Genomic DNA, 72,089 nt, shown 5'->3' with positions numbered 1-72,089 from the left:
GTTTTCTAATTAATCCATGACAATATGTGACAACGCGTCATCAAGGTCCTTAGGGTGACGGCTGTTGATGCTTATTGTTTATACGGGCCAAATTGTCATCTTATGGGTGTTAATTGATCGGGTGGTCGGGTGGATAGTAGCTGTAGTGTTCACTTGTTCCCATAGTTACGGCAAACATCAGGTCAAGAGATGTGTTTACCTCCCCATGCTCCGTCTCTTCTTCTATGTTTTGGTGTATTTTTGTAGCAGAAACAGCACCACATATAGGCCTGGAATATGTACTACATTCGTCTGGATGCAGATATTCTTGAAACGATTCCAAGGAAAAACGGAGAAAAAAAGTTTGTTTGGTACATGAGGATGGCCTCTCAAAGTCTGGTGTCTCTGAAGGTCTGTGGCAGAGATGCGTGGAGATGTTGTTGATGCTCTGATTTAGGTGTTCGTAAATCCTCTAACCGGGCCATAAAGAGGCCTCACATTCCATCCAGGTCAGTCCAGTGATCTGGGCAGGAGTGTTTTCTCATCTGGAGTGAGGAGACTCTCGTCTGTGTGCTGACTATTTTGTCCAGGAGTGAATTAAGTTCATTAATTGAATTCAATCCGAGAATCGTGGAGCTGTTGCTCCTACAGTGGACTCATGAATTAAACGCATTCACCTGACTATGCAATGTAGAATTCACTATTGAGAAAGACTACGTAATAATAATGGATTGGATTTATATGGCACTTTTCTAGATACTCAAAGCGCCTTACAGGGTTCCGGGTTCCATTCATTCACACACAGTCATACCGGTGGTAGTAAACTACGATAGTAGCCACAGCTGCCCTGGGGTAGACTGACGGAAGCGTGGCTGCCATTCAGCGCCTACGGCCCCTCCGACCCCCACCTCAAACACACAGCAGTCATACACATTCACACGAGGCAAGCTGGGTGAAGTGTCTTGCCCAAGGACACAACGACCATGACACAGTGACAAGGGCGGGGATCGAACCGCCGACCCTCCGAACATTGGCCAACCCGCTCTACCAACTGAGCCACAGTCGCCCCGTGAAAAAGTATAAATCTAAAGTGAACAAAGAGCCAATTCGAACAGGGAAAGCATTTGACAAGAAGTCAAATGTTCCAATCAGCAGATAAATCTGGAAAATAAATCCAGATAGGCTAATGATGATGATGATGAATACTTTATTTCAGACTCAGAGGGTCCATATAAATACATAAAATACATTAAAAGACAGAGACAGTACAAATACAAGTCAACACATTAATATACATGCAAGCAACTGTTCCAGTGTTTCCACAGTCCAGATGTGTACCTTGTATCACTCTGTTTAATGTTAGTGAGTGCAGTTATTAAGCTATTTTTTGACTCTAGAAGTCAACACATAAATGTATACATACGATTCCTCAACACAGCATGGAAGGTGGGGACATTACTATTAACTAATAAAGTGCTTGCACTTGTCCATCTTGGCAGCTTAAGGAGGATCCTGAATGCATCATTATATGCTACCTGTAGCTTCTTTAGCTTTGCTGTGGTATATTTACACCAGAGATGAGCTGTGTATAGAGGAGTGCAGTAGGCTCTGAAGAGACTAACTTTAATGTTATCCGTGCACATGTAACCTAGCCAACCCTAAGACTACAACCAAGTGTCAGGGCTAACAAGCTACAGTGTAATTCCAGTATTCCCCACTAACAGGTATTCAAGTGAATGAATGAGGGAGGAGACAATGTACAAAAATACTGCACTTTATTTTCTGAATTTGTTTGGAATAAAAACATATGGACATGTGTCAATAAATACTTAGCAATAAATATTGGAATAGCAGAGGGATAAACAGAATAAATTAGATTTCGTTAACTGTTCCACACACTCACAAGTTGTAACACTAGGTGTACGTCACTACTTGCATTAGATTTACCTACTCTGTTTGCTTCAAAAAGAAAAGCACAGCACACAACAATCAACCCAAAACCCGGGCATAAGCATTCCACTAAGGGCGAGGGAAAAGGAGAAACCAGCCGCGAGTGGAATCATTCAGAGGGACAGATCATAGCAGGACTATAATGAGGCTAGCCGCACACGGTTAGTTATGTATATATATTATCAATGGAGTCCTCTAACTAGTTCACTGACGCACCATCTAGTCAAAAAGTACACTGCAAATCAAGCACCACTCGTAGGCTAATGTTACTGCACACAAACAACAAAAAGGAAAAGGCCTCACTGCACTACTGGCTACTGCCAAAACAGACCCACTGGACTGAACATGCAGTCTACACCACCCTCTAAATTCTCCGCGCCCCGGCTGACAAAAAGAAAAGAAAAGAAAACACGCCTCGCCAAAATAAAATAAAGAAATGATAAATAACAAATTGGAGATGGTTTTACACTCAAATAAGGCATACAGAGTAGCTATGCAACATAGCTTTGACCCATAATAACCTAGGGAAAAACAGTGGCTACAATCAGCTTCTGAAATCAACAAAAGACCACATTAGTCACATGTCTTTACAACCGACAGAATTAATATACTCTCTGGTGAGAAAGCTAAACAGTTCGTACCTGATTACATTTGTATGGATTTTATACGATGTAAAATGGAATTGAAATTTCCGTACAATGAATACATATTTAACACACAGCAGCACATACATGTCTTATCTTAATTCAGGAATCACACTTTAATATACATAGCATTTACCTTGATAAAATCTTCACCGACCATTCATTCTGCCAGCCATCCACCCGACACGGACAAGGACGACTACAGCTGATAACTACAGCTGTGACCAGATCACAGACGAAAGGTACACTGTAATGTTAGAAACGCAGTTTGTAAGCTTACAGCATATATCGACTGCTCTACGCCTAAGCGCCAACAAAAACGTTTCCCTTACCCGTTGTGTTGAATCACCGCCGGCAGAATTAACAGCGCTCTCACCACTGCAATAGTCGCGCCGTTCGGTTTGAAAAGGAAGACTAACTGCACGGCGTTCTATTTACCCACGTCACTTCTGATCACGTGAGGGGGGACCCGGCCGGTGACTCGCTGCGCTCTGATTGTTAGGATTAACGCCAGGTGTCCCCCTCCCACCCGTCACATATTCCCCCCACTTTGAAAGGCCACCGTCCTCGGTGCCTGTTATCTAATATTTTCTAACGCCACGGCCTAAAATAACAGCTGGGAGTAAAATCAACTGACTGAATGGCATTTTGTTGGCCCTCCAGATGTTGGGTAGCCGTCTGTGGCAACCGGAAGGGGTTAGAGTGTTGGCCCGCCCGTACTCGCCGAGGGCGATAGATCATGTCTTCGCCCAAAGGCATCGCATCTTGAGGGGGTCCTGAATCTGACGATTCCAGAGGGGTACTACTTGTGCCACCCAATGTCCTCATTGGGGTGGCCTGATTTACGTGCGGGTCACCTGCTGATGCACTAAGGTGGGGTATTTGTTTTTCAGCCGTAGAGTCATCTTGCCGTATATCACGAAGAGGGATTGTGTCTGGCTGGTGAGGTAGAACTTGGAACCATGCATCCTCCTCCTCCTCCTCCTCCGCCTCCGGACTCTCTTCCTCCTTTCCTGGGTCACGTGAGATGTTTACAGGAATGTCAACAGGTGGTTCATCCTGACATGGGAGAGTCTTTAGCTCTGTACGGTGGACATTCACATCTGGGCCCAGCCCGTCTTCAGGGGTGATGTGATACACAAGATTCTTCTCATCTCGACATTTCACCACACGATGTACTCTTGGATCCCAACGATCTTGAATTTTATGCCGACCAAGCAGGTGGCTCTTACGATACACCCTGGTGCCCACTGGAAGAAGGGTTGGAGGCAGACTGTGACGATCTCTAGAGGCTGCTGCGGCCTCCAGACGGGTCTTGGCATCGGCATACACTTCAGCCAAATACTCTTTATGAGTAGTGACCCAGTCAACTGGGGGGGTGTCCTCCGCATCTGCCGTTGTCAGCCCGAGTAGGAAATCCACTGGGAGTTGGGGCTTCTGCCCAAACATGAGCTCATATGGAGAATGGTTTGTGGATTGATGGACGGATGTGTTGTATGCAAACAGCAAATGTGGAAGTGCTTGTGGCCATTTCTTCTTCTTCTCAGGGGGGAGGGTCCGCAAGAGATCATGGAGTGTACGATTAAAACGTTCACATTGTCCGTTTCCTTCTGGGTGATATGGAGTTGTTCGGCTTTTGTCAATTCCATACAACTTGCACAGACGCTTCAGTAGTTCTCCCTCAAATGCCCTGCCTTGGTCCGAGTGGATCCTTTTAGGCACTCCAAAGGAGTAAAACCACTTTTCCGTCAGGACCTTAGCCACCGTCTCTGCCTGCTGATTAGTAGTGGGGAAAGCTTGGGTGAATTTAGAAAAGACATCGGTGACAATGAGAACGTTTTCATAGCCATTACTGGCCTTATCCATTAATGTGAAGTCGATGGCGAGGACTTCCAGAGGCTTGGCAGCCAACAAGTGGCCCGAATAGCTGCGTGCAGTAGGGACCACCCCCTTGGCTAGAGTACACCGCTCACATTGTTTGCACCACTGCTCAATATCATGATGCATTTTCGGCCAGTAACACCTCTGACGGATTAGTAGTGTTGTTCTTTCGATCCCCTGGTGGCCATGGTTGTCATGTAAGCTCACTAATACTTCCTTTTGCAGGGCTTTGGGCAGGAGTAACTGTAGCTTGACATCACGTGCTGGGGGCATTTGTATCTCCCGATACAAAATGCCTTCTTGTTCTCGTATTCTGCGCCACTGACGGGCCAGCTCCAGGACCGACTGCGCTTCTTGTGTCCGCTCCTGTCTATTAGGTGGTCGGGCCCTCCTCCAATACACCAAGAACGCGCCGATCACTGGGTCTTTTGCCTGGAGTGTTCGTACGTCTGCTTGCGACCGGACAGGAGCTGCATCTATGGTGGCGATCACTGCTTCTTGTGCCAGCTGTGGTGATAGTACCCTGGGTGCCCTTACTTCAGACGGCACAGTAATGCCAGAGACGAGGGCTGCAATGGACTGTGTGGACGAGTCACTTGTCAGGCGGGACAGGGCATCGGCGTTCCGGTTAGCTGTTCCAGGCCGATATTTCAACTGGAAGTCAAAGACGGCCAGCTGGGAGGCCCACCTTTGCTCCACGGCAGCCAACTTTGCAGTCTGCAGGTGGCTTAAGGGGTTATTGTCAGTATAGACAATAAATTTGGCTCCCAGTAGATACTCCCTGAAGCGCTCCGTCACTGCCCATTTCAAGCCCAGGAACTCAAGTTTCATTGAGCTATAGTTTGACATATTTCTTTCAGCTGGTCTCAGAGTTCTGCTTGCAAAGGCAATGGGTCTTTTCTTGCCGTCTACTTCCTGAGACAGGACAGCCCCCAGACCTTGATGACTAGCATCAATTTCAAGAATGAACGGCTTTGAGAAGTCAGCATATTTAAGTACAGGGGCGCTTACAAGTTCCTGTTTTAATGTCTGAAATGCTTGTTCGCAGTGGTCATCCCAGCGGTTCCCCAGCTTGGCATTAGATCCTCCACACTTCTTTCCCTTACCCTGGACTTCAGCTACAAGCTTGTGTAAGGGACCTGCATGCTTGGCAAAACCTGCCACAAACCTGCGGTAATAGGAGGCGAAACCCAGAAATGACCGTAGTTCAGTCAGGGTAGTAGGGTGTTTCCACTGCTGGACGGTCTGAATTTTATCAGGGTCAGTTGCCACTCCACTAGCCGATATTACATGGCCTAGATATTGTACCTCCTCCTTGAAAAAATGACATTTGCTCAATTTGAGTTTTAAGTTGTGTTCTTTGAGCCTGCTCAGGACTAACTGTAGCCGTTGTAAATGCTGGTGGAAAGAGGATGAAAATATGACTATGTCATCGAGGTACAATAGCAAAGACTGGAAACTTTGATCGCCAAAGATTCTTTCCATCAGGCGCTGGAATGTACCAGGTGCATTGCATAGCCCAAATGGCATGCGGTTGAACTCAAATAAGCCAAAAGGTGTACAAAAGGCCGTTTTGTCCTTGTCACGTTCTGCCATGGGCACTTGATTGTATCCAGAGGCCAAATCTAACGTGGAGAACAGTGTGGCTCCCGTCAGTGCATCCAAGGATTCCTCTATTCTTGGAAGGGGATACGCGTCCTTCCTCGTTTTGGAATTGAGTTGCCTATAGTCAACACAAAGTCGGATGGCACCGTCTTTCTTTTGCACCACTACGATTGGGGAAGCATAGGGACTACTACTAGCTCGGGCCACACCTTTCTCCACTAGTTCTTGAACGTGAGCTTTGACTTGTGCAAACTGTGATGGCGGTAAACGACGGTAACGCTGTCGTACTGGGGCTGTATCCTCTAAGGTTATCTCATGTTGGACTAGTGACGTACAACCCAAGTCCCCATCATTTTCACTAAAAACTTCTCTATATTTCTCTAGAAGGCCACAAACTTCCTGTTGTTGTGAGGGAGAAAGATTCGGCCATTGTAGCACCGAGAAATCTACTGAAGCTGAGGTAGTAGCTTCTGCTGATTGCACTAGGACTACCTGATCATCACAAGGGGTGGGGTCCACTATATGAAGGCTTCCAAGAGTAATGCGGGGCTGGAGCCATTGATCTTCTGTCCCTACATTAACCACTGGTACACTCACTTTGCCTTGGATGACTGGCAAAAGGGCAGATGAAATAAGAAGGTTCACTGGCAATCGTCCCTCACCATAAGGCAGGGGCTCCAAAAGACATGATGTAATAGGGCTTGGGAGGAGGGAGCAAGTCGCCTGCACAAACATAAGGCACCCCGCAGGTATGCGAAGGGCTGGACCTGGCTGCACCACTGCCTTTCCAATGCAGCCAGAGCCGGAGAGACGTTCTAAGGTTTGGCATTCAGAGAGAGCTCGTTTCCACCCGTCATCCGCCGTCTGTACTGGCGGACAGTGGAACAGATCCTGCCCATGTTCCTCAAAGAGCTCCTGGTAGCAACGGCTGATTGCATTCATTCCCAACAGGCCTGGCACCGACATCTTCTGTTGGCGAGTGGTGGGGTCCCCTGCATCTTTCACAACTAACACTCCTATCTTTGGGAGTGCTTTGCCCAGTACCTCCAAGTCCAGCTCAATATAGCCTAAGTAAGGTATAGCCAGTCCATTAGCAGCTTTGAGCTGTAGCCAGGCACATGGCTGCATCGTTTCATTGGTCTGAGGCTGCACATGCTGCCGAAAGAAGCTCCCGGTTACTGTTGTCACCATGGAACCGGTGTCAAGAAGGCATCGTGTAAGTACACCTCCAAGACGGATGTCGATGACTGGACAACTTCCAATAAGACGAGCTTTGGTCGAGAGAGTCCTACTCTGATCTGAGCCCAAGAAACCCCCTCCAGGTGCTGAGCTCCCAACACCGGAGGGCGCTAGTTTTCCTGCTGCATGACGCTATTGTTGGCTACCATTGTCTGCCCTCCCATGTGTAAGTCCCCCCGTGCTGCCACCCCCTGGCCTCCTGGAATCGTGACCCTGCACATTCTTGCTACATGACCAGCTTTGTTACAACGCAAGCATATAGGTTTCCCATCTGCTTGGAATTTGTATGGTCTAGATTGGAACATTGGTCTATTGGAACTGGGATTACTGTGTGTCTGCCCTAACTGAGATAAAATTGCATCTAGCTGAGACTGCTGTTTACGGAAGCACTCCTTCAATTCTGATAGTTCTGAGGAAGGACTGGCTGTCACTGCATTAGTATCTGCCTCATATGAATTGCAGGAGTAAGCTCGGGCACGAGTTGTAGATTGTGCTCGCCTATTTAGCCAGTCAAGGGCTTCACTACGTATGTCCCTGTAAGTTAGGCGTGGGCTTGCTGAAATTTGGTCTAGTAAGTCACCTTGAAGTTTGTCATTACGAAGGCCTTCAACAAACTGGTCACGGAGGATACGATCAGAATGCTCCAAATCTTCATCCTTCTCTTTAATCTGTTCCATCAATTCCATTAACACATGGGAATACTCCCTTACCGATTCACTTTCGAACTGCCGGCGGTGATAAAACTGGCGGTATAATGCATTAAGGGATTTAGAGCAACGAAAGTTGTTTTTCAAAATTTCAAAGATTTTCTGTGGGTCATTTCGATCAGTTGCTAGACTAAACTTTATCTCCCGCTTAGCTTCCCCATCCAACAAATCATACAAAAACAAAGCCTGCTCAAGTTTAGATGCTCGACGGGCTGCTAATGACCGGCCTGCCTCTTCAATCCAGTCCTCTACAGACATATTATCAACAGACATTTTACCCGAAAACCGAGGACATTTTCTTTCTCGTGGTACACATAATAAACGTTCAACTGAGGTTGGAACATTAGGATTGTCAAGAGGCTCATGGCCTGAGTCTGATGTATTAGAGGCACCTGCCTGCCCTCTGAGTCTCTGATTGTCAGCTTTAAGCTGGTTAACCATCTCCGTCAAACTCTGAACCTGCTCCTCCAGAGACATGATGATGAGGCAGCCCGACTTGAGCACGATGAGGGATGGATCTTCCTTGTAGTAACCACTGTTTTTCCCACCTATTTGATGTTTGTTTTTTTTTTTTTGTTTTTTTTTTTTACAACTTTGAAGAACCACCTCCAAAAGAAAATAAAACAGCAAAACAGAAGAGGAAAAAAAATAAATGCAAGCAACTAGGCAAATTTTTTTTTACATCAACTCCAATCCTGCCGACAACGCCAAAATGTAACCTAGCCAACCCTAAGACTACAACCAAGTGTCAGGGCTAACAAGCTACAGTGTAATTCCAGTATTCCCCACTAACAGGTATTCAAGTGAATGAATGAGGGAGGAGACAATGTACAAAAATACTGCACTTTATTTTCTGAATTTGTTTGGAATAAAAACATATGGACATGTGTCAATAAATACTTAGCAATAAATATTGGAATAGCAGAGGGATAAACAGAATAAATTAGATTTCGTTAACTGTTCCACACACTCACAAGTTGTAACACTAGGTGTACGTCACTACTTGCATTAGATTTACCTACTCTGTTTGCTTCAAAAAGAAAAGCACAGCACACAACAATCAACCCAAAACCCGGGCATAAGCATTCCACTAAGGGCGAGGGAAAAGGAGAAACCAGCCGCGAGTGGAATCATTCAGAGGGACAGATCATAGCAGGACTATAATGAGGCTAGCCGCACACGGTTAGTTATGTATATATATTATCAATGGAGTCCTCTAACTAGTTCACTGACGCACCATCTAGTCAAAAAGTACACTGCAAATCAAGCACCACTCGTAGGCTAATGTTACTGCACACAAACAACAAAAAGGAAAAGGCCTCACTGCACTACTGGCTACTGCCAAAACAGACCCACTGGACTGAACATGCAGTCTACACCACCCTCTAAATTCTCCGCGCCCCGGCTGACAAAAAGAAAAGAAAAGAAAACACGCCTCGCCAAAATAAAATAAAGAAATGATAAATAACAAATTGGAGATGGTTTTACACTCAAATAAGGCATACAGAGTAGCTATGCAACATAGCTTTGACCCATAATAACCTAGGGAAAAACAGTGGCTACAATCAGCTTCTGAAATCAACAAAAGACCACATTAGTCACATGTCTTTACAACCGACAGAATTAATATACTCTCTGGTGAGAAAGCTAAACAGTTCGTACCTGATTACATTTGTATGGATTTTATACGATGTAAAATGGAATTGAAATTTCCGTACAATGAATACATATTTAACACACAGCAGCACATACATGTCTTATCTTAATTCAGGAATCACACTTTAATATACATAGCATTTACCTTGATAAAATCTTCACCGACCATTCATTCTGCCAGCCATCCACCCGACACGGACAAGGACGACTACAGCTGATAACTACAGCTGTGACCAGATCACAGACGAAAGGTACACTGTAATGTTAGAAACGCAGTTTGTAAGCTTACAGCATATATCGACTGCTCTACGCCTAAGCGCCAACAAAAACGTTTCCCTTACCCGTTGTGTTGAATCACCGCCGGCAGAATTAACAGCGCTCTCACCACTGCAATAGTCGCGCCGTTCGGTTTGAAAAGGAAGACTAACTGCACGGCGTTCTATTTACCCACGTCACTTCTGATCACGTGAGGGGGGACCCGGCCGGTGACTCGCTGCGCTCTGATTGTTAGGATTAACGCCAGGTGTCCCCCTCCCACCCGTCACACACATATGGAATCTGCGGGCCAGCATATTGGCCTGAGCATAGAGCTTACAGCACTGACGCATCATCACACAGATCCTCATTGATGATGTGACCCAAATACCGTAGTCTCTTAACAACATCTGGGGGGTTTTGGCTCAGGAGGAAGAGCAGATGGCTGGCAACCGCAAGATTGCCGGTTTGATCCCCGGCTCCTCCTAGCTGAGTGCCTGGTGTCCCTGAGCAAGACACCTTACCCTAATTGCTCCTGACGAGCTGGCTGTCGGTGAATGTCAGTCATTGTTGTAAAGCGCTTTGGAGAAAAGTGCTATATAAATGAAGCCATTTACCAGTTTACATCTAAAGGGCGGTCAGACAGTAGAAATTAGGGAAACTTTTGCTTCTGATCCTCCTTAGTTTTAGCAATCAGAATAACACTCTTCTTAGGGTTAAACATAATGGGCCCTAGTTTCGTAGACTAGGCATAGTCAACGCGCAGCGCACGTGCACCACGCCGACGGGGTGTGCCCGCCTGGACTTTGCAAGTTTCGTGCACCGTGCAGGCTAGCGCAGGCACACCTCCCGTCTCGCCCACCCGCGCAAGTGGGAAAGAGGGAGGAGAAGAAGGATCTTCACGATTCAGATTCAGATCTTCACGAATCAAAGAAGGAGGAGAAGGATTTTAAATTCTATTCTGGATTTTACTGGCAGCCAGTGCAGAGAAGCTAATACAGGAGAATTGTGATCCCTTCTCAAAATAGATGAATAAATGAGTAAAATAAAATGAAAAGGAAAACGAGACAGGAATCAGGTGTAGCACAGAAGAATTACTAACCCTCATTATATACATACATATAATGTATGCATGCACACACACACACACACACACACACACACACACACACACACACACACACACACACACACACACACACACCTTTGTCTAGACTGTGGCTAACTGTGACCATTACAGTTCTAACAATAACTTTGAAAACCTTCAACTTTGTTTTTTCCTGATACACAACAGAGTTTACAGTAGAGATATTAATAATTAACTGTATAACGTCAGTTACACAGTTAAAGGAAATATTAAAGATAAAAAAGCTAAGAGACTCAGAGGAGCAGCTTGTCACTTAAAGGAGAAAAGTGCTGGTCCACCTTAAAGGTCAGCCCACCTTAAGTGTTCCTGAGGCGGAGCAGCCAGAGTTGTTGCTAACAGCTTATAGTTATCACTTTAACTGCTGGCTGACAACAAGACAGGACCTTAGCTTGTGTCTAGTCCATTTATTCACCAACAAATAAGCAGGAACACACAATGCACTGCTATATTCACAGCTGTAGCGTTACTGCTAATTTCATATTCACTGTCACTCCCTCTCTCTCTCTCTCTCTCTCTCTCTCCACCTACACTCACTGACATTACATCAGGCTGTAGTACGTCGGTGAAACCCTGACAAATTCCATCAGCAGACACACAGCTGACAACTTACCATCTAAATGAAGTGATGTGGTGCAGACTCACTAATCTGTTTCGCTTCATACTGCAGCTGCTGATAAATGATGATTCAACAAATTTGTTCATCAGGGTATTGTTGCAGCTGGGCAGCTTATGCCTTATGTCTGTTTTTGTCTTAAATCCGAACGTCCCATCCAGTGAGCAAAACATTTACATATTATTCCACAAATGAAGCATCCCGCGTTACAGTTTTTTATGATTGCTATGACAATTTTTTCAATACTTTTAACAAGTTAAGTCAAAGTGAACAGCTGTTAATATTGTGGATTGAAACACAAATATATCGCCTGTATTTTTTTTTACTTTGCTACTGAGAAACAGCTGATTGAAGTTGCAAATAGATCAATCACAGAGAATCCCATCGAGGAAACGCACTCAGGTGTTGAGGTTCTTGCAATCACATGACCATGTGTTATCCAGTAGAAGAGGACCTGTTTAGGCTGATCTGTGTGGAAAAGAAACAAAATAGAGCAACACAAAGAAAGTAAGAAAAATGCCTGCATGAGGGAGAGGAAGACGAGTACCTGGACACGGGAGAGGAAGACCATGTTATCTTGCAGTAATGTCCTGTTGCAAATAGGCCTTTACTGCACTAATTCAAAAACTGTACGTTCTATAAAGCTACTCTGAGTTGGGTCATTACTTTTTTGTAAAATACATGCATTTACTAAACCCAAAAAAACACAAATATATAGAGGCTTCAAAAGAAACTGCAGTGCAAAACACAATCTATGATCTCTACATTATACCGTCTATTGTATAAGGGCAGACCTGACACATACAATAATGCTTCTGTAAGTTTCTGTAATTCCATCTGATGTTAGTGTTTTTATGACATTGTGCTATGATTGATGACTCAATGTTCCTGTTGTTAGAGAAAATGTGTAAGTGTGTAGACATCGTGTATTGTGTTAGTGCAGAGGTCTCAAACTCAATTTACCAGTGGCCGCTGGAGGTAGAGTCTGGGTGAGGCTGGGTACATCAAGTATTCCACAAAAAAAGGGGACCAATGTTAGTGGGTGCAGCTTTTATTCAGGTGCGCTCAATAGTCTGGGAATTACGGTACAAGTGACCATTGTTGCTAATTCGTGTTGTTGTCATGAGCCTGAGCTATGGTAGCTCACAAGTGTTAAAAAATACAAACTGCACAAGGCACGACTCACGCAGATCAGGTAGGGGGCCACAAAATATCGTTCCGGGGGCCCGCGAGTCTGAGACCCCTGTGTTAGTATATTATTGTATTTTGAAAATTAATGTTGGAGTTTAGTTTACAATGTGTGATTTTAAGTATGAAATTAACCGTTTTGCCAATTCTGTGTGGTAGGTGTGTTGGTGCGTTAAGAGTTTAGGAAAATGTTTTAGCGATCATAAAAAACTTTAAAGGAGCCTGCTTTCTAAATTAGCGTGTGCTGCATGACATTCATTTATTAAGTTTATGAACATCGATAAAAAAAAACTGTAATGCGTAATCATATAGAATACTCTGCTCTGAATAAATAATTGATGTTAATTTGTTGTGTTGTTAAAGGGCAATCATCTCATTAAAAATATCTACTCCTTCTTGCTAATTGAAAAATGATTTATCATGATGAGAGAAAATGGTTAAATTGCAAGATTCAGAATCACTTATGTGTGTGGACAGAGGTCGTTTACCTGGAATGAGACTGAAACATTGTCTTGAGTGTCTTGAGCAGTGTTGGTAATAACAGCGTTATTTTTTTCAGTAACAAGTAATCTAATTAATTACATCTCCCATCGCTGCAACGCTGTTGCCGTTACTGAGAATGTAAAGTTGCGCGTTACTACAATTTGGTTGAATGAAGCGCAAGGTGTCGGCTTTGGCCAGTGCCACACATCTGCCTGGAGAGAGCGGGGGGGTGGCACCGTTGCAAATGCGATGATTGGCTGGGTGGGCGGATCATGCCCTGCTCACGCTGTCTCACTGCACATGCACACTCTGACTACCAGACACAACAAGACAGCGACAATGGAGACAAGCCAGGGAAATGCAAAGGTAGCGTTCTCGAACTGGAAGTACCGTTACTACTTCTCACTCATTGAACTTAAAGGCAAGAATGTTTATGTAACATGCACGCTATGCCCAGGAAAAAAGACTTTATCCACGTCTGCCTCAAGCAACTCCAATCTTATGAAGCACCTCACATCAACACATGCGAAGTGTGTGAATATTATTTTATTTTCAATATTTAATATTGTTACTTTACAGAATATTTAAGAGGATAATGTGAATGATAGTAGGATAGTGTTGTTTATTCTGCAGTAGGCCTAATATACAGTTACAGAGATTTGCACTACTTAATGGCCAGAGTTTCCTTTGTTTCTTTTTACCCAATCCTAAATTTGCACTTGAATTCTATTTTAAATATTTATTTTTTAATATATTTTGTATTTTTATGCATATCATATGGCAGGCTGCAATCTACTGAGTTAAAAAAATACCAAATGTTCTAAAATACTAGTGTTTTTATTCTTCAATCAGTTAATATAAACATCTTTGACATTAAAGATTTTATAGAACGTAATAGTTATAGAACATTAAAAATAACATCAGTTACTTTGCTGAGTAACTAATTACAATGCGCTAACTGAGTTACTAACTCAATTACTTTTTAGGAGAATTCATTTGTAACAAATTACTTTTTTAAAGATGACCAACACTGGTCTTGAGTTCACCAGAGCAAACTACACGACATCACTGCAGTGAGGGGAAAAGTTATCCAGCTGATGATTAAATGTTGTTGTGTGTTTAAATCAACCTGGTTCCATCCATTGTCTCACCTTGATGAAACCAACTAATGAGTGTGTCAAAAAATGCCACGAGAGACATTTCATTGTCATACTGCAGGTGCAGATAGGAGGTTTATTAAAAATAATAAGCGCCCGCTGTATTTCATTGTATAAAGGTTTTCAGATTTGGCATAAACAATAGAAGAACAAGCCAGAGAGTGCAGCCAGCCTGACGGGCAAACACAGCTTTTTAATTAAACTCAATCACATCCAGTCATTCAGGTCTGACAAACTTCCTCTCAACTTGTTGTCTCTCTCCAGCCGATAGTGTGGAAAGTGTTCAGTCATTAAAAGTTTTTCATCATTGTAACAGCTTTCTGTCATCTGGAATCAGAAGTGGTGGCTTTTAATAGTACAGCGCTGTAAGATCCCTCAGAAACATGTTTTATCACAAACCAAAGATGAAATAAAAGTGTAAAGTTGTGACAGCTGCTCTTGGACGCTGTTCACAAAAAAACAAGTGCAAATCCAGATGAGGCAGATTAAGGATAGTCTTACTGGAAAGTGTGACAGCAGCAGGAAGGAGGATATACGGTAACTCTCCTTTACACTGTTGTTTCTGGGCTCTCTTCCTCAATGATGGGTGTGAAGTTTGATTGATAAATGAATCCGCTGAGACAGGCTGGGTGGGATTGATAGAGCAACCTTTATTGAAACAGAATTCTCAAGCCTGCATCAGACCAGGTTGGCCAACACCCAGTTTCTTCAAACTCGGGCAAAGTTCCTAATGAACTTATGCCTGCCCTACCTGGAAATCCTACTGAGCATTCGATTAGGAGATCCACACGAAAACCACCCTCACTTTCTGCATGCGCGTGCCTTTTTGAAGTCCTTTTCGCCTGGACCTACCTAGTTCTCCTTATTGGTCATCATGGATGGATTGAGAGTCCATCCATCCAACAAGGGATCGAGGAGCCTCCAAACCATCCTAATAGGCTGGGATAGTTTACCTTCTATATGTTATCTAAATCTTCTGCTGTCACCCTTGGGACCTGCAAGCCTAAAGCTAGGAAGACCCTCTATCTGTACTTATATGGAAATGTATACATTAAGTAAGCTCTGACCCTCTTGCCATTGGCGCAGAACTGGTTCAGCTCCAAGTAGGGCCCAAACATCCTGTAGCCAGCTTTAACGCACACACAGGGCTGATTTATGACTAAGGCGGCCTGCAGATAGTTTAACCTAAACAATTCACATGCCTTAAAGCATCATGCAAAGAAGCAATCATTCCTGGGTAAATCATATCTCAGAATGTGTAAATGAACAGATACCTCAACACACCACAGGTGAAGCAGCCTGTTTCTGAAAACTATATATCCTGCATGAAACTACGCAGCCTGGAGTGGGGGCATTTCGTTACTTGCATCAATTAAAGATGGCGATGGCAGCAAACAAAGAGGATTAAAGGAAAAGTTCGGAATTTTGGACATAGGACCTCATTTCCAACTTACCCGAGGTGATATAGGTCGGTGGAGACCGTTTTCAGCACAATTGGTCCAGTCCTTATAGTTGCACAAGTCACTGTTGCTAAACTGGTGTTGAGCTAGCGCACGTCAACGGTAACATCCAGCCTGTCACTAAAAACAGCTTTAACTGCTCCGCAGAACACCCGAGACAAATGTATTATAACGTCGGACTATCGATGTACATGTCAGTGTTGGTAGAATAATTTTAGAAATTAAACCAACCTTGCATTTTCAATGATAAAACATTTTGAGGGACTAGTTTCTCAGCAGCAGCGGAATTTTACTTTGCGTGTTAGTAGTAGTGCGTAAAAACGAAACCTAAGCGCCCTACAGTCGTGACAGCTAGTACTCGTAGCAGCGTTATAAAAATATAGCCTCACTAGCCCGGAGATAATATCAATCCGCCGCTGACGTAGCCTTAGCAACAACAGGGAACAAAGTATAAGCTATTCCAATGCCATGCAAGGTTGGTTTAATTTTTTTAATTATTCTACCAACACTGACATGTACATCGATAGTCCGACGTCATAATACATCTGTCTCGGGTGTTCTGCGGAGCAGTTAAAGCTGTTTTTAGAGACAGGCTGGATGTTACCGTTGACGTGCGCTAGCTCAACACCAGTTTAGCAACAGTGACTTGTGCAACTATAAGGACTGGACCAATTGTGCTGAAAACGGTCTCCACCGACCTATATCACCTCGGGTAAGTTGGAAATGATGTCCAAAATTCCGAACTTTTCCTTTAATAACACAGGATAAATGGAGCGAGAGAAGCATAAACATGTAGAGTATAATGTACACACAACAATCACATAAACTGACAAAAAAAAAGTGAGTGAAGTCAACCAAAAAGTTGTTTTTGTAGCCGAAAGCTGATCCATGTTTGAATTATTGGTGCTGATATGCAAGAAGAAAAAAATAACTTCACTTTCTTCCAAAACATGGCATCATCTGCTGAATATTTTCCCATCAACAAGCCTCTGGAATAACATGTAGATCTTAATCAGTAACATTTCAGCTGGTCCTCTCAGATTGCTAAAACATTACTAAAATAAAGTTTTTTATTCCAGACCTTGATGAGCAGCCAAAGTAAAAGTGTCAATCAACAGTGTACTCAAGCATAGAAGAAATGCTTTTGTATAATTTTATGTCAACAATATCACAATTTCTCACCTTCATGTCTTAATTTGTTTAAACAAATGTCCGAAATACAGGTATTAAACTTCTCAATGCTATAAAAACAGAAAAAAAGTATACAGCATTTCCCCATGTGTTCAAGCTGGAAACGGTGCATGTAAGGTGTTGATTGATATTGATCAACATCGGGCTGCGAAGCCCTATTGTTTCTGTAGTGTTTATTAGGGCCCGAGCGCCGACAACGTCGGGCTGCGAAGCCCTATTGTTATTTGAATGTTTATTATTCTTACACGACTTCGACCTGTGTTTTGGGGGCCTGAGCGTGAAAAAAAACGAACGAAAATTGGAGTGTCTATAGGGTCTGGCGAAAAATTTGAGAATTTGGCGTCTTCGCATTTGGCCACGAAAAAGTTGCTCGCTAGCGCCACCTAGAGTGGAGAATCGCCAGCCCCGCCGCACCGTAACTCCGATTGACATAATTTTGCACACATGTGCAAACAAGTGTCCTCTACAAAAAATCTTCTTGAGTACCAAAGTCCGCCTACCGAAATTTTCCGCCATCTTGGATTTGATGAAAAACAGGAAGTTGCTCATTTCTCGGAAACCGTTGGTTTCGAAATATGCATGTTATCAGAAGATATCGGCCAATGAACATTAGAGGGTGGGGCTACCAAAATGCAATTAGCATAACTCTATAACCTTTGCCCCCAAAATTACGAAACTCGAAACCTATGTTGCCATAGCTTCAAAGAATATGCATGTCAAGTTTCATCAAAATTGGGTAATGTTTGGCTCTGCCACAAATTTCCAAAAAGTGCAATTTTTGGCCGTTTTTGGCTGTTTTTGGCCATTCACAGGGGTCGTACAAAATCAAATTTGTATTATACCGTTGATCCGATTGATACCAAAATTGGATATGTGGTTGGAAAGGCCTTCAGAACAAAAAGTTGCTTAAAGACGCTCCAAAAGTCTAGGGGCGTGACCACAGCGGCGCCATGACTGCGCTACTATTTTCAATCTTCGCCATAGGCATTAAAGCTGTTATAACTTCACCGTTTCTTCTCCGATCTGCTTCAAAATATTCATGCTTGTTAAGAGTCACGTCCTGAACACAACTGCACTGCAATTTTAACTCACAGGTAGAGCGCCACCTAATGGCAACATGAAATGTGACCGATTTTATGCCCTTTTTCTAAGCGACAGCCCCCCCTCTAGGTTGGGCATACACACATGAAATATTTTTTCCTAGATAGCCCAAGTGGAGATGTACCAAAAAGCCTCTTGGACCCACTGCCTCAAGTCATGATAAAGTAGGTAAAAAAAATGTTTTTAGCCAAGTGTGTAAATCAGCCCAGTTTCTCACTCAATCCTCACTCAGGGAGCATAGGGGGGAGAGACACATGGTACCAGCGACCACCAGGGGGAGTCAGAGATCTATCAGTGACACATGGAGAACTGTGAATCTCACATGCAGCTGCAGTCTGCTTCACACCAGATCAACAGTCATGCCACTTTTAATTCCTTTTTTTTAATTCCTCTAATTTCAGCCTATAGACACAAAGGGAGGAGGAGAGATGGCACACATCTCCACATGCATCTCACACAGCTGTCAGTTGAACTCTGCCATAAACATTATAACTTCAGTGTTTGTTCTCTGATCTGCTCCAAACTTTCCACACTTGATAAGAGTTCCTTCCTGAACACATCTGCACTTTGATATTCATTCACAGTCAGAGCGCCACCTACTGGCGACAGGAAATGTCATTGATTTTGTGACTTTTTCCAAGTTAAAGCCACACCTGATTCTTTTAAACTAATTCCTCTCATTTCAGCCTGAAAGGAGGACACAGGGGGAGGAGGAGGGGTCACACTAGGGGGAGGAGGAGAGATGTCAGGAAGGCATGAACATGTGTGTGAGCTCTGTGACTGAAATGTAGTTTCACTTTGGATCACACCAGATCAACAGTCATGCCACTTTTAATTCCTTTTTTTAAATTCCTCTCATTTCAGCCTGGACACAAAGGGAGGAGGAGAGATGGCACACTTCACATGCACCACACACAGCTGTCAGTTGAACTCTGCCATAAACATTATAACTTCAGTGTTTCTTCTCTGACTCTAAATTGCCCGTAGGTGTGAATGTGAGTGTGAATGGTTGTTTGTCTCTACATGTCGGCCCTGTGATAGACTGGCGTCCTGTCCAGGGTGTACCCTGCCTTCGCCCACTGACAGCTGGGATTGGCTCCAGCCCCCCCATGACCCTGAATACAGGATAAGCGGTAGAAAATGGATGGATGGATGGATGTTTCTTCTCTGATCTGCTCCAAACTTTCCACACTTGATTAGTTCCTTCCTGAACACATCTGCACTTTGATATTTGATATTCACTCACAGTCAGAGCGCCACCTACTGGCCACAGGAAATGTCATTGTTTTTGTGACTTTTTCCAAGTTAAAGCCACACCTGATTTTTTTTATAACTAATTCCTCTCATTTCAGCTTGCAAGGAGGACACAGGGGGAGGAGGAGAGGTCACACTAGGGGGGGGAGGAGAGATGTCAGGAAGGCATGAACATGTGTGTATGTGACAGACAGATGGCTTTGAATTCAATCGCTTGTGTCTAAACTTGCGCCACGAGGAGGTGGCCGCTGCACAGGTAGGCGGCCGTGTGAATGCAGGCACTCCACGACCGCACGTGAGAGACGGATGCCTTTCGGTGTCCATCGCTTGTGTCTCGACTTGCGCCAGGAGAGGCTGCCGCGCCAAGGGCAGCGTCCACGACACTGCCCTGTGACCGCAGGCACTCCACGCCTCCACGCTCCATATGAGCGAGGGCCCGTCACGATACTGCTCGCAGTTTTAATTGTACTTGCATTTTGTATCACATTTGTTAAGATGTATGGAAATGGAAACATTTCATAAAACGTCCTTAATTGCGAAAAAGAGAGAAGTTTTACACTCACTGCCAGACATTTAGAGATGCGAGTTGCAATGTGGGTGTCGGAGGTTGGGGGAAAAGAGAGGAATAGCTGGGTGTCATCTGCGTAACAATGGTAGGAGAATGCATGTAATGTGATTACAGAGCCTAGTGATCTGGTGTATAATAAGAATAGAAGTGGTTATAATACTGAGCCTTGAGGAACACCCGTGTCCAGAGAACAGGGTTTGGACATCTATTCCATGTGACCTGAAAGGTGCGATTTGTCAGGTATGATGTGAACCAGGTTAGAGCAGAGTCAGTGATGCCAAGTTCAGCCAGGGTGGAGAGGAGGATTTGGTGGTTGACTGTGTCAAATGCAGCAGGAGGAGAGAACGGAGGAGTGGGATGAAGCTCTGGCGTCTCTCAGTCACTGTGAGGAGGGCCGTCTCAGTGGAGTGAGCAATCCTGAATCCTGATTCTGTGAGAGATAGGGGGGGGGGGGTAGAGCGCTTGGCTGGCAACCGCAAGATTGCCGGTTCAATCCCCGGCTCCTCCTAGCTGAGTGCCTGGTGTCCCTGAGCAAGACACCTCACCCTAATTGCTCCTGATGAACTGGCTGTCGCCCTGCGTAAATTGACTCTGCCATGAATGTGTGAGCGAATGGGTGAATGTCAGTCATTCCTGAAAAGCGCTATATAAATGTAGGTGGCACGTTCCAGGGTTTTCGAGAGGAATGAAAGAAGAGATACAGGTATGTAGCTTCAGATGTCAGCAGCGTCTAGGGTGGGTTTTTTTAGGAGGGGCTTCACTGTAGCCGTCTTAAAAGCCGCTGGAATGACACCTGAGGTGAAGGAGGAGTTGATCAGGGTGGTGAGGAATGGCAAGATGTTGTGTGAGATGTCTTGGAGAAGAGAGGAGGGAATCGGGTCAAGGGAGAAGGTGGTGTTAGGTTAGACGTAACAAGTGCGTGAATGTCTTCAGAGGTGAGACGGCTAAAGCTGGTAAGGCCATCAGAGTTGAGTTAGGGGAGATGTTTTCTGGGAGGTTATAGGAGTGAATGAGGAGCTGATGTCATTTACTTTCTTGGTAGAGTAATTTGCAAAGTCATCAGCAGTGAGGGAGGAAGGAGGGGGAGGGGTGAGGAGGGAGGGGAACATGGTGAAGTGTTTCCTGGTGTTGGAGGCGGAAAAGTTGATCCTTGACAGGTAGAGGGCAGATTTAGCTGCCGCAACAGTTGAGGTGAAGTCAGAGAGGAGGTGGTGGTAGTGAGCAACGTCCTCATCCTGGCCTAATTTCTTCCATTTTCTCTCTGCCGCTCGCAACACTGATCTGTTGGTTCACAGAGATTCCGACAGCCAGGGAGGGGAGGGAGATGATCGCGCTGGTCGTGAGGTGAGGGGACAGAGCAACCTGGTCTCACGGGAAATCGTGAAACTGTCACGATAATTAATCTATTGTTTCGTGCGTGCCAGCACGATTTCCTCGTTTTTTTCGTGCTACTCAGAACGAATTTCAAACTAATGCATTTCAATTGGAAGTCAATTTCGTGCGTACAAGCACGACAGTCTGCATTTCAATTGGAAGTTAATTTTGTGCGTACAAGCACGACAGTCAAATGCCACGGCGCGCAGGAGGGGTTTGGTTTTATTTAATTTATGAACCTTGACATCAACTGAATACATTTTAATCATCAGAGATTCCTACATATCATATATATAACTCTGTCTTTTTTTTCGTTTTTTAATGTTATGTCAAGCCTGTACATTTAAGAATCCAGTGATATTCAGCATCATGTCGTCCCATATTTATGATCTGATGCTTTTATTCTTCGTTTTTGTTGTAGGATTCAGCCATTTTGTGATTAGAAAACTATTTTATGGTTATTTTTAATATCTGCTTCCTGCTGTTTTCCCTATACAATATAGCTAGAATGTCCGCATTTATTTTTCATATCTATTGCGAAGTAAAAAAAATATATATATTTAATCGTAAGGTGTTTTTTCCGGTGTTTTAATGTTACGTCAAGCCTGTACATTTCAGAATCCAGTGATATTCGGCATCATATCATCCCATATTTATGATCTAACGCTTTTATTCCTCTAATTTGCTGCAGGATTCAGGCATTTTATGATTAGAAAACTCTTTTGGTTATTTTATTTTGTAGGAAAAAGCAGGAAACAGATCTGTTTCCTGCTTTTTCCTACAATATAGCTAGAATGTCCGCATTAATTTTTATTTTATTTCATTTATTTTTTGTAAGGTACCACTACGTTGACAATGTCATCTTCTATTATTTTAATATCGTTTTTTCGTACGCGTCCTGTATTTCTCCAGTCCCTTCCGCCACAGCTCCGCCTGCTGTCGGAAGCAGATTCTGCCCTTTCCCGCGAACCCTTCTCCAGGTAAGATGTGTGTCTGCTGGGTGTTCACATTAACAATGGTTTCATTATTAAACGCAAGACTATGAAATCGATCTTCTAACTTGTGAGGGAAAAAATAGCCGTATCTTGTAACTTTTGTCCAGCTAGCTTACCGGTAAGTCAACTATGTGTAAGCCAATAGGTACTGTATTCCCGCCGAGCGTGGAGCACCACCAACTAACGTTACGTTATTATGTGATATGCAATAACATGACAAATAATGTCTCATTAGGCACCCTTAAAACCTGTGTATTGATTTAGAAAAAACGTGACCTTTTGTATTCATTCAGAAGATGGGGAAATCATGGTTCAACCAGTTGCATATACTTTTTAAACCTTTCTGCAAATAAACACAGCTAGACTAATAGCTAGCCTACAGTACTTAATATTTGTTTCTGTTCTACTTGTAGTTTCTGTCACCACATCCCTGAATACCGACCCAGCATCTATCTCCATATATAGACCCAAAGGCACTTTTAAGAGCCATCTTCTATCTATCTATCTATCTATCTATCTATCTATCTATCTATCTATCTATCTATCTATCTATCTATCTATCTATCTATCTATCTATCTATCTATCTATCTATCTAGCTAGCTATCTCTCAGCTATCTGTGTAACTGTTTGTTAGTCTGCCTGTTTGTCTGTATTGGTTTGTTTGTTTATTTGTTTGTCTGTATCTGTCTTGTAGTCTGTCTTTTCTGTCTGTCTGTCTGACTGTCTGTCTGTGTTCCTGTCATGCCAGGAGGGTCTACAAAAAAGACTTGTCCCTTTTGCAAGGGAGTTTTGTTTTGTGCGCAGAAGGTGTGTCCTCACTGCAAGACAGAGCAGCCTCTGAAGCAGCGCCTTAAAAAGAAGCTTCAGAGGTTTGATGACAAGAGAGAAGAATGGGTGGTTTGTGCAGATTTTAAAATGACATGACATGCTCAGATAATATTGGAAATAAGTTCTGTGGTACACATGGAAAAGCCTGTGATCCTCAGGTATTTCTGTGTTCATAACAAAAAAGTTCATAGAAGAAATGGACTGCATTTATACCACTACAGCTTGTAAAATGTTTACACTGCCAACTATAAATGCATTTGCAGCATTCACCTATTCAGTCATAGAATCACAAAGGTTTCTCTCTATTTTGAATACATTTAGAAATTGTCATTGTTAATGCTTCAGTTTCTAGTTATCTAAACCAAAAACAAGTGTTACAAATGTGATACATATTGTACCCTTACTGTTGCTATTTGTCTAAAAGTTTAGCTTTTTGCTTACACTTCATGAATTGTTCCTGTTTGCACATACATTTTTATTCAAAAGTGAAACTTACCACAAAGTTAGATCATCCTAAATGGCATTAGTATGGATGCTGTCCTCAGTAATGTCATATTTTTGTCATTAATCAATGTGTTTAGTTAGTTTTGTAGTTGCTATTCCATTTTTTTCAACTGATAATACAAACTTGTGTCATTGCAGCTTGAGAAACTCCATGCTATTGGCTACAAACCAGTGCTTCTTCTTGGAAAGAAGACGAAGACAAAGAATGAGCAAACAAAGTGTGAGATCCTCACCCCTCGTTGCAGACTTGCTGATTTTGCCAAAGACTACCTCCAAAAGATTGGCTCATTTTATGAGTACCTTTGTGAAGGTGAGATGCATGCAATGCATGCTTAACAAATGGTATTATTAATGTATAAATTAAATTATTGTATTGGAAAGGAATTATGGCGCTCTAGTTTCGTGGCGCGGCGCAGGGTGGCGCAGTGCAAGTTTCATGCAGCGCAACACAGCGCATGGTCAGTTTGGCAATTTGGTAGACAGCGGTGCACTGAGATGGGTGTGGCGCCGCATCAGGGGGAAGTGTCACAGATTCAGCTTGGTGCAGTGACAATTTCGTGCCAAAAAGCTGCTCCGAAAGTGTGCTGAAAGCCCGCCAGCTCCAACCTGGTCTACTCGGTGCCGGTGCAGTGGTAGTTTGGCTGCACAAGCAGGTTTCCAGAATGTCAGGCACATTTAAATGCAATCAGTAATCACAACAACCACTATTTAATGCAGCTAATGGAATCAACACGTAAATGTATATCTATATCGATTGTCCCGTCACATCTGATGACGGATCAAAGGTGGTTGGCACACGTAATGGAAACTCGACCTGACTGAATTAACACAGATTAAAACGGGATGCAAACTAACAAGTTCACATGTCTCTCAGCCAACCACAAAGAGCCTCAGCATCAGATAGTGAGTATATATTCGGCATCTCCCATCTCAGAAAATTCAAAAGAAAAGAGAAAAAAAGAGACGCTCGCCAACAAGGGACAGGCTACAGAGCTTGGTGATGCGTCCTTTTACGCACAGGTGCTTCTGATTTCATCCCTGCATGGTATTTGTTTATGTTGTGATCTGTGCACACTACTCATCTTTGTTACACGGGTTAAAATATTCATAGATATCATGTGACGTCACACAGCGGTCGCAGCGCCATCTTGAGTACCGATTTATAACAGGTCGTCTATCTGTCACCTTGTGGGCTGTGACAACAATTCTCACAAAAGGAGTGGATTAACATTTTTTTATGACACGGCTCTTTTGAATGCTGCATTTTGATGACACTCTAATGAATTACACTCATTCTATACACTGATTCTACATCTTACGGTCTTGTATTTCTGTGTAACAGACCGTTGCTAAGTAAAACAGACCGTAAACAGTAAATGTGATTTACTAGTGGAAAAGGGTGCGTTTTTCTGTTTGTTTATTTTTTCCACACTGGGCAACAGTTCTTAGTGTATCGGGGCAAATCTGATTAACCATAACCTCCTCCCAGACTACTTCTGCTTCATCAGTCTGTGGAGGTCTGTCCGTGTTACCATATATTCGGCCACTGTGAGCTTGGACTTCCCGGACCAAAACATCAGTTTCCTCCTGTAAAATGTTTGGCTGTCTGGCGTCGCTGTCTCCTTTGTCCATGTCAAAATATAAAATGACAAAATTGCAGTGCTCCTTCACCGCACACATGTTAGTGTGAACTAAATAGTTTAGTTTAGCTTGATGTCATTTTTGAGTCAATCTTATGAGTACTCTGTCATTGTCCTGTATAAACAATATTATAGATAAAATAAGATGAGATAGAACTTTTTTCAATCCCAAAGGACATTTTCATGCCAGATTATTAGTTTATTATAGTGTGAATGGAGTAAATGCCAATAATAGTTAGAGTAATGTGCATGTGTGGCATGCAGGGGGTGAGAGAAATTGTTCATGATGCTGAGAGTTTTCTCAGCATCCTCCTCTCTCACAGCCAACTGGAGTTCCACTCCCAGGACAGGAGCAGCTTTCCTGATGAGTTTATTGAGTCTGTTAGCATCAGCTTTCAGATCAGGACGCTGACCATAAAGTATGTAAGGGATAGTGTGCAGGGACCTGGTCTTTGTTGTGGAAAAACACCCTGACAGGGTGATGCAAGACCCTGACACAAAGTGGCTGGATATGGTCCTTTATACACTAAGAACAGCAGTGATAGCAATGGTCTGTTACAGAGAAATAAAATAATATTTTAATTAATTGAACCATATGATGAGTTATAATTACAGTCACAAAGAATTAAATACAGTATAGATTTGTAGAAATTGAATGGATCCAGGAGACTCAAAATGTTCCTGTAATCTAAAGTGAACACAAATCTGGTTGAGATTTGACAACTTGTTTAACTGCACAGGTTGGAACCAGGAGGAGGAGGAGGAGCTAATCACACTGCACCTCACACCCTGTGACCCACTGGAAGGGCCAAGCAAGGCGAACATGGAGGGACAAGCAGAGCAGACCAACATGGAGGGACAGGCACAGCAGACCAACATTGATATGGAAATTTTGTACTTCTTGATGAGAGATATCTGAACTGAAGACTTACACATGAGAAGGTTGGGTGAGAATGTAAATGTGTCATGTGACCTGTGACCTGTGGCCTGTGGCCATTTGTGTGTGCCTTGCGACATAGTTGTGGTTTATGACCCAGGTAGGGTTTGAGACCCATGCAAGGTTTAGTTAAACATTTGAGTTTACGACTTCCATCCCTGTGAACTGAGTGAAAACACACCCACAAGAAGATGGATAAATATCATGTTCGTCTCACAACATTTGGAGTCTACACATTGTAACAGACCAGCATGTTGCTCTGTGAATTCTCCTCTTGATCAAGATTAAATCCCTGTTTGGACCTTGAGCTGACTCCGATCTCCTTCCTCCAGTTCTATACCAACGGGTAATTATTTTAACAAACATGGAGGGACAGGCACAGCAGACCAACATGGAGGGACAAGCAGAGCAGACCAACATGGAGGGACAGGCACAGCAGACCAACATGGAGGGACAGGCACAGCAGACCAACATGGAGGGACAGGCACAGCAGACCAACATCGAGGGACAGGCACAGCAGACCAAAAAGTCAGGTATGTACTAATGTTTATAGGGTATTTTCAATGAATTACATTGGTAATCTCATGCCTCTGTTGATTATCGATATCTCATTATCACTGTTTATTAATACATTACATACAATTAAGAAGGGATAGTGTCATCTTTTAAAGGATGTATGAGTGAACTATAATCTTATATTGCAGTGGCAACAAGGCATATGCCAGAGAGGAAGAAGCTACAAAAAAGTAAGTCTAAATTATTCCTGTTTGTTATCCTTACAGCACAAACCAATCATTTAATAATTTCGCATATTCACAAGAAATCTCCTTGGTAGGAACTTGGATAATGGTTTACTGGTTGACTTACTCAGAAAACATACACTGTGTGCCACTGCACATATAGTTGCAAAAATTGAGTGTAGTGTTAGTTCAGGCAGGCCACATAGTGAAGCTGTGCTGCTCACGTCATCAGCTGATGTGGGCAGGCCATGTTGGACAGGCTCATATCAGCTGGCTGGCTGTGATAGGCCAGCTCCTTGTCAGCGGACCATATCTCCTCCTCATTCAATTGGGCGCTCTATTTAAACTGCATCGGTCGGCTATCTGCTTCTGCTGCTTCCTCAGCTTGCTGCTTTACAACCCACCTTCTCCCCAGCTCCTCCTTCTCATTTTGTTCTGACTTACCAATGTCATAATTGGGTCATTGGTGCTTGCTCTGTTCTGGGGGTCTTGCTGACTCAGCAGGGAGGTCCCAGAAAAAGCCACGCCGCCAAAATTAAATTTTGCAATTGTAATTAAGTTTCTTTGACTGAAGTGGTCCTGGCTGAAGTACATGTAATTACAGAGGTTGATGCTTTGATCATTTTCCCCACATTATTTGCCAAATAGTTGTACGTTTTTATGAGAGATGATTTGTAACAGAAAACACAGGAAATCCATCAGGCTTAATGTGTTTAATTTGACCAAATAACTTTTGTAGTTAGGGTATAACATGCTAAGCATTATATAACCATTCTGGCTTGCATACTACTCAAGTCTTCACAGTTGTATTTTTTTTGTTGCTCCTAATCTAAAAAAATGTACAACAGCTATGTTTTTGGTCACAGATTGCTCTTACCATGCTCGTCTTGAGACTTTTCCCATCAGGAGAGTAAAGAGAGAGAGAGTGAGAAAGGTTAGACAGGGTAGACAGACACCCATGTAAAATTAGCTAACTCTGTTGCAATTAATTGTAATCATGTACTGTCCCTGCAAATACAAACAATACTTATTTGTTGAAATTCCACGCATTGCACTGTCAGTTTTAGAAACATCCTTGTGTGTATCATCTGTAGGGTCTTTTTGAATCACAGATTAAAACACAGTATATACTGAACATATCATTATGAAACAATGTAAATATCAGGAAAGTCCCAATGCACCAACAAAACTCAGTGACTGCAACCACAGATAATAGCTGATTCGTAAGATTGGGATTGATGCCTTTTAGAATAATGATAGATGTCTTTCTTTTTCGTTGTTCTTTACTGTCTTTACAGGGCAAAGCAGAGATGTTGGTCGAGTGGGAGCCCTGTCCAGTTTGGTATGTAATTCTGCAATTTTTCTTAATCTCTCCCTCTATAGGCCTCCGCATTAATACTTAAAGGGATATTCCGGTGTAAATTTAACCCATGGTCCAACGCACCGTGACACCGAGTAAGACCCCCCCTCGAGAGATGAAGTCTGCTAACCGCTAGCTTCTCTAGTTGTAGCAACTTTAGCAGACCGCACATAACAAACCCTCAGTCTATTTCTCCACGCGCAAACCTCGATCAAAAAGCCACTCATAGCCACAAATAATGCTCAGAACAGCACCAAACTTCGTCAATAGTACAAACAGGGTCCCAGCACATAATACGAGGCATCAAACATCTGTTAGCTTTGCCTGGTTTTTATTGAAAAGAGATCAAAACAACTCACCCACTCTCCTCCAGTTATACGTTATGCAGCAACTTTCCGCGTCCAGCATAGCGTCCAGGCACTGACAAAACACGAGGAGAGTGGGTGAGTTGTTTTGGTCTCTTTTCAATAGAAACCAGGCAAAGCTAACAGATGTTTGATGCCTGGTATTATGTGCTGGGACCCTGTTTGTACTATTGACGAAGTTTGGTGCTGTTCTGAGCATTATTTGTGGCTATGAGTGGCTTTTTGATCTGTTTGTTATGGTGCGGTCTGCTAAAGTTGCTACAACTAGAGAAGCTAGCGGTTAGCAGACTTCATCTCTTGAGGGGGGAGTCTAACTCGGTGTCACGGTGCGTTAGACCATGGGTTAAATTTACGCCGGAATATCCCTTTAACTTGAAGTTTATTACTGCTTTATTATGTACTCAGTTGCTTAGAATGATTTCTTTGTTCAAAATAGCAGTGGTATTTCATAGGTGGAAATTAAATAGTTATATGTGGAATATTCTAGGGGTGTCCTCGACTAAGGATTTTCATAGTTGAATCTGATTCATCAGATTTGCTCTATAGTTGACTAATAGTCGAATCAGGTTGTTTTTCTGTCATTGATTCATGATCTCATTTGCTTCTTTTTCCGCTCCAGAGGTAAGAGCTAATGTAATGTAAAATCAGATGTTCAGCAGCAGGGAACACCCCTATTTATTCGGAATGGTACAATATTTTTTTCATAACCACATTTTTTGACAATTGGAAGACAAGGTTGATAGTCAAATCAGACCTCTCCGAATCGAATCGTCGACTATTTGAGGTCAACCCTAGAATATTCTGTAGGGTCTGTGCTTGACACATGTTAGAAGTTTAAGCTTATTAGAAATACTCAGCACTCGCAAGCACCAGTAACAAAAAGAACATTCATCTGTTTTCAGTGGCAAGGAGTGGGCCCATTCCTGGCAGCCAAAGGATTCTTTTCAAATTGTTTAAAAATAAAAATGTGTAATGTGAATTTGAGTGCGAGTGTGAGATTTTGTTTCAATGTGAATATTTTGGTTGGAGCATATATGTCATCCATTTTCTATCTTGTATATAAGGTAATGTTTATTTCAAATTAAGATAAGATGGAGAACTCCACATACACTTCACTTTTATTATATGACAGCTGACGTATTACTTGATTTCATGTTCTTGACATTTTTGCTTTTTAAAGTTGGTTACTTTCACAATATGGATAAACACAAGTTGTTAACTTTGTTGCTGACAAAAGGTCATGGCTATACATAAAGAAATAAAGATCATTAACAAATGGGAAAAGGATGATGTGAGGCTATTATTTGTTTGACCCTCGCTGATGTCATAGTAAAGCATTTCTATTATATTTCTCACAGTTTTGTCATTTTTGGTAAGGCAAATGCTGCAGTACCTGAGGCACTGTTGCTATGGAGACGCCAACGCCAGAAGTTGCTATAGTTTCATTGCATCTTTCTCCTCTCTGTGACAGGCGGGTTTCAACCTTGCTCCTCTCTCACAACACACACACATGCACTCCACCCCTGTCCCAGTTCAGCTCCGTCCACAGCTCTGCTGATATCCAGCCCATGCTGACATCAACATCCTTGACCAGACCTGTTGGTCCAAGTGGCCCCGCTCCGAGTGGCCCCGCGGGCCTGACTTGTGTCACACTGTTCCAGCCTCAACTCGAAGAAGTCAGACAGTAACACATGACATAGTCAGTTATAGCGTGAATACACTTAGGTCTGCAATTTAACTCTGCAAACAGTCATCCCTTGGCGCGGGACCAATGCACACCTGCAGATCCACAAATGATCATCTCCTATAAATGAAGCTTTGCGCAAATTCATGCAGGACATTGAAGTCATAAGTGGACCCCAGCTGTTGTCATCTGACAGCCAGCTGATTAGTCTCTACCCAATCACATTCATTCTAGAGTGGAGCCTTCAGCGCCAAGTCTAACTGTATAACTTTGTTGCAATAAATGGTTTTAATCAATGACGAGAGTCAACTATATCAAAACATGACCTGTCAAAGGGCAGATTTTTTCAGCACGATGCGAGGAAATAGGCACAGGCCATTGGTACTTCTTCCTTTTGCCACATCCTGCCTATGTGAGGTTGTTTTTTTCTGCTGTGGCCTCAATCAATACAAAATACACATCAAAGCTTGACATTGCAAAAAGAAAATTCTAATGAACCAAAGGGGGGCCCAGTAGAGAAAGTTTGGGAACCGCTGATCTATCCTGTCAGCGTGGGAAAGGGTGCAGTAGCTATAGCCTAGGCTATGCTTATGGCCATATTAAGGAAATGGGGAAATATGCTTATTTGCAAGAATATGTATTTGTATGGGGAAGATTGGGTCTTAACTGATCCAAATTGAAAAATCTGACTGTGTGGAAGGCAAACATCAATATCTTGAACATATTTGGCCATTAAATAGGCCTTAAAAAATGTTGGACTTATTTTGTCTAGCTGGGACCCTAAGGCATCTGAGAAAGTACACCTGAAAGAGGCTTGGCTGGGAGCAAGATTAAAATGAAGTTTTATCGTAGGTGGACAATGAAGACATCATTGGAAAGGTCTTGACCTAGGGAGTAATATATTTCAGAATGGGACATGTGGGTGTTTCCTTCTCCTCAGGAATGACCTTTGAACCTTGAAATTGGGACGTTTTTGAAGGCTCATAAAGCAGCAACAAAAAGTGCTACAGATATGGGATCAACAGTTTTGGAAAGCTCTTGATCTATACTACTATAACCGAATCAGTGTCAATAGGCGGCGCCACTGATGAGGGCCCAAATCTAAAAAAAACATGATTTTACCATGTTGTCAATAAGATGCATAAATTTGACCTATTAAATGTGTTCCCTATACTTAAAACCTATCAATAAGCCAACAATATTCTTGGTTATGACTTCACATAATAGAGAAAACACATTGGAACTACAAAACAATATGGCGGAGCATAGCACTGTGTATTGCAACTTCCGGGCATTTACGCATCTTTGTAGTTTTCAGTTGTTAGGGTTTGGTTGATAGATTAGGGTTGAGAAAACATATATCTGGTTACTTTTTAATACAAAAAGTTAAAACTTAAGATATATGGTCATATAATTGGAAAATGTATGTCTGAAAAACATAAACATATACATTTATTACGGTTTAGTAGACGTCTCTCAGACGTGACTTCAGATATGCTTGACTGACGGAGATGCGTTCAGTGGCGGTAGGATTTTGTCATGTTTTCAAAACAGCTAGGTCTCGCTCGAGAGAAACACCGGGTGCGCACAGCCAAAAACTAAAATACTCACCCTCATTCATAATGATTATTAAACCATAACCTAATGTAATAAATCTGTCGGCTGCTGTCCAGTCCGGTGCAATCGCCAGTCTCCCCCCTCCCGCGGGGGCGGTTTGAAAGTTGCCCTTTGTCCAAAGTGGAGGATGACAGAAAGGGTGTCAGTGATAGTTGTAGTTATATGTGTGAATTATTTGGTCTCATAGTGTCATGTTTTAGTGTCTGTATTCATTTTTTATTGAACAGAGCTGCCAGTGGATGCAAAACAATTTTTATCTAATGTTGTATCGAATTGTATAATAGGGAATATACGTGTATTGTACATATAGGTAAGTTAAATGTTCCATAATACATTTTAAGACACACTTATGATATTAAATAAGTGTCAAAGTAACACACACAGAAACAATGCATGACCTCCATTCATGTGCACACAGTGATTTTTATTTCTGAACACTATAGACAATATAGTGGACATGGTATGTATAACTCAGCAATATAGTAAAACGCAGATATAGGCCAACATCTTGAGGATAGTGGGGCGACTGCTTTTTATTGACTTTAGCTCTGCTTTTAACACGCTTCAGCCACATCTTTTAATTCAGAAACTGAAACAACTGGCTGTCAGCCCCTCAGTTATAAGATGGTATCACTCCTTTTTAACAAACAGAACTCAGCTACAGTAATAGTGTTTCTCAGGTAAAAACCATAAGCATGGGAGCTCCACAGGGGTGTGTCAGCTCACCAGTTCTGTTCACACGGTTCCCAAATGAGTGCTCAGCAAGTCACGCACAGAATTATATTTTCAAATACTCTGATGACTCTGCAGTGCTGAGCTTAACTTCAGGTGCATTACAGCACTAACATTTATCATTCTGAAGTGGAAAGGTTTGTTGAGTGGTGTGATACCAAATTATCTCACAATAAACGTTAAAAAGACAGGAGATTATTTTTGATCCCAAAGGAGTCTGCGATCACAGCAAAATTGTCATCCACAACCAACCAGTTGCACAAATCCAGTCCTACAAGTACCTTAGTTTCCACATACACAGAACTTTAACATGGACCACCCGTGTAGACTGCGTGTGTTCTAGACTCCTCCAAAGATTGTACTTTCTAAGGAGACTGCGACTGTACAGAGTTGAGCAGAGAATTATGTTTTATTTTATCAGGCTGTGTTGTGGCCGCAACGCATTGGCTTGTTTTTAATTTGTATGGCCATGCTGCAAAAAAGGCTTTTTAAATCACTCTCCTACTGAGTGCCTCAGTTCCCGCTACCACCCAATACAAGAACTCCTTCATGCCTCTGTCAGTTGGTGTTCTGCATTGGAGTTTAAAATATCACTACAACTTTTATGATCTTATTGTGTTTTTTGTAATTCTTATTGTGTGCTTTCTATCTTGTTTTTATGTGTACATGGGTGATTGATGGGTCTGGCAGCGCGGAGTCCAGTCCGTCATGCAGCATCAATCTGTGAAAAAAAAAACATGGTAAGAGAAGGTGAAGTCTAACAACAAGCTGTATAAATAATTTACAGGTACAGGTTTGCAAAACAAACACTAGTATACAGTACATACTTGAGTAAATTACCTAAAATTGTGATATCCTCTTCATCTTCACTGCTGTCTGGACTGCTGAGGGCTCTTTGATCCTCCTCCTCAATGTGCAGATGGACAGAGGCCTCAGGACCTAAAGCAGTCTTGTACTGTTGGAGGACCACTTGCAACTGCTCCAACAGCTCGGACAGTTGTTTTCGTAAGAGACAGCAAAGTCCTTTGTTGCCCTGGTCTACATTTCAAAGGACACAAGACACATTATAGACGCACTCCACAGTAAGATGTCTGTCTTCTGTGACTGACACTGACTTCGGCTTACTTCTTTTAATCTTGAAAGCAATTCTTTCAATGAATAAATTTTTGTTTCATCTTACCATTCTCAGCCACCTTGTTCTTCAGCTCCTCTGCCTGCTTCTGCAACCATGTGCAATGTTGCACCATCTCCAAAAGCAAAATGCTCTTTTCCTCTTCCAGTCGCATTGTTAACATCACTTGGTCGTACAATCTCTTCTTGATTGTGATGTTTTCTGAACACAATAACAGTAAAATTAAAATACACCCACAAACCTAATGGATATTAAAACACTTAATATGTTATTAGCATGATTTAGTTCAGTATACTCTAAGTACAAGAACTCAAAATTAATTCTTATGAAGCTTTACAAAACTGATATACCACTGCCATGAACCTCCCATGGCCACAGAGGGGACACAGTGCTCTCTCCAGTAAATGTGTTCTCCACAGCAGCCACATCAATTGCTGCAGAGTCTGGTACTAGTTCATTGTACTTCTGCATCTCCTGAAGAAGCAGTTTTTTGTCTTCTCCTAGCTTCCTTCGAAGGCGGTGGCGAAACTTGCTGCTGTCTGAAAAGACATTAAGAGCAAGAACATTATCTAGATTATCAAAATCTAAATGACAGTTTAAATAATGGACAGTTAGAATTCATGAATTGCAAGTACATGCATTTGTTGGAATGTTAACACTATTAAATACAGTAGATTGCTTTTATGAACTTGTTTTATTGTTATACCATTCTGATGGTAGAGGGTTCGTTTCCGTTGCCTGACACTAAGGTAGAGCCCCACAATGGACTGCTGAAGTTCGCTCTGCGTGGTGCCTTCAGTGGTATGAGGTGCGTTTGGTGTCTCTATAGAAATAAAAGTTACAGTAAATTCAATATAACAGAACACAGGACTTTAAATTTAAGAGCAACATGCGATGTGCACTCTCTGCACTGATTTCTGTTATCTGGTCTTGCTTACCTCCAGCTGCCCATTCAATCACCTCAGAGATCCACTGTGATGTCATTTCATCATCCGAGCAATGTAGCTCTGTTTTAAGCTCAGCTAGCCTTGCAGTCTCATCCAGGAGTCGTTGACATGTCTGATAAATAGTGTTATACAATAATCAGGTTAAAGCCCTTAAGGATTAACAAGCCAAGTGAACAACATGTGTCAATACATGACACAACAAAACCACAAATACAGACTTACCTTTACATATCTAGTGGAAAGTGCTTGGTGTAGAGAGGCCCTTTTTTTGTGGTTCCACCCCAATGCATGCAGTGTAAGCATGTCCACACGTGCTGTTGAAAACAAATAATGAGTTTATGAAATGCAATCTAAAAAAGGGTGCAAGAATATGGTAAACAGATTAATCACCTGCTTTCGACATGTATTTTGTCGTCAGGGCACAACGAGATAGGTAGCTGTTAACTTGCTCCACCTCCTCACCAGCAGTTGTCCCTGCTCCTTCCTGGTTCCTACCACTCCATTTGATCTTTAAGTAAGTAAAGAGGGATATAATGTTAATGCAAAAGGCTACATACCATAGTTGTTAATAAACGTGTATGTTATTACTGTGCTTGTAAACGTTACAAATGCACATGACACAAAAATGTTAAAAATACCTCACACTTAGTTGCATGAGCTCTTGCATGCATAACACTGAGGAACGGCTTCATTTTTGTCAGCTCCTGGAGGGCAGGAAGGACACTGGCAGCTTTCTCCAAGTAGGGCCAATATTTGCAAGCCACATCCATGGCAAAGAATTTAGGCTTGGCCGGCATCAGCTCTTTTTGAAGGTAGAGAGGGTAAGCAAATATCTCCCACCTGTACATATTAAGAGCTTTCAAAAGGAAGCCATGGCGACATACAGCAACCTCCATCCCCTCTTCATCCAATTTGGAAGCCCTTCTTGAACTCTCCCTTGCTGCTGTCCACTGGGAGTCCCCACATTTTCCTTTTCCATGTCTCTATGACATACAAAACAAACAAATAAATAAAAATAAATGCAATTGGGTCTGCTATATAGGTCATTGTTTCTCTAAATTTAATTTCAGTAATATTTTAGCAATAAAGCTATTTTGTCACATTATAAATATAACTTGCATTTTTCACTGCTTTTTGGATGGCCTCAGTAAATGTGGACACTTCACTGTCTTTTGCCACAAAGAGCCCCTCAAAAAAGGCAGGGTCATCACTGCTGAAGAAGAAAGACAAATAGACAGATGCATTAATCACACAGGAATATAAATGAATCAATAAAACCACTGGAAAAAAGGCAGGTGAATTCAGCACCACAGCAGAGTTGGTTTTCCTCAAATGAAGAGTATGAAAACTCTAGGAAACTGCGCTGCAGTGCATCTCCATTGATATGTCCAGACTAGAAGATACAGAGAATTATACATTTTTGTGATGTTGTCTGCTTATGTAAATACATTTTTTTAATATGGTTAGGAACAAATAAACGTACTCTTCCTCCACACTTTGTGCGGTGCTCCAACAACTTTGTGAAGGCCTGTCTGGCAAAACCAGGAGAAATGACCTTCAGTTCCTGGAAGGAGCTCAAAAGGTCCAATGTGTACAAAGTAGACACATTAAGAGATGCCGGCCAATATCCGCTCCTAATGAGGTCCTTTAATTCAGGAGTCCACTGCCTCTGGCATGTTCCACACAAATATAGTGGCTGATGCAAATCATAACGCCCTTGGAACATAATGCAAATAAACAACATCATGATTACATACCAACCACATACTTAATACACATGATCTGTGTAGTGTAGTGAATTGTTCTTACCATTGATGGTAATTAAAATCACTGGTTTCCCTGGTGATATGATGATGTTTGTGTCCTCACAAGAACAGCATGGTGCCTTCACAGCTGGCAAAATGCATGCTGACAAAAATAAGAAACCACTGCATTACATTATTTGTAACAAGCTAGAAATACATATGGAAAAAATTAGGCTTAGATTGAGACATACCTTGCTCATGGGTGCAATATCCATCCTCCTGTTTCATGATGTGTGTAGTTGGAGGAATAGCTCTAAAAAAAACATCAATAATGGATTCCCTGTTGTGGAGTGGCTGCTTTTTGTGATGCAGTACATCACAGTCGCCACAGAACCACTCCTCGGGAAGACAATCTCTGCACCTAGAAGGTAAAGGCAAAATGATTATAAAAAATTATTTCATGGGAATAGTGATAGGTACTATTAATTCAAGTTAGGATATTCTGAATTAGGTGAGATACAAAGTTTTATTTATTTAGGACATGTGTCTCAGGGTTTAGCCCCTTACAGTTGGGCACAGAAGGTCCTAAATAATGTTTTCACATTCCTGTGGGATGCTTCTGAAATGTTCTTGTTTTCTACCAGCACAAAAGAAAACATAATTACACACTGAGCACTAATTCTAAAAAAGCCCATCATGGAATAAGTTTAGTATTTAAGAATACCAACCGAATGACAGCAGGCTCATTGCAGAGGCAACACAAAGATTGCCCAACAGCCTCTTTTTCTATGAGGCACTGGAGGTTGTATGGTCTTGACTCTTTCCAGCGCTCCGAGGCTTTCTGCTGACGGAAAGACCAGGATGATGCTGAGCTTCTTTGAGGCACATCAGAATGGCATGATGCCAAAATAGCAGAGAGCCTCTCCATATTTTTTTCTGTAAAGAAAATATAAACTTGAGTTATAAAAGATGATTTAGATAACAACCATTAAAACAATTAATCAACATGTAGTATACACATATTTTCATGACCATGGAACTGGCTCTAATCATTAGTGTTCTTTGTCTATGTAATACATTGTCTTTACAGTTTAAGGTTTGTTTCCATGTCTATCTTAAATTCAATTATACATGGAGATTTGAAGATTACATTTAAAGTTAAATTCATTCATCACTGTGATTTACCAAATTTTGCCAGAGGACTTGCTGAGGGTAAAGTAGGCAGATCTCCCACACTGGATGACAGGGAGCACTCAGTTGGAGGCTGTGCACCTGTAAATAAGCACATAGAAGAATAAGAATGGATTAGGGTAGGATTAGGACTGCAATCATGTTTTTTCTACCTACATATTAATGAACAATTGATATAATCAGACAAACTATATTCACATGAAATACTTGGTTATGTAATTAACTGAAATGCCAATGAAAAAATTGTTATCTACTTTTCGATACATCAACAATTTACACAAACAACCTGTAGCTGAGGCTCTGCGTCGCCCACCACGCCTCCCCCTGGGCTTGCCTTGTCCTTGCCTTGTCCTCTTAGACTTTGACGGAGAGTCTCTTCCAGAGCATGTCCGTTTCCTGATCTGAGCTGCTTCCTATGAGTTGATAAAAGTCTTGTCAAACTGATGTGGTTAAAGGTACTAGAAACAAAAACAGATGACAAATCAAAGCAAACCCCAACATCTACTGAATCGAGGGATTTATGCACTATCCCACCCTTACCATAATATCGCCGTCTGTAGTTAAGGACAGTTACATTGGAAAACTTGCTCTCCAATGTTTTGCATTACATATTTCACTAATGCACTACAGTCATGAACAGTCTGCCTGTGGCCTCAATTTCTTCATTTGTTTACTGAAGTTTTCTCCATAGCTCTAAGTGCAGATATTATTCACTACTGATACAGAGTCAGCATCATCTGGGCCTTTTCATCATTTCTAAACATGCCACAGAGCATGCCTCGATGTTAAATACTCAACTGCCTTGTTTAATAAAACAGTAAAAAAAATCTTCTGAACTCATATTTCTACACACATTCAGTAAGGGATATAATTTGTCACCCACATGTATGGTCAAGTAAAGTATGACGTAAACACTAACCCTGGCTTCAGCGAGAATCTGATTATGCTTCAGTTCAACAGCCATGCGCCTCCCCTCTTTGTATTTGGGATTCTGGGGGTCAACAGTATATCTGTTGTCCATTGCAATACAGACAGATACAGACAAACAAATAAACAAACAAACCAATACAGACAAACAGGCAGACTAACAAACAGTTACACAGATAGATAGATAGATAGATAGATAGATAGATAGATAGATAGATAGATAGATAGATAGATAGATAGATAGATAGATAGATAGATAGATAGATAAGATAGATAGATAGAAGATGGCTCTTAAAAGTGCCTTTGGGTCTATATGTGGAGATAGATGCTGGGTCGGGGTTCGGGGATGGGGTGACAGAATCTACAAGGAGAACGGAAACAAATATTAAGTACTGTAGGCTAGCTATTAGTCTAGCTGTGTTTATTTGCAGAAAGGTTTAAAAAGTATATGCAACTGGTTGAACCATGATTTCCCCATCTTCTGAATGAATACAAAAGGTCACGTTTTTTCTAAATCAATACACAGGTTTTAAGGGTGCCTAATGAGACATTATTTGTCATGTTATTGCATATCACATAATAACGTAACGTTAGTTGGTGGTGCTTCACGCTCGGCGGGAATACAGTACCTATTGGCTTACACATAGTTGACTTACCGGTAAGCTAGCTGGACAAAAGTTACAAGATACGGCTATTTTTTCCCTCACAAGTTAGAAGATCGATTTCATAGTCTTGCGTTTAATAATGAAACCATTGTTAATGTGAACACCCAGCAGACACACATCTTACCTGGAGAAGGGTTCGCGGGAAAGGGCAGAATCTGCTTCCGACAGCAGGCGGAGCTGTGGCGGAAGGGACTGGAGAAATACAGGACGCGTACGAAAAAACGATATCAAAATAATAGAAGATGACATTGTCAACGTAGTGGTACCTTACAAAAAATAAATAAAATAAAATAAAAATTAATGCGGACATTCTAGCTATATTGTAGCTAGATATATAAAATAAAATAAATAAAAGAGTTTTCTAATCATAAAATGCCTGAATCCTGCAGCAAATTAGAGGAATAAAAGCATTAGATCATAAATATGGGACGATATGATGCCGAATATCACTGGATTCTGAAATGTACAGGCTTGACGTAACATTAAAACACTGGAAAAAACACCTTACGATTAAATATATATATTTTTTTTTACTTCGCAATAGATATGAAAAATAAATGCGGACATTCTAGCTATATTGTATAGGGAAAACAGCAGGAAGCAGATATTAAAAATAACCATAAAATAGTTTTCTAATCACAAAATGGCTGAATCCTACAACAAAAACGAAGAATAAAAGCATCAGATCATAAATATGGGACGACATGATGCTGAATATCACTGGATTCTTAAATGTACAGGCTTGACATAACATTAAAAAACGAAAAAAAAGACAGAGTTATATATATGATATGTAGGAATCTCTGATGATTAAAATGTATTCAGTTGATGTCAAGGTTCATAAATTAAATAAAACCAAACCCCTCCTGTGCGCCGTGGCATTTGACTGTCGTGCTTGTACGCACGAAATTAACTTCCAATTGAAATGCAGACTGTCGTGCTTGTACGCACGAAATTGACTTCCAATTGAAATGCATTAGTTTGAAATTCGTTCTGAGGAAAAAACGAGGAAATCGTGCTGGCACGCACGAAACAATAGATTAATTATCGTGACAGTTTCACGATTTCCCGTGAGACCGGGTTGGACAGAGAGTGTCCAAAGAAGAGGAGAGTGAGGACATCAGGATGGAGGAGGCTTCCTCAGTAGGCATTCGGGAGAATTGTTCTGTGGATGGAAGTGAGGAAAGAACAGTTGAGGAGAGAGCTGAGGGAGTGAGGGATTTCAGGTTGCCGTGGGTGTTGACAGTTCAAGGTATAGATGGGAGGGACGTGGTGGACTTCATGGGTAGACAGAAAGTCGCAAAGTGGTGGTTAGACACGGTGAGTGAGGTAACAGGCCGAGATGCCACAGGATCTTGTGAAGACAAGTTGGTTCCCGGTGGGTGGGTGGACAGGGGGAGAGTGTGAGGTCAAATGTGGAGAAGAAGTCAATGAATTCAGATGAGTGCAGCTTTCCTGGGTAGAAGTTGAAGTCACCGAGGACGACGAGTGGTGTGCCATCATCAGGGGAGCAGCTTAGGAGGGCATCCATCTCATCTAAAAAGTCACAGAGAGGACCGGGTGGGCGATAGATCACTATGTTGTTGAGCTTGAAAGGAAGGGTGACAGAGACGGCCTGGAATTCAAGTGCAGATCGGGGTTGGTGGTCCAGGGGAAGGACCTGGTAGGACCACCTGAATGAGATGAGGAGCCCAGTTCCTGCTCCTCGACCTGTTCGTCTTGGGGAGTAGGCAGTTGAGAGGGCAGCTGGAGTAGCAGTGTTTTTTGGGATGATCCAGGTCTCCGTAAGGGCCTGGAAGTGGAGAGTCTGCAGGGAGGCATACGCTGAAATGGTGTCCGCTTTCTTGACTGTAGACTGGCAGTTCCATAGCCCCCCTAGTACTTCAAGTTCTGTACTGGTGGAGAGTGGTTGGTAGCAGAGATTGGATGGGTTACAGCCTCGAGTGATGTGTCTCTGGCAAAATCTTCTCTGGTTTGATGTCCTGAGTGGGATAGGACACATGACTGGGATGGGTTTAGCTGTCCTGATGCTGTAGTCAAGTCTATTCACTACAGCTGAGATGGCTGAAACTACGTAATTGCCCACTCAGTATGAACAGCTTCACAAGAATTTAAACAACAAGCTATCTAGACAAGACTAAATGTTACAACTAGCTCTACTCACAGAACGCCTAAATCCAAATCTACAATTAGTTTCTGACTTACCAACAAGATACAAAGCAGCTTCATTCCTTTCTTCAGACAAAATGTAGTTGAACGGAAGTTTCACTGGCTGCTCCTTATACGCAGGGTTAGCCCTTCCCTCCAATCAAGTCTATTCACTACAGCTGAGATGGCTGAAACTATGTAATTGCCCACTCAGTATGACCAGCTTCACAAGAATTTAAACAGCAAGCTATCTCGACAAGATTAAATGTTACAACTAGCTCTACTCACAGAATGCCTAAACCCAAATCTATAATTAGTTTCTGACTTACCAACAAGATACTATAACTTGGCTTTTCTATCGATTTTTGACTTTTTCGTAAATATACACGCCACAGGAAGTGGCGTGTTATCTGTACGCAATTTGAGCTATCCGCGTGTATGTATACGTTCTGAGCGAAACGACCCATCACATCCGCGTATTTGTCAGCGCCCACTAGCGAAACGACCCATCACATCCGTGTGTATGTAAACGCCCTTTAGGGTTTGGGTTAGGGTTGGGCGTTGATAAACACGCGAAAAGGCGATTGATAACACGCCATAATGGCATACGAGTTGGCGTGTCATACATACGCCACTTCATGAAATCAGTCTGCGATTTTATAATAAGACTCAAGTTCAAGGGTTTGGTAACCTGTTGCTGTATGCATTCTGTGTTATTAAGTGATTCAGATTGTTCTTTCGTATATACCTTAGGTATTTGTGTTTTCTGAACTGATTTTACTTATAAAAGTACTTACGTACTTACAAAATAAATTTACAAATAACAATAACAAAACTGAGGTCTTAGGAATACCCAATCTGCAATCTGATTTTGTCTACAGGAACACACATTTGACATTTTGTTCGTTTGGCACACAATGGCAATAGAAAGTTAATTACTTTTTTTGTTGCCTAAACCTAACTGTAACGTCGTGATAAGCCCCAATGTTTCTAATCCTAACTTAAGAGGTTTTGTTGCCTAAACCTAACTCGAGGTTCTATAACGCTATTACATTCTATAACGTCTTTAACGTCAAAGATGATCTGATTGAAGAATAAAAACAATATATGCAGTATTTTAGAACATTTGGTATTTATTTGAACTCAATAGATTGCATCCTGCCATATATTATGAATAGAAATTAAAAATAACTGTATATAAGGCCTACTGCACAATAAACACTATCCTACTTTTAAATATACCGTAGAGTAACAATATTAAATATTGAAAATAAAATAATATTCAAAAGACCCCATGAATAACCGAGGAAGAAGAAGAGTGACCCGACCCGGAGGAAGCCTGGGGCTCCCGTCTGGAGCCAGGCCCAGAGGGAGGGCAAGTCATTGAGCGCCTGGTGGATGGGCTTGCCGCGGAGCTTGGCTGGGTTCAGCTCGAAGAAGCAACGTGGCAACCGCTCCTCAGCCATCCTGTGGGCTCACCACCCGTGGGAGGAGCTGCTGGGGTCGGGTGCGCTGCCGAATGGGTGGCAGTGGAGGCAGGGGACCTCGACAGACCAGACCTGGGCGGCAGAAGCTGGCTCTGGGGACGTGGAACGTCACCTCTCTGTGGGGGGAGGAGCCGGAGCTTGTGCGGGAGGTGGAGCGCTACCAGTTAGACCTGAAAACGGGTCAGGGGTGAAAAAGGTGAGAAGGATATTATCACTCTCAGGTCGGGTCCGGGGGCATGCTCCCCTGTAAGACATTTTTTTAAATACCATATTTTAAAGCATCAATCTGCATTTTCCACCTGGGGAGAGCTGGAGAAACTTAACTTCAGCCATGAGTCAACAATATTATGGCCTCCTAAGTATTATGCAAGACATTTCATGCCAGCCTGTCACTGGGTCTAACATTTACACTATATGAGGCACAATGTGGTAAGGGCTTAATGCAAATGGTTTAATGCATATGCAGATGGTGGACATGCTGTAACTTAACTTGTCTACTCCTCCAACATGACTGACAGCCAATACAATGTAATTTAATACATTTTATTGGCAAAGAAAACCTAAAACACACAATACAGTGGTTTCCAGCATTATCAAAACATTAAACACTTTTCAAGTGATAGTGATATATTATTGTAAATCTGTTAAGGTCAACATAGAAAAGGAACACAATCAATATTGTTTTGTACAAAATACTGAATGAAAGGGAGAGGAAAGGGATGTCCTTGTGATACTGTAGTTACAGCTGAAACACTCCCTCCTGAAACTTAAGGACACAGTTCGTAATACTCTCAGAACCAGATCTAATTTTTTCTTCTTTGCCTAGACCACCAGTGTCTACATGGCCCGCTTTTGCTGTTTTGCCACATGTCCCAGCCCTTTTCTCTTCTTCAGCAGTCTGTTTCTTGGCCTGCTGAGCACTGCCAGATGCTTGGAAGCCATATTTGCTCTGTTGCTGCTGCTTTTCTTTCTGATTCATCTTCTGCTGGCGTTTGTATGTGGCTGGCATTATTTTAAGTCTCAAAAACAATTGGGAAAAAGGTCATGCAGGTGATGCAGGGTACTTACAGCATGATTGGGACTCTGGCTCCTGAACATGTCAGCCTCCTGCCCCACATAGAACTCCTTGAAGGGCAGCAGCATATGATCCTCCAGGACCATCTCCCTCAGAGCCCTGGGAGACAGCTGTGTAAGGGAAGTAATTAATGGGAGTAATACCTTAAGTGCCTTTCAAAAGACCCCAGGTTGCTTAACAAAAAAGGAAACACTCAACTGATAGCACAGACTAAGCACAGACAAAGAAACATAGGGATAAAATCAATATACTAATGTAGGCAGAGTGGGTGTGAGGAGGAGTTAATTACCTGAGTAATGTGTTCGGACTTCACGAAGCAAGCTATGAAGGCCAGGAACAGCTCTAGCTGCCGATCATGAAGTTTGTGAACCAATGTCTGGCTACCCTGTGTATGTAAAACAAATGCTTATTTAATTGATTGATTGCCAACATTGGATGTGCATGCACGTGCAGTCAAGTTGCAGTAATTCCAAGTACAAGTAACACCCACCTGGAAAACCATGACATACTCCTTGAGAATAGCCAGCAAACCCATGTAGATGCTGAGCCGTAAGATTGTTGTCATCTCCTCATGCCACAGCTTCTGACATACCCTCTTTTTTCTCTCATGGCCTTGTGGAGTCATGCCTCATTAGTAACTTCAAAACAAGTTTAAGTGCTAATTATTATAAGGGATTGGAACATATAGGGCCCTAGTTTCGTGGCGCAGCGCAGGGCGGCGCAGGGTGGCGGAGCCGGCGCAATGCAAGTTTCGACCCGCGCAGCCTTGCGCACCGTCAGTTTGGCAGTTTGGTGGATCGCCTGCGCCAAGATGGGTGTGGCGGCGCAGCAGGGGGAGGCGTCACAGATTCAGCTTGGCGTAGCGGAAGTTTCGTGGCAAAAAGCCTCGCCGAGACTGAAAGCTCGCCAGCTCCAACCTGGTGTACTTTCGGCGCAAGGCGCAAGGCGTAAATAAAGTCCATTCATTCAATGCGAATCACAGCTGGCGGAGTGGAAGTTTGGCTGACTGCGCGCAGTGCGCACACGTCACCGAGACCTCACAGGCAGGTTTCCACAGTTCCAGGCACATTTAAATGCAATAAATAATCACAACAAACACTATTTAATGCAACTAATTGAATCAACACGTGAATTTATATCTATATATATTGTCCCGTCACATCTGACGTCAGATCAAAGGCGGATGGCACGCGTAACGGAAACTCAGCCTCTCGGACCAAAACATCTCCCTCTCTCTCTCCTGTTTTTTATAATATGGGCATTGTTATTATTATGATACGCGCTCACAGTGTGGTGGGAGCGGCGGCGCTGCTTCTGTCATCGGGTTGTCAAATGACGGAACTTGCACTGAACCTCCCCTAACGCATTAAAGGTGAGGAGAGGAGCTCATTTGATTGGTGAAGATCTGAATCGGCTGTATTAATCCCAGTCCACACCTCGTCTCCTCCTCGTCTCCCACTCACGCCTTCTTCTCCTCCCTCTTTCCCACTTGCGCCGGTGGGCGAGACAGGAGGTGTGCCTGCGCGAGCCTGCGCGGTGCACGAAACTTGCAAAGTCCAGGCGGACACACCCCGTCGGCGTGGCGCAGGTGCGCTGAAAGCTGACTGCACCTGGTCTACGAAACTAGGGCCCCAAGTCTCATCACCTTTCCTGTTGAGTTCCTCCTGAACCACCTTGATATGGGCTCTTGCCACCTGGTTGACATAGTACTTGGTGTACATCAGTTCCAAAGGCTCCCTATACAGCTCCTTATCTGCAGTGGAGAGGTAAAAAATATTTTGAAAGAGACACATACATAGACATTCTACACATTCCATAGTTTTACCAAAGCACAGTACAGTAGGGCCAGCAGCCATGGTCTACACTAGAGCTGCATTTTGTTTAGCTGGTCTGGACTCCGCTGATGGTCAACTTGGAGATCACTGAACAGCTTCTCCAAGTAGCTGTCAAAGGGCTCTGACAACTTCTTTGCCGCAATGTGTATATGATGACAGGAGTCCCCATCAACATCGAGCAGGTTGGGACAGTACTGGTGCATCCTGATCTCGTGGCCGTTCTTGCTGCCCCTCATCACAGCACACGAGTCCATCAGCATACTCACAAGGTTATTCCACGGGATGTTGTTTTTCTCAAAGAACTCACAGAGCACCTTCTCTAAAGCATTCACCCTCACGATCTCCAAGGACCCCAAATGCTCCACCATCACCATCCTCACGTCTGGATGATAGTAGCTAACGAGCATGGAGAGGATCTTCAACATAAAAAGGTTTATAATCCATGCAACATTTTACAGGGCATACACTGAAGCAAAAACAGAAGGACTTTGATGGCAATAGCTTAATATGAGACCAACCTTTTTGTTGTTGTTGGAGACACTCTCATCTAAATTTATTGAAAAGGGAAATATCTTTGTTGGAAAAGGTCCGCCCTACACAAATTCGGACAGAATTGTCACATCACATGCATAATCTAATTGGAACAATATAAATCATACAACAGGTAATTTTGGCAACACAGCTGTATATATAGAACATAGTAGTTTAAGGAACATTATGTGTGCAGTTCACTAAAATGGAAATTAAAACACTGAAATAGTAGGTAAGAAAGAAAATGTAAATACCTAGACCATGGATCATCTTGTATGAAGCTTCCGTTCGCGACAGCTTCATTCCCTGCAAAGCTGGTTTATCCAAGGAAAGGGTCTGGGCAAGCTCAACAATTACAGGAGCCTTAGAAAATGGAATGGAATGCTCCGCCAAGGTTCCAAGGACCATTGCCTAGAACACAAATTATGTAATTAATGTAAAGCTAGTGTATTCCATGTTTAGGTGATGATGCTGCCAGTGACCGGAGCTAATGAATGATAATTAAAAAAACGGGCCCTCGCTCATATGCGGTCGTGGAGTGCCTGCGGTCACACGGCAGTGTCGTGGATGCTACCTGTTCTGCGGCCGCCTCCTCGTGGCGCAAGTTTAAACTCAAACGATTGTCATTCAAAGCTATCCATCTCTCACGTGTGGTCCTGGAGTGCCTGCGGTCACACGGCAGTGTCGCAGTCGCCTACCTGTGCTGCGGCCGCCTCCTCGTGGCGCAAGTTTAGACACAAGCGATTGACATTCAAAGCCATCTATCTCCCTGACTGCTGTCTGAGGTGCGGTGTGTGGAGTAGATGAGACAATGAATAAAATCATTAGCAGGTGTGGAAAGTTTCATGACTGTTGATCTGGTGTGATCCAAAGTGAAAATACATTTCAGTCACAGAGCTCACACACGTCGATGCCTTCCTGACATCTCTCCTCCTCCCCCTAGTGTGACCCCTCATCCTCCCTGTGTCCTCTCTGCAGGCTGAAATGAGAGGAATTAGTCCAAAAATAATCAGGTGTGGCTTTTACTTGGAAAAAGTCACCACAGCTAGCTCCGCACCACAGCTAGCACGGAGTTTAGCGGCACCACCGGCAGCCAGCCTCCACCTGGCCCCGGCTCTACCGGCAGCCAGCCTCCACCTGGCCCCGGCTCTACCGGCAGCCAGCAACCACCAGGCCCTACCGGCAGCGAGCCACCACCAGGCCCTACCAGCAGCCAGCCGCCACCCGGCCCAGGCCCCACAAACTATGCCCAGTCAAGGAGATGATCTCACAACAGCAAATAAAAAAATCACTGACCTGAAGAATGACATCAAAAGGCTCTCCGATGAACTGCGCAGCAAAGAGACAATGTCCAGTTTCATGGATCTAGCCGCTGATCAGGCCCAGCAACTTGCCTCCCTGAGCGCAGCCATCCATGACACCGCTGTTTGGGACCCGTCCACCTGCCCTTGGCCGTCTTCCTGCTCAACTCCAAACCGCTTTTCCTCGTGGTCGGAAGTGGTGGTCCGAGGACGAAGGAAAAACTCAGACGGGACTGCCTCGCCTGTCGAACCACTACGAGGCTCTGTCGGCCGACACTCCTGCTCCACCAGCTGCCGATCCTCCGGTTCCAGCTCGCCCCGATCCGGATTCATCTCCGAGATCGGCGCCTGCAGTCACCGTTGCTCACCAGGCACCGGTGGCTAGCAGTGGTGGGGGGACCCGCTGCTCCACTGTGGGACCAGCTCAGCGCTCTCCATCCCGGACTACCACCGCCTCCCGCCGCAGGATCCTTCATGATCCCGCGGTGAGGACTCTGGCCGCGCTCTCTCCGGCCAAGAAAACCAGCGGCTGTCATCCCCCACACCACTCTTCTCTCCAACTACAGCAATAGTTGGAGACTCCATAACACGGAAAACACGTTTCTTCAACGCCATCACTGCCTACCGGGAGCTACAGTCCAAGTCCTCCTGAACAAACTCTCGGGGCTGCTACGCTCACTTCCGTCCTCTGTTCGGCGAATTATAGTCCACGTGGGGACGTGCGAAACAGCCCGCCAGCAGTCAGAACTGACCAAAACTGATTTTAACGTTCTTTTTAATTTTTTAAGTTCCTGTGGATTGTCTGTTTTTATCTCCGGTCCAATCCCTTCACTGGGAAAGGGGATAGGACATTTTAGCAGAATCCTCTGTCTTCACACCTGGCTCCAGCTCACCTCCACAGCTTTCAACTTTGGTTTTATTGACAATTTTAATCTGTGCTGGGACCGTCCTTCCCTCTTCCAACCGGACGGTATTCACCCCAACTTGCTAGGTAGTCACCTGCTAACAGCTAACATACAGCACACCGTTCAGGTTCAATCACACACACCTGCATGACTGTTTACCCAACTACTACTCTCATTCTGAATGAATTCATCACTGACAATAAACTGGACTTCTTCTGCATCACTGAAATCTGGCAAATACCCCTGGACTATTTTTCACTTAACCAGATCACACCCACAGGATTCACCTACACGGACAAACCCCGCCTTGAAGGGCGGGGAGGTGGTATTGCTGCCATCCACAGAAAGGACATCAAAATCACCACCATCTCCACCCCAGCCGCCCCATCCTTTGAACATCTTGCCCTCAAACTCCCTGGTCCTACTCCACTTGTCACTGCCATTATTAACCGCCCTCCCAAACCAAATCCCACCTTTCTCTCAGACTTCACAGATTTTCTCACCCAGCTCTGCGCCATCTCACCCTCTGTCCTCCTCCTCGGAGATTTTAATCTTCACATCAATGACACCAACTGCAAACCTGCCACTGAATTCCTTGAACTGTTACACTGCTTCAACTTCGCACAGCATATCAACTTCCCCACCCACTCCCATGGTCACATCCTCGATCTGGTCTGCTCCACTGGACTCACACTAAACCATCTCTCCAGCATCAACCTCCACATCTCCGACCATCTCGCCATCATCATCGACCTCAACATCCCCATCACTATCCCAAAAGATAAACGCAAAATCTCATTCAGAAATATCAAGTCCATCAACCCCTCAGCCCTCTCAGCCTCTCTCACCGGTGCAATATCCATCTCTCCTCCCCCCCTGTCTGATGATCCCAACAAACTTGTGGACTACTGCAACAACACTCTTTCCTCCTGTCTCAATCTACTGGCTCCCACTAAAACCAAAACAGTCACCTTCACCCACTCAGCTCCCTGGTACACCCCTGAACTCCATCAAATGAAATCCTGCAAACGACAACTGGAAAGACTCTACAATAAAACCGGCCTAACAGTTCACCTCCACGCTTACACAGACTTTCTCCATATATACAAAACTGCTCTCAACACAGCCCGGTCCACTTACCACTCACACCTCATACACTCCGGCTCCAACAACCCCAAGACTCTTTTTTCCACGATCAACAAACTTCTCAACCCCCCCGATAACATCTCTACAGCTTTCACAGTGGAAACATGTAACTCCTTTCTGTCATTTTTCCAAAATAAAATCAACAACATCTACAGCAACCTGACCACCTCCCCGGCTCCCTCAACCCCACCACTGGATCCAACCCCTTCACACTCTCAGTGCCTGTCACAGTTCTCCCTGCTGTCTCCCATGGACCTACCTCTCATCAAAACCTGTCTTCCATCCGTCACCCCACTCCTCGTCAAAAACATAAATTCCTCCCTCATCTCTGGCTCTGTCCCCACTCCACTCAAACGTGCTGCTGTCACCCCTATCCTCAAGAAACCAGGTCTCAGCCCCGACATCATGTCCAACTTCCGGCCCATCTCCAATCTTCCCTTTCTGTCAAAAATTCTGGAACGTGTCGTCGCTGCTCAACTCAAAACCCACCTCTCCTCTAATCACCTGTATGAACCATTTCAATCTGGATTCCGCCTACAACACAGCACCGAAACAGCCCTCCTAAAAGTCACCAACGACCTCCTCCTCTCCTCTGACTCCGGCCACTTCACCATCCTCATCATGCTTGACCTCACTGCAGCCTTCGACACCATCAACCACTCCATTCTCCTCTCCCGTCTGGAAAACTACTACAACATCACTGGCACTGATTTTATTCATTGTCTCGTCTGCTCCACACTTAGCATGCACCTCAGACAGCAGTCAGGGAGATAGATAGCTTTAAATGTCCATCACTTGTGTCTAAACTTGCGACACAAGAGGCGGCTGCAGCACGGGTAGCGTCCACGACACTGCTGTGTGACTGCAGGCACTCCACGACCGCACATGAGCGAGGGCCCATCACAACACTGCTTGCAGTTTTAATTATTATTATTATTATTATTATTATTAAATAACAATCTCAAAGTGCTAGTGTACTCTGTCTATGCAGCCTGTGCTGACTAACAGGCCTACACCACCTAACTCTGCATTTGCTATGTGGTTTATAAATGGTGCGGGGATCTTTCCCTGGCACTGTTGCCTGATTGCTTCTGATCCCTGGTTGGCTTGCTGGATTCACCCTAGCTGATGTTGGAAGGAGGAAGCTGCTGGCAACACTATGAGTGGAAGCTATCATCTGCACCTTCTTCTTGTGAACTTCCGTCTGGCAGTGAGTCTGCAGAGCATGGCTGCCTTTGTTAGCATAATTTATCTCTTTGTGGCAGAGAATGCATCTGGCGAATCCCTGCCCGTTGATTTTGATGAATACATCTCCTAGATGAAAGGACACCTTTTTCTCTTGCCTTCCAGTTTCAGCCACGACCATTTCCAGCTGCATTTTAGTCCAGCATCCAGCTGTTTAACAATGGCTGAGTCCTTCTCCCCTAACACTCATTCTGCAAAAATAATGATTGTATTAGTGTTAGCACTAACTTCTAGTTTAGCCTTATTGATAGAACGGTGGACCACTTAACCCTTCAGCCTTGTCAATCCCCTCATCTCAAAATCATCCTGGAAAAACGAGTTGTAGAGATTTTAGAAAGTAGCACTAACATTAACCAATTTTTCTTTTTTGTGATTTACCATAAGCTAAGAAGCTAGCATCTAACTTTAGTAATATTATCTAGCTAATATTAGGCTAACGTTAACAATGGCGTTAGCTAATCATTTTCCACCGGAGCTTTTGTGCTAGCTGTCTAACATTGCGTTCTCTCCTGCTGTGTTTAATGACTCAATTCCAGACGAGTGGAAGACGAGACCCAATCACTGCCGCTGAGAGACTCTCTCAGCGCTAGTGATTGTGTCTCGTATTCTCTGACTGTTGTTTGTGCATATTCGGAGCATTCGGAGCATTCAGTCCTCTTGGAGACCCTGAATGGAGACCCTGAATAGAGTCCTGCATGGGGCTCCAGTAGGGGACTCCATAGTTCTGCTGGGAGACTTCAACGCACACATGGGCAACGATAGAGATACCTGGAGCAGCGTGATTGGGACTTCTGTGCTAGTCTTGGACTGTCCATAACAAACACCATGTTCCAACATAAGGATGTCTATAAGTGTACGTGGTACCGGAGCACCCTAGGCCGAAGGTCGATGATCAATTTTGTGACCGTTTCATGAGATCATTTCATCAGGCATTGAACCTGAGTGAGCGATGTTCAAAGCCTCCATTGCCGAAGCTGCGGCGGTGAGCTGTGGGCTAAAAGTCTTAGGTGCCTCAAGGGGCGGTAACCCTCGAAAACCGTGGTGGACACCGGTGGTCAAGGAAGCCTTCCAACTGAAGGAGTTATTCCAGGATATGTTATCTCGGAAGACTCCGGAGGCGGTTGCAAGGTACCGACAGGCCCGAAGGGCTGCAGCCTCTGCCGTGAGGGAAGCAAAGCAGCGGGTGTGGGAGGAGTTCGGAGTAGCCATGGAGAAGGGCTATCGGTTGGCACCAAGGAGCTTCTGGAAAACCGTCCGGCACCTTAAAGGGGAAACGGGGAACCATCCGAGCTGTATACAGTAAGGATGGGACACTGATGACCTCAACTGAGGAGGTAATCGGGCAATGGAAGGAGCACTTTGAGGAACTCCTGAATCCGACCCACACACCCTCTACGGTAGAGGCAGAGTTGGAAGCTGATGGAGGATCATGGTCAATTTCCCTGGTGGAAGTCACTGAGGTAGTCAAACAACTCCTCAGTGGCAAAGCCCCGGGGATTAATGAAATCTGTCCAGAAAAGCTGAAGGCTCTGGTGGTTGAGGGGCTGTCTTGGATGACACGTCTCTTCAACATTGCGTGGAAGTCAGGGACAGTGCCTAAGGAGTGGCAGACCGGGTGGTCCCCCTGTTCAAAAAGGGGGACCAGAGAGTGTGTACCAATTACAGGGGTATCTCACTAGTCAACTTCCCTGGTAAAGTCTACTCCAAGGTGCTGGAAAGGCGGGTTCGGCAATAGTCAAACCTCTGATTGAAGAGGAACAATGCGGGTTCCGTCCTGGCTGTGGAACAACAGACCAGCTCTTAACTCTCGCAAGGATCCTGGAGGGGGCCTGGGAATATGCCCATCCAGTCTACATGTGTTTTGTGGACTTGGAGAAGGCATATGGCCGGGTTCCCCAGGATATTTTGTGGGAGGTGCTGCGGGAGTATGGGGTGAGGGGGTCACTTCTTAGGGTCATCCAATATCTACGTCGAACTTGTTTCCGGTGGGGGTTGGCCTCTGCAGGGCTGTGCTTTGTCACCAATCCTGTTCATGATATACATGGACAGGATATCGAGGCGTAGTCGGGGGGAGGAGGGTTTGCATTTCGGTGTGCTGCGGATCGCATCGCTGCATTTTGCAGATGATGTGGTCCTGCTAGCATCATCGGTCTGTGACCTCCAGCACTCACTGGATCGATTCGCAGCTGAAAGTGAAGCGGTCGGGAAGAGGATCACTACCTCTAAATCTGGAGCCAGAAGGCAAAGCTCTCGATATACCAGTCAATCTTCGTTCCTTCCCTCACCTTTGGTCATGAGGGATGGGTCCTAACCGAAAGAACTAGACTGCGAGTACAAGCGGCCGAAATGAGTTTCCTCAGGAGGGTGGCTGGCATCTCCCTTAGAGATAGGGTGAGAAGCTCAGTCATCTGTGACGGACTCGGAGTAGAGCCGCTGCTCCTTTGCGTTGAAAAGAGACAGGTGGTTCGGGCATCTGGTAAGGATGCCCCCTGGGCGCCTCCCTAGGGAGGTGTTTTAGGCGCAGCTGGGAGGAGGCCACGGGGAAGACCCAGGACTAGGTGGAGAGATTATATCTCTAAACTGGCCTGGGAACCCCTCGGGATCCCCCAGTTAGAGTTGGCTGATGTGGCCCGGGAAAAGGGAAGTTTGGGGTCCCCTTTTAAAGCTGCTGCCCCCTCGACCTGACACCGGATAAGCAGTTGACGATGAGATGAGATAATATTTACACACTTTGCATTCAAGCATACTTAGCATGTGTTGATGTGAGGTGCTTCATAAGATTCAAGTTGCTTGAGGCAGATGTGGACAAAGTCTTTTTTCCTGGGCATAGCGTGCATGTTACATACACATTCTTGCCTTTAAGTTCAATGATCAAGAAGTAGTGCCGGTACTTTCAGTTCAAGAATGCTACCTTTGAATCTCCCTGGCTCATCGCCATTGTCGCTGTCTTGTTGTGTTTAGTAGTCAGAGAGTGCAGTGAGACAGTGTGAGCAGGGCATGATCCGCCCACCCAGCCAATCACCATCGCATTTGCAACGGTGTCATAATCATGACATGAAATTTTCATATCACCCCATGCCGAAAACCAATAGAGAGTAGAGAGAGAGAGAGAGAGAGAGAGAGAGAGAGAGAAAAAAAAACTGTTCACTGAGAAAACTGGCCTGAAAGATTTGCAAATCTCACCTCACCCTACCTGGCCAGAAAGGAAACACAATGGTGCTCATTTGCATCTCATTCAGATAAGCCCTCCCCCATACAGATGTCACTCGGTGATATCTGGTATCTGTTAGCCTGCAGGGCAGAAAGTATTATAGTGGTTTGAACAATGGTTATCAAAAGCAGTTATCATGTAGGTAATGTTGATGTAGTGTTGTTTTCGTTAAGCACTTTAATGGACTGATCAGAATTAGAAGGTCCTTTATTGAAATGGAAATGCTTAAAGTGTACAATGTAAACATTGGAGGAAAAAAAATCCTACAGTACAGTCAGTACTAGAATTAAGTGAATTTAGTCCAGGACCATTGTCCTCAAAGTGTTCGATTATATCAGTCAGGGTGTCTTTGCCAATTCTGAAAAGGAAAACAAAGAAGTTTCACATCATGTGTCATGCTAACAGGCACCGTCTAAGTAGCTAGTGTTAATGATTTAGCAACTAGCCTATTGTCCTCAGGTAGGTTAGTTGCTAAACAATTAGCATCACAGTCAATTCAAGCAATGCCAACATGCCCCTTGGCACCTTACTGTTAAATCAGATGCCCACATTATGAGCCAAAAACCTCCCATTACAGCTTAGTTTCGATGTGCATATACTTTTAAAACGACAGTACTGAGCTAGCTTAGCTAGATAAGCACAGTAGATAACTTGGATGTTAACGGAAACTCACCCCATAAGAAACTGGCGGACTTTCTTTTGGTCTGCAGCTTTTTGGTGGATGAAGTCATCTCCGACGTAACTACTGTATGTCCGTTTGCTCTCTTTCGGCAGCCAAAGAATCCATCTGTATGCTGTACATAAGCTCTTGAGAAAGTTTGTCACTACATGAATGTCTTCCAAGGAGAGAGTTCTCCTTTCTTCTTCTGTTGCATTTGCAGTCAAAGTTACATATTTCCTCCATTTCGCTGTCTTTATCCCCCGTAGATATAGCGTCTGATATCTTCCGCTCCAACTCCTCCGCGGCGAGGGACACGGGCGTTGTATAATTAGCCATGTGTTTCGCTTCTAACATGCAGCTGAATGGCCAAAAAAATAACAACAGCGCGTGAATGGCCAACGGCCGTACCCACCCAAAACACAGACAACTGCAGATTTTTTCCGAAACTACAAATACAAAATGTATACTTTTAAGGCAACCAATACTGTTATCTGAAACATGGAGTGGCTTCTTCATGATCTCAACTTGCATATTCTGCAAAAAAAATAAAATCACTAATTTTGAAAAAAAAAAGCTTATTTCGTTGTTTACGGGAATTCGTCCCACCCGACTTGTTGCTGGTTTTGCCATGGCGGGTCACAAATGGCTGCAACTCCTCCTCCACGTCTGCTGCCTCGAGATATATGAGTATTAATATGGATGCAAGAACTAGCTTCGTTTAAGTAAACATAGTCTTCATCACGCAACCAGGTTTCAGTCAGACAGAATAAATCAATATGATTGTCTGATATTAAATCATTGGCTAATACTGCTTTAGATGAGAGAGATCTCGGGCCCTAGTTTCGTAGACCAGGTGCAGTCGGGGCACAGCGCACCTGCGCCACACCGACGGGGCAAGTTTCGTGCACCGCGCAGGAATGACATAGCGCAGGCACTCCTCCTGTCACTCCCACCCGCGCAAGTGGGAAAGAGGGAGGAGAAGAAGGCCTGAGTGGGAGACGAGGAGGAGACACCGATATTATATCACTATAGAAATTGTAGGCACATTTTAGGCATGTCTATCACAAAACAGGGTCAGGGCGCACAGCAGTAGACATAATGGTGGCGAAAACCCGGTGCCTGCACGAGCCGGCCGGGCCATTTATCATCATCATCACTATCTTCATCATCTGCGTTCCACAGCTGCACCGGATTCCCCGTCCAACACCAGAACGGCGGGACACCGGGACCTCGCAGGCCGCTCAGATCAGCTGCAGCCGCGGTTCCAGCTCGCGGCAAAGTTGCGCATTTCTGGTTCAAGTTTCAGCTGTGTTAATTCAGTCAGGCTGGGTTTCCGTTACGCGTGCCATCCACCTTTGATCTGACGTCAGATGTGACGGGACAATCTATATAGATATAAATTCACGTGTTCATTCAATTAGATGCATTAAATAGTGTTTGTTGTGATTATTTATTGCATTTAAATGTCCCTGGAACTGTGGAAACCTGCCTGTGAGGTCTTGGTGACATGTGCGTACTGCGCGCCAGTGAGCCAAACTGCCACTCCGCCAGCTGTAATTCGCATTGCGCCAAGAGTAGACCAGGTTGGAGCTGGCGGGCTTTCGGCGCCGTCTTGGCGAGGCTTTTTGCCACCAAACTTCTGCTGCGCCAAGCTGAATCTGTGACGCCTCCCCCTGCTACGCCACCACACCCATCTTGGCGCAGGCGATCCACCAAACTGCCAAACTGACCGTGCGCAAGGCTGCTGATCGAAACTTGCATTGCGCCAGCTCTGCCACCCTGAGCTGCGCCACGAAACTAGGGCCCCTAATGTTTCAGAGGCCACATTTAATTCTCTTATTTTGTTGTACTACATCAGAAGTGCTAATTTTTTATTAGGTTTTCATGTGAAATCCCTCTTCTGTTGGACCAAATTAATTTAGTTGGTCGGTGATGATGATAAAATTTATCTTCACTCCAAAGCTTCAGGCCGCTGAAGGTAATACTAAACTGGTGCCGAGATGTACGTGTGCGTGGTAGGAGAAGGTTGTTGATCCTGTGTCTCGTATGATATGACTGTATGTCTGATGTGGAAATAAATATGTTCTGGAGAGTGACTGGAAGATCTAGTCTTCTATATAGGAACTTATGGACGACTAAACATGTTTGATATGCATTCACTTTATCAATAGGTAGTAAATTAGGACAGGCAGCGCAATGGATGGCCTCTGTCCCAATACCTCATCCATAAGGACAAACCAGGGCCAGGTGGAAGCAGTGGGCCTCCCGCCGACTCCCTGCCCTGTCCCTGGATCTTTGCATTCCTAAGGCAGAGGAAATCAATCACATAAACAACAGCAATTTTCTATAAAGTGTTTATTTAAAAAGTCTTGAAAAAGGAGTGCTTCATGAACTTAAAAAAAAACCTGTTTGAGGTGCTCTTTGGAATGGGATTGGGAATGAAGAAAATGAATGTTTGACTTCCTGATGAAAGCTTGATGCCAAAACGCGTTGAAGGACGGATTTTGAAGTTCATATGACCATGCCATGAGGTGCCTTGGAGGTTTTTTCTGTTTCTTTATCAAAGTATTTATTAACTTGGGTAAAACAAATGTAGCCTTCATATCATTATCCAAACCTGCACATACTTTATTTTTATTTTTTTTAATTGTCCAACTTCCTTTTTGCCTGTTGGGGCTGCACCTTTCCCTCCAGGCCCATTTTTTGCAGGATTGTTCAAAACAAGAGAAGCATTGACAAAAGGTGAACACACAAGATCACATAACAAATATGTAAAGATTCATCTGTGACATCAGGACAGACATAAAATTCCCACCCCCATCCAAAAACCATCCATCTCTCGAAACTCGCCGCGACGCAACGGCATTGCACGGCTTCTTACATAGACAATGAATGGGAACATCCCCTGCGGGTATGAACTCAGACAGGACGCCGTTTAGTTTCCCGGTGTGTCCGGGACTTCCACAACATGTACAAAGCAGTAATAGTGTTTATTACGGCCATGGATGATGACACATTATCGGTGTAAATGCAGCGGGTGCCGGTCGGATTTCTCTCTCACCCCTACTGCAGTACGTCCCCGATCCCAAACTGCTCAGCGATCGCTTGCCACAATAGGACCACATGGCTACTATTGGATGAATATTGACAAATTTTTCAAATCGTAGACTACAGCTTTAAGCTACATCATGTAGCTGGCCCTACATTCCGGTGACCTTATCAGGGTGGATGTGGAATGGGGCAGGTCTACTGCATACGGAACTGTAGCTGTGCCAACACCAAGTCATTGCAGGGCACAATAGTCTGAGTAGCTGTAACAGAGTTGTATGTTTTTTTAAACCCTGACCCACAGTCCATATCAACATTCAATGCACTGGAAAAACTCTGTTATTGTGCCTTTCTTTTGTTCAAGTTGCTACACTTCTGTTGGCAAGTTCGCAACAACAACTGCGGCAACAACAGCATCGGCTGATTCACTAACATGCGCACAGTGGTTAAAACAAAAGTGGGCATTGCAAACATATTGACTTATTTTCGCCTATTTCCCTTTCAGAAGACCTTCTTCTAAAAGCATTAAAATACTATGTCATTAAAATGATGGCAGCTATGCCAGATAAGCAGAACAATGATTGACGTCTTTTTCTCAACATAATGTCTCATCCACCACAGCTGATATATAAGACAGCTGTTCCTTTTACTTGATTAACTGCTGATATGACAGTTACATGTTCCATCTGCTGTCTCTAATCTGGTTGGTGCTCACTGTTAATGTGCAATTATGCAGCAAAGACCCATGATTGTTACCTTGATTAAATCTTCTCTGCAACATCCTCAACAAACACCCGTGCATTTTCTCAACTCCACAATACACAGGAGTCCTTGTAGCCTTAAAACAAAGGCAAGACATCGCAGATTAATTGTTATGTCTTGAAGATAATCAGAAAATAGTAGAGGTGATGTCTGTAGGCACTGTAGTGTTGTTGATGTGTGATTGGTGAAGAAAATCTGAAATATGTCTGGACAAGTCTAATATTTGATCACTTGTGGTATATGAATAACTTCCCATGTCTCTACTGACCAGGATTGTTCCTGGAAGTCTGGTTGTGCTTGCTTGTCCGGTAGTGTCTGACGTGTTCCTGCCTGTGACGCCACTGCTACCTGCTAACTAGCAGGTGGAACCATATTGTTATTTAAGATCGGTTGATTTTACGGTCTGAGTCCCTGCAGCACTCAGTCGGCAAGAAAGTCGGTCTACTGAGTGGGTTTTTTTCAAAACCTGCCGGTACCAGTCATCATTTTGGCAAGTGAGCTATGAGTAGACACTGAGGGCCCTAGTTTCGTAGACCAGGCGCAGTCAGCTTTCAGCGCACCTGCGCCGCGCCGACGGGGTGTGTCCGCCTGGACTTTGCAAGTTTCATGCACCGCGCAGGCTCGCGCAGGCACACCTCCCGTCTCGCCCACCGGTGCAAGTGGGAAAGAGGGAGGAGAAGAAGGCGTGAGTGGGAGACGAGGAGGAGACGAGGCGTGGACTGGATTAATACAGCCGATTCAGATCTTCACCAATCAAATGAGCTCCTCTCCTCACCTTTAATGCGTTAGGGGAGGTTCAGTGCAAGTTCCGTCACTTGACAACCCGATGACAGAAGCAGCGCCGCTGCTCCCACCACGCGCTGTGCGCGCGTATCATAATAATAACAATGCCCATATTATAAAAAACAGGAGAGAGAGAGGGAGATGTTTTGGTGCGAGAGGCTGAGTTTCTGTTACGCGTGCCATCCGCCTTTGATCTGACGTCAGATGTGACGGGACAATCTATATAGATATAAATTCACGTGTTGATTCAATTAGTTGCATTAAATAGTGTTTGTTGTGATTATTTATTGCATTTAAATGTGCCTGGCACTGTGGAAACCTGCCTGTGAGGTCTCGGTGACGTGTGCGCACTGCGCGCCGTCAGCCAAACTTCCACTCCGCCAGCTGTGATTCGCATTGAATGAATGGACTTTATTTACACCTTGCGCCTTGCGCCGAAAGTAGACCAGGTTGGAGCTGGCGAGCTTTCAGCGCAGTCTCGGCGAGGCTTTTTGCCACGAAACTTCCGCTACGCCAAGCTGAATCTGTGACGCCTCCCCCTGCTGCGCCGCCACACCCATCTTGGCGCAGGCGATCCACCAAACTGCCACCCTGCGCCGCCCTGCGCTGCGCCACGAAACTAGGGCCCTGAGAGTGACTGTATCGCTGTATCGCTGTATTGCGTTATTTACAGTATGTTACAGTATGAAGAGTGACCACATACAGCCAGTAGAGGTGCTAGTGGACCAGGAGACAAATGCTCCGGGTAAACCAAAATCAGTCATTTTCTTCTAAACACGTTAAATGGGTCATAACATGTCTCCTTAACACATGTAAAAAGCCATTCAACCATATACTATGTAATTGTGGAGCTAGACTTCTGAAACCTTTCTGTGTCTTGGATTTAATGGGCAGGTCTGAAATCACTTTGGCATTACGTATCACTATTGTAGTTAGCATAAGCCCTCCTCTGCTGTATAAATACTTTCACGCATTAGCTTCAGTGGTTTTCCGCTCGGATAGTTTCACATACCGTAAATCCTCTATACTAATACTGGCCTATATTCTATTACAGGCCGGTCTCTAACATTGGCCGGTCTCACTGTCTGCGGAGGTAAATAACGGCCGGTCTCTAATGGAGGCCAGGGTAAGCGTCCAAAGGCAGCATTATTTCCATGCTTCCCATTCATTGTCAGCCGTGCAATGACTTCGCGTTGCGGAGATTTTGGCTGAAGCTATATTAGAGGATTTACGTTATGTAAGAAGCCCTGCAATGCATTCGCCTGACGGTGAGTGTCGAGAGACAGTGCGCCGCCGCCTCCCGCAAGCTCTCGAAAATCTTTTAAACTGACCGTCGATCTAAAATAATGACAGATTCAGCAACTGCATAGCTTATTTCTTGCATAAAATGTTTTCAGAAACACATTTCGGTGAACTATTGTCGTAAAATAAGAGAAAGTTTCCAAACGAGCCGCCATGTTGGTCGGTTTGAAATCCGGGAGCAGACAGGACAGCTGTGAAAGCGATCGTCCAATCAGGTGCAGCCATTAAGAATGCATGTGATTGTATGTAGGAGAGTGCCTGTAAATCATCCTCCTAGTGGCAGCCTACCAAGCATGCAATACTGACAAGCGGTAAACGTTGTTTACCCCCTGCAGTCCCCCCTGCGCATGGGAGGGGTTCCAATGCCTCTAACTGACATGCCCCCAGCATTTGAGAGAAGACAGAAGTGCTTGTTTTTTCATGACTTTGAGACCTAATTTCATATATTTGGCAATTTTTTTAAACTGGCAGGGTGAATAACAACACACTGTTCTGTGGTATGCCAAACTCAGAATACAGATTTATTCTTACTTTACCCGGACTTTAACACCATGAACTAAATCAGCTTTCTGCCAAAGCCCTAGCCTTAGTAATAGTCTAGGTTGCCACATTCAACATATCATTCTTCAAAAACAAGTTGCCTCCTACCCTTTTCCCAGTTAGTATCGTAAAGTAAAAAGTCAGCCGCCCACACTGTGTATGTAGGTCAGAACACATTTAGCCAAATGTACTCATTTAAAACAGACAAATAATTCTCGGGGGGGATAACACTCAAATTAATTACAAATCACTACTTATGTAACCTCTAAAGTGCCATAGTTTTCATTTCAGCATCAATTTTCCCAGTGCATACACTTATTTGTGTAATTAAAGCGCTCAGCCTGCTGCGTCTGGTGGCCTGAGATAAAAAAAACACTGGCGTCATGTTGCGTGCAGGAGGCATTCAGACTGCAGAGACAGAATCCCTAAATGTTAGTGTGAGTTAATCTATTGTAATGATGGATCAAACTCTGGCTCAGGGGCTTCATATTTCACAAGTACGAGAGGGTGGGGGGGCAGGTGTGTTTCATTAGATGTCTTTTCACCTCTGAGTGCTGTTGCCTTGTTCTTGAAGAGTTAACAGCCTTGAAGGATAATCCAGCCATTCCACTGTTTGACAGCACTAAATGAGGAGTTCGACCCTCAGAGTGTTTTGAAGCCAAAGCACTTTTCATTCATATTATGAAAATGGATTCTGCTTGCTTTTTCTGCCAGGACACCAAGCTGATTTATTGTCAATTCAGTCACTGAGTCATGACATTACAAATGTTGCGGAGCAGCATATATTTCTGCTCATCATGAGACCAAGACAACAATTGATGAACAGCACCTCGCCATTGTGAGGCTTCAAACAGGATGTTGTCAGAGGGAAGTGGCCACTGAGCTTAGAGAGTCGCAGAGTGTCATCAGCAGGTTGCTACAGAGACACAGAGAGACTGGAAGAGTCCCAGAAAAGCAGAGAAGTGGACGTCCTTTGGTCACATGACAAGTTATTGAGACATTGACATTTTTGTTGTGGTATAGCCACCACTGTTGCTGGCTATTGTTTCAATAAATTGTTTGAGAGGAGGCAATCACCATTGCATGCTTCTACTTAAATGCCCTACTTTCCTGATATAGTATCACTTTAGCGTGAACTCTTTACATTTTCCATAAATTTCACCCGAAAATGTGTATATACAGTATATCAGATGATTATGGTCAGATGAGCGACATCATGTGATGATGCTGTCATCAAAGGGAAGCTCCATTGACTTCAAACTGTGTTGGCAATCAGATTAAAACACTCTCCTTTCAACATACACACCGGAAACACTCCCAAACTCGTAAATTAAAACAAAAATTGCGAAAACTTGAAACCATCTGGCGCTCCACCAAACTGGAAGAATCCTGCCTAGTTTGGCAGGACTGTCTTAAAATGTATAGGAAGGCTCTCCGTAATGCCAGAGCAGCCTACTACTCATCTTTAATAGAGGAAAATAAAAACAACCCTAGATTTCTTTTCAGTACTGTAGCCAGGCTGACAAAGAGTCACAGCTCTACTGAGCCATGCATTCCTAGAGATCTTAGTAGTAACGACTTTATGAACTTTTTTAATGATAAAATTCTAGCAATCCGCGACAAAATTACTTGCATCTTGCCTTCAATTGGAACCGCGTTACCCTCAAACTCAGGAGTTTTAGAACTAGCATTAAGACCTGATATATATTTAGACTGCTTTTCTCCAATCAACCTAAACCGACTAACATCAATGATCTCTTCTTCTAAACCTTCAACCAGTCTCCTAGACCCAATACCAACCAGGCTACTGAAAGAAGTCTTACCCTTAGTTAGCGCGTCACTATTAGATATGATCAATGTGTCTTTATTAACAGGCTATGTGCCACAGTCATTTAAAGTAGCTGTAATTAAACCTATTCTTAAGAAGCCTACTCTAGATCCAGGGGTTTTATCAAACTACAGACCAATATCAAATCTTCCTTTTCTCTCTAAGATCCTTGAGAAAGTAATAGCCAATAGGCTGTGTGACTTTCTCAACAATAACAGTCTACTTGAGGACTTCCAGTCAGGATTTAGAGTACATCATAGTACAGAGACAGCTCTGGTGAAAATTACAAATGACCTTCTTATTGCTTCTGACAAAGGACTGGTTTCTGTACTTGTTCTGCTAGATCTTAGTGCTGCATTTGACACCATTAACCATGAGATTCTAATATGTAGACTGGAAAAATTAATTGGCATCAAAGGAACCACATTAAGCTGGTTTAAGTCCTATTTATCCAATCGATCTCAGTTTGTGCATGTCAATGAAAAAGTCCTCCAGGCACACTGAAGTTAAATACGGTGTTCCTCAAGGTTCTGTGCTCGGACCAATTATTTTCAACTTATATATGCTTCCTTTAGGCAACATTATTAGAGGACACTCTATAAACTTCCATTGTTATGCTGATGATACTCAGTTATATCAATCGATCAAGCCTGAAGAAACCAATCAGCTAGTTAAACTGGCATGTGTTGAAGACATAAAGTCCTGGATGACCTGTAATTTCCTGATGTTAAACTCCGATTTTTAATGGAATCCGATGGAATCCGATTTTTAATGGAAGTACAATAACTTGTACTTGGGCGTAGCTCCTTCGAAGCTCGCTGTCTAAAGATATAGCCACTATTGATGGGATTGCCATCGCCTCAAATGCTACTGTAAGAAACCTTGGAGTTATCTTTGATCAGGACCTGTCCTTTGACTCGCATATTAAACAAACCACGAACACAGCCTACTTTCACCTGCATAACATTACTAAAATTAGGCCAATGCTGTCTCAAAAAGATGCAGAAAAACTCGTCCATGCATTTGTTACTTCAAGGCTGGACTATTGTAATTCTTTATTATCAGGCTGCTCTAATAAATCTCTTAAATCTCTCCAGCTGGTCCAGAATGCTGCAGCTCGTGTTCTGACTAAAACCAGAAGAAGGGATCACATTTCTCCTGTATTAGCTTCTCTGCACTGGCTCCCAGTAAAATCCAGAATAGAATTTAAAATCCTTCTCCTCACTTACAAGGCTCTTAATGGACAGGCACCATCACATTTTAAAGAGCTCATTAAACCCTACTGTCCTGCTAGAGCACTACGCTCTCAGAATAAAGGGTTACTTGTAGTTCCTAAAGTCTCCAAAATTAGAACAGGGGCCAGAGCTTTCAGCCATCAAGCTCCACTTCTGTGGAACCGTCTTCCGGTTCTGGTTCGTGAGGCAGACACTGTTCCCACATTTAAGAGTAGGCTTAAAACCTTTCTCTTTGACAACGCTTATAGCTAGGGCTGGCTCAGGTTTGCCCTGAGCCAGCTCTTAGTTAAGCTGCTATAGGCCTAGACTGCTGGGGGATTATAGTGACACACTGAGCCTCTCTCTCTCTCTCTCTCTCTCTCTCTCTCTCTCTCTCTCGCGCTCTCTCTGTGTATGTTCCCCCGGAGTCACCGGTGCTCTCTTGCCTAGCAGGTCTCCCTGGACCGTGGTGGAACCTGATCCGGCCTGGGAGATTTCTGCCTAAAAGCCTATTAAGGCAGTTTTTTCTCGCCACTGTCGCTGTAACGCTTGCCCCTGGGTGATGTTGGGAATTTGAAATTGTGTTGATGTCAGGCCTGGGCTAGAGAGAGGACTCAGATGCAGAGTGGACAGTATTCAACCCGGTCTTTATTGAGATGTTCACTTTTCAAATCTTAAATCAGAGTAATAAAACAAAGGGCTATGAAACTCTGACTAAGGAATAACACAAGAAACATAAACTCACAAAAGGAGAAACAGAAAATCACTCCGAACGGAGGAAAACTAAAAGGACAGAACTCTAACTACTCTAGCGAACTCTACGACTATGAACTCGGACAACAAAAGGCGCTCCCGAGGGAGGAAAAAACAAGAGCTACAACTCTTTAAGTATACGGCTACTGATTTGACAAAACTACACTCAACAAAAATATAAACGCAACACTTTTGTTTTTGCTCCCATTTTTCATGAGATGGACTTAAAGATCTAAAATTCATTCCAGATACACAATATTACCATTTCTCTCAAACATTGTTCACAAATCAGTCTAAATGTGTGATAGTGAGCACTTCTGCTTTGCTGAGATAATCCATCCCACCTCACAGGTGTGCCACATCAAGATGCTGATCTGACATCATGATTAGTGCACAGGTGTGCCTTAGACTGTCCACAATAAAAGGCCACCCTGAAATGTGCATTTTTTTGCTTTATTGGGGGTCTGGGGACTCAGAACCAGTCAGTATCTGGTGTGACCACCATTTGCCTCATGCAGTGCAACACATCTTCTTAGCATAGAGTTTATCAGATTGTCAATTGTGGCCTGTGGAATGTTGGTCCACTCCTCTTCAATGGCTGTGCGAAGTTGCTGGATATTAGTGGGAACTGGTACACGCTGTCGTATACGCCGGTCAAGCACATCCCAAACATGCTCAATGGGTGACATGTCCGGTGAGTATGCTGGCCATGCAAGAACTGGGACATTTTCAGCTTCCAAGAATTGTGTACAGATCCTTGCAACATGGGGCCGTGCATTATCTTGCTGAAACATGAGGTGATGTTCATGGATGTATGGCACAACAATGGGCCTCAGGATCTCATCACGGTATCTCTGTGCATTCAAAATCCCATCAATAAAATGCACCTGTGTTCTTCATCCATAACAGATGCCTGCCCATACCATAACCCCACCACCACCATGGGCCACTCGATCCACAACATTGACATCAGCAAAGCGCTCACCCACACGACGCCACACACGCTGTCTGCCATCTGCCCTGAACAATGTAAACTGAGATTCATCCGTGAAGACACCTCTCCAACGTGCCAGACGCCATCGAATGTGAGCATTTGCCCACTCAAGTCTGTTACGGCGACGAGCTGGAGTCAGGTCAAGACCCCGATGAGGACGACGAGCATGCAGTTGACCTTCCCTGAGACGGTTTCTGACAGTTTGTGCAGAAATTGTTTGGTTATGCAAACCAATTGTTTCAGCAGCTGTCTGAGTGGCTGGTCTCAGACGATCTTGGAGGTGAACCTGCTGGATGTGGAGGTCATGGGCTGGTGTGGTTACACATGGTCTGCGGTTGTGAGGCCGGTTGGATGTACTGCCATATTCTCTGAAACGCCTTTGGAGACGGCTTATGGTGGAGAAATGAACATTCAATGCACGAGCAACAGATCTGGTTGACATTCCTGCTGTCAGCATGCCAATTGCACGCTCCCTCAATGCTTGTGGCATCTGTGGCATTTTGCTGTGAGACAAAACTGCACATTTCAGAGTGGCCTTTTATTGTGGGCAGTATAAGGTACACCTGTGCACTAATCATGATGTCAGATCAGCATCTTGATGTGGCACACCTGTGAGGTGGGATGGATTATCTCAGCAAAGCAGAAGTGCTCACTATCACACATTTAGACAGATTTGTGAACAATGTTTGAGAGAAATGGTAATATTGTGTATCTGGAATGAATTTTAGATCTTTAAGTCCATCTCATGAAAAATGGGAGCAAAAACAAAAGTGTTGCGTTTATATTTTTGTTGAGTGTATAAACTAAGGGATCTACTCTGGCAAGGTCTTCGACTAAGAACTCGGACAACAAAAGGCGCTCCCGAGGGAGGGGACAAACAAGGGCTATAAATCTATAAATACACAGCTTTTAATCTAACGACCCTAAAAACAGAGGGTCACTCAAAAACTGAGGAAAAGGAAAGGCTGTAAAAAAACGAATCTCTCACTACTACTGAAAAAACTGGTACAAACAAAATTACTCTCTTTAAGAGGCGAAAAGGGAAAATCAAAATACCAACTTGAAACTTGGATTCCTGGCAAGACAATACACGATTTCAACAAGGCTTGAGCAAGGGGGCTGGAGATGTGCACGAGGCAACGAGACATTCTGGCACAGGACAAAGGGAGACGCAGACTATAAAACACATGGGGGTAATGGGGAACAGGTGGAAACAATCAGGGATCAGGGATGACGTCAGACTGATGACACAGGAGGAAGGGTAAGTGACCGCGGTGTGACAGTTGACTCTTGAAATTTCAAGCGTATTCTAGTCCTGCTCAATGTGTTAAGTGTCCTGAGATGACTTCTGTTGTGATTTGACACTATAAATAAAATTGAATTGAAAAATTGAATTGAATTGAGGAAAACTCTTTGAAATTTGATCAAAAGTGTGTGTATATGTATCTAAAAAGAAAATAATGTGTTACACATGGAGAAACTGTTATTTATATTAAAAGGAGAGAATTAAACCAGAGCCTGACATCTTAACAAGAAACATGTTAGCAGTCCTAGGTTGATCTACTTATTTTTTGGGATGTTCAAAAAGTATATTTCTGCGCAATTGCGATGTATATTTTGGTCCTTTACTGGAAAATGATTCTACTGGATCTACTTAAAAAATTAAGTCAACTTTTTACATCAGATAGCGCGCAGGTGGCGGAGTGGTTAGAGCGCATGCCATTTATGAACGTACATACGCAGCAGACCCCGGTTCAAATCCCAGCCGGAGGTCCTTTACAGCATGTCATACTCCCTCTCTCTCTCCTATGTTTCCAATCTATTCACTGCTAATAAACGCGTCTATGCCTCAAAAAATCTTAAAAAAAAAAAAGAGAAAAAGCAGTCTTTGTAATGAGTTTAGAAATGGCGGCTGAGGATGGGTGTGGTTTGTTGGGCTCCACACCTTCCCTGATATTTCACACTTTTACTAGTGATGGAAAAATTAAGCCTCGTGAACCAACAAAGCCTTCAATCCAATTGTATCGAAAAATTATTCAATGGTCGAAGCTTCAGACTCTATGGCGACATCTGCTGGTGAAAATTAAAGGAGGCACTGTCATGAATTCACATCCACATTGATTAGCTACCATATTCCATAAATACATCACTGAATACATAAGCATACATTGGACACTGCATGAATTGAAACAAAGAAAATAATTACCTTCTTCACAAAATCATAATAAAATAATAAAGTTGGAATTCTGCATGTGGTAGATGAATCAGAGATAAATGAAGGGTCGGTATGCACATTTGCACACATTTCTATGATAGTTGTGAGTATCTCCTCGCAAAATATGTCAAATAGGCAGTGTCGTATATTTAAACAATCTGCCAGTGCAGAAATTATAGAAATAAAAGTGACATATAGGACATAGCCTATTCTGGGAGAGTGATAGTGCTTGTGGACAGGTACTTTGGAGTGTTACCAGGGAGGGGTGGTGCTTGTGGACAGGTCAGAAAGGGGGCATTATTGTGGTTGGTAACTATGTTTGGTATTTTATTATTTGTTGAGAAAAAGACATTTGTTCCACTGTGGCCGAACTGACATTCTCCTCTTCTTGCTAACTTCGCTAGCCTTGGAAAAACTCTCTCGCATGGCACAGAGCAAGCAGGTGTACACAGAGTACAAACGGGCCAACACATATAAATTGGGGTACACATGTTTGGGTTGTGCCCACAACTGTATTGGGTCTTCAGTGTGAGGGATATTGGGCTTGGTGAGGTAGCGCTGAACCTCTGCTGTGGCATTTGCTGTTGCACTCTGCACCCTCCTCGTCTCCAACACTTGGTTGTCCAACAGATACCACAGGCCAGTCCCTGAAATTGTGACTAAAACACGTTACAAAAGGCTATAATATAAACATGACAACAATACTGACCATAGATTCATTTACTTTAACATTTACATTTAGGGCATTTACCAGATGCTTTTGTCCAAAGCGACTTTCAATAAGTAAATGTTTTTCTCTATCTCCTCCTTAAACTTTGTCGCCACCATGGTCTTCAACACTTTTCCTCGATGGCAGAATATAGTTTGGATCCAAATGCTGGTGATTCCACTTATTATCCAGACCTCATTACAAATGGGCCTAATAGTAGCAGGGTAGCAATCACATTGGTTAGTAACAGCAGTAGCAGTCTACCAACCATTCAGCCTAGCACCAGCAGTAGCAGCCAAGCTGCAAACCAGCCTAGCACCAGCAGGAACAGCCTAGCAACCATCTGGCCTAGCACCAGCAGTAGCATACATCCATCGTCTACCGCTTATCCTGTATTCAGGGTCGCGGGGGGGCTGTAGCCGATCCCAGCTGTCATTGGGCGAAGGCAGGGTACACCCTGGACAGGACGCCAGTCTATCGCAGGGCCGACATGTAGAGACAAACAACCATTCACACTTACATTCACATCTACGGTCAATTTAGAGTCATCAATTAACCTATCCCCATCCTGCATGTCTTTGGACTGTGGGAGGAAGCCGGAGAACCCGGAGAGAACCCACACTTACACGGGGTGAACATGCAAACTCCACACAGAAGGAACCCGAACCCCACCCGGGAATCAAACCCGAGACCCTCTCGCTGTGAGGTGACAGTGCTACCCACTACATCACCGTGCAGCCTAGCAGTAGCAGCCAAGCTACAATCCCGTCTAACACCAACAGTAACACCCGAGCAACTTTCCGGTGTAGATGAAAATGTGTTACCTCACAGTTTTATTTTTTAATCTCATCCTAATATTCCTTTCTCTTGTACTCATCAAATGACCTGCTGCTCCTATTTGATTGTGGTTAACTTTTGTTATTTTGATAAGAAGACATTTTGTCTTTCCCCCTTTCTGAACCGACTCTGAAACATCCTTATTTCACATTATTTGATCAAGGCCTGATGAATGGCCCCGGTTGTGACATTGTCTAGAGAAACCCAGCTGCCCTGAGGGCAGCCACACCTTTGTTCTCATGAAGTCTCTTCCTCTTGGAAGAGACGTGTATTGAATCAATGCAAATCCACTTATCACACCTTCCTCCTTGTTCTGTATATAACTCTGCCTAAACCCACTCTTGTCAAAAAGGATTTTCATGGCAACGCTGTAACTTCCTTTTTCCACTGTCAGTGATTAAACCGCATCTGAACCAGCCACAGAATTGGACCTGGAGAGTTTTCTTCCACACCGTCCTTGCACCAGAAGTAGCAGCCAAGCTATGCCTAGCACCAACAGTAGCAACCAAGCTACTTTCCGGCCTTGCACCAGCAGGAACAGTCTAGCAACCATCCGGCCTAGCAACAGCAGTAGCAACTGTCATATATAGTTTATATATATCGGAACTAATGTTGCCACATTGGAACGCATGCAAGCCAATCAGAATCCTCAGAATCAACAACAACAAATAACACGAGCGACTTCGTGTGACACTTGAGAACCTAAAACCCTGTTTCTCCCAGTTGACACGACAACACATAATCAGCTTTATCCGAAATCTCCACTTTGGCCGGAGTTTTTAGAAATAATAGTTTTCTGTGATAAAAATGGGATTTTCGTGTAAATGAGAGGCCAAACCGCGTGAAAATATCTGCGTTTTCCATTTGTGTAAATGGAACCTTAATTGCCTGTAAGTGTGAATGTGAGTGTGAATGGTAGTCTGTCTCTACATGTAGGTTTTCTTCAACAAACCGAGAGTTTCCCCTTCATGTCTCCTCCTTTTTCCGGAATCTGAACCAACTCTGAAAAAATGTACCGTCCATCCCCCGTCAACCTAATCGATATGGAAATAAAAGTGATTCTAGCAGCTTAACGTCAGTGGAAATAAAAGTGATTCTAGCAGCTTAACGTCAGGAGAGAATTTTGATTACCTTTCCTACCAATCACATATCTAAACAATATTCTCCGACATTTTCAACATTTCATATCGTGGACATAATCCAGATTCTTTGCAGAGCTCTTTACATTTTTTGCGAACGGGAGATTTCTGAAATGTTTAAGGACATTTCTGTGTTGTTATAGACACTTATATTTACTGTTTAATATGTGAAACATGATTAAAATCATATGCCTTAGTCTATTTGCGCAATATTCTTATGCGTAATTGTCAACTGAAGCCACGTTCTTTTTGTGTCGACTCAATCGACTGTTTCATCAGATACACGCATTAAGTCAGGCAGTACATGTCTGCCATGCCAACTATAATAATAATAAAAATAATAATTCGTTTAATTTATATAGCGCTTTTCAAGGACCCAAAGTCGCTTACAGAGGTAGATGGGCATAGTAACAAAGATAAAACATAAGTACAGAGATAAAGCACAAATAACAAGCAAACAAACAAACAAAGATAGCGAAAAACAAAAACACGACAGGGAAAACAAAGCAGTAGTAGGGCGTAGAGTAGTTGACACTCATATAAAAAAACAGACAAAACAGGTACAACAATACTCAGACGGTGGGCGGTGGATTGAGGAACTATCTCTACTTTGCTGCAGTTACGTTGCTTCACTTTCTAAGGATGAGCTAATTTTCTTCATAAATTTCTCGGTAATATCAAATAACTCTCTCCCGGTTGCCATGGTAATTCATAGTATCGGAGCTCCATTGATGATGGCTTTGTAGAGTCGGCAGGCACGCGCGTTACTCAGTTCTGAACTAATTCAGAACAGGTGTAGAATAGCAAAGGCAAACTTATTTTTAACTATAATTAACGAAGCAAAAGGAAATGCAAAAAATATTTGGAAACAGTTGAAAAAACGAATGGGTCAAAATCAGGTTAAAATCACAAGGAATTAAACTCTTGAACTTATTGTTGACGGCAAGACTACAAACAA

General features: G+C 43.6%; 1 protein-coding gene and 1 long non-coding RNA gene across 2 annotated transcripts; one reads left to right on the top strand and one right to left on the bottom strand.

Annotated features, from left to right (window-relative positions):
* Positions 1–26,721: 26,721 nt before the first annotated feature.
* LOC311026750 (uncharacterized protein) lies at positions 26,722–30,510 on the top strand (the record flags this gene model as incomplete). The annotated part of the gene is made up of 5 exons (XM_084030448.1): positions 26,722–26,890; positions 27,062–27,103; positions 28,396–28,439; positions 29,725–29,814; positions 30,355–30,510. The coding sequence occupies 5 exons, from the start codon at positions 26,722–26,724 to the stop codon at positions 30,508–30,510; spliced, it is 501 nt and encodes a 166-aa protein (XP_083886574.1).
* A 5,917-nt stretch (positions 30,511–36,427) lies between these two features.
* Positions 36,428–37,538, bottom strand: LOC311026913. The gene is made up of 4 exons (XR_014598535.1): positions 37,408–37,538; positions 36,931–37,100; positions 36,744–36,842; positions 36,428–36,650 (listed from the first exon to the last, which is right to left on the bottom strand). It is a non-coding gene; the product is annotated as an uncharacterized lncRNA (long non-coding RNA).
* Positions 37,539–72,089: the final 34,551 nt, after the last annotated feature.

The sequence above is a fragment of the Eutrigla gurnardus genome (genome assembly GCF_963514095.1).
Source record: "Eutrigla gurnardus genome assembly, chromosome: 16".
NCBI classification, from domain to species: domain Eukaryota; kingdom Metazoa; phylum Chordata; class Actinopteri; order Perciformes; family Triglidae; genus Eutrigla; species Eutrigla gurnardus.
This window is presented reverse-complemented; position numbering and strand designations above follow the sequence as displayed.